This window comes from Aulostomus chinensis, chromosome 7, assembly GCF_037954235.1.
Source record: "Aulostomus chinensis isolate RoL2024-O1b breed Wild chromosome 7, RoL_Achi_v1.0, whole genome shotgun sequence".
NCBI lineage: Eukaryota > Metazoa > Chordata > Actinopteri > Syngnathiformes > Aulostomidae > Aulostomus > Aulostomus chinensis.
The window spans coordinates 9,986,987-10,047,934 of record NC_141326.1 but is presented as its reverse complement, the minus strand read 5'-3'; the positions used below and the strand labels follow the sequence as shown (position 1 = coordinate 10,047,934).

General features: G+C 40.0%; 2 protein-coding genes across 4 annotated transcripts; both read right to left on the bottom strand.

Moving 5' to 3' along the window:
• Window positions 1-713: 713 nt before the first annotated feature.
• Window positions 714-34,056, bottom strand: pdhx (pyruvate dehydrogenase complex component X). Its single transcript, XM_086208328.1, has 11 exons — window positions 33,743-34,056; window positions 29,736-29,819; window positions 27,733-27,833; window positions 20,167-20,378; window positions 18,164-18,262; window positions 14,404-14,593; window positions 13,710-13,857; window positions 11,426-11,484; window positions 9,483-9,641; window positions 3,399-3,463; window positions 714-2,187 (listed from the first exon to the last, which is right to left on the bottom strand). Exons 1-11 carry the CDS (start codon window positions 33,876-33,878, stop codon window positions 1,932-1,934), a joined length of 1,509 nt encoding a protein of 502 aa, XP_086064454.1. The 5' UTR covers window positions 33,879-34,056; the 3' UTR covers window positions 714-1,931.
• A 4,333-nt stretch (window positions 34,057-38,389) lies between these two features.
• On the bottom strand, window positions 38,390-49,881 carry ehf (ets homologous factor). Of its 3 annotated transcripts, XR_015116962.1 has the most exons (10): window positions 49,622-49,881; window positions 46,620-46,734; window positions 45,973-46,230; window positions 44,816-44,860; window positions 44,647-44,691; window positions 44,489-44,554; window positions 44,364-44,405; window positions 44,076-44,271; window positions 39,429-39,736; window positions 38,390-39,076 (listed from the first exon to the last, which is right to left on the bottom strand). XR_015116962.1 is itself a non-coding variant. In XM_086208326.1 (9 exons), the coding sequence occupies exons 1-9, from the start codon at window positions 49,664-49,666 to the stop codon at window positions 39,637-39,639; spliced, it is 912 nt and encodes a 303-aa protein (XP_086064452.1). In that variant the 5' UTR covers window positions 49,667-49,881; the 3' UTR covers window positions 38,390-39,636. The 3 variants fall into 3 exon arrangements, 2 of the variants coding, with proteins under 2 accessions (XP_086064452.1, XP_086064453.1); XM_086208326.1 differs by having other exon boundaries at window positions 38,390-39,736; XM_086208327.1 differs by lacking the exon at window positions 49,622-49,881 and adding an exon at window positions 46,900-47,300 and having other exon boundaries at window positions 38,390-39,736.
• Between the last annotated feature and the right edge of the window lie 11,067 nt (window positions 49,882-60,948).

Sequence of the window (60,948 nt, the reverse complement as noted above, 5' to 3'; positions counted from 1 at the left end):
TTTAGTTTAAATGTCAAGGACTGTTTTTCCACCCCTGGACCTTTTAAGTGCACTTAAAAATAATGGAAATACCCTCCTAAACAGTGAGTTGTTATTCAGTTTGAAGAGAAAAAGTAGGGAACATCTGGCTTTCACGTTTCGGTGCTGGTGATGACATTTCATAACATTAAAAATACACTTAAAACTTTAAAATTGGTTTTACCAAAAAGAATCAAAGAATACAAATTATTAAAGATTAGGAACCATTGTGAGAGAAATAGCCTGAGCTACATGGTAGCGTAGGGAAAAAGTCAAATGAGCTCAAATTGAAATGGCGAAAATTGCTTGAGAAGTAAACGAGGAAGCAACTGCAAATATTAACGCTGGCTTTCAATAATGATTAAGAGGAGGGAACACAATCACAAAATTGCCCACCTCAATAGCTTCTGCCTTAATCTCTAAAACTAACTCTGCTTACACATGAGCATGTCTGGCTCCATCGACTGACGCAGATACCTCTGTTAACATCTGTTGTGTCCACGCTTACAGCGAAGATAAACATCTGCCAGCAGAGGCTGACCTGTATGTTCAATGCAGCAAATTATCTTAATTGGCTTCTATGAGATAATTATTATGCAATTTCTCTCTCTCTCTCTCTCTCCCTCTCTCTCTCACACACACACATTAGTTGTGCTACATTAAGAAGGTGGAGGGAGATGTTTTAATGAGACACATGGACATTTCAAGGTCAAACAAAGTGTTTAATTTGCATCTCCAGACACCAAACAAAATGGATGGTATTTAGTTTGAACACACACGGTCTTGCATGATTAGTTTTCAGGCATATCACAAAATTTGTCTTCAATAATTTAAATGTAACAACATGAAAGGTTCTTAAACAGGAAATGGTTTATATGGGTTTTTTTCCTGCTGGAAACTGCAATGCTGAAGAAGTTTTGTAATAAATATGTCTGACAAATGTGCTAAAGGAACACACCAACTTTTTAGAGAATGCACCCATTAACCATTCGCCCCAGATGCTGACAAGATAGATACTTCTCTGTCCTTTAGGCACCTGAGACCCACAGAAACCTGCTGACCCCAAGTTGGCTTGATGACCTTGTCTCCAAAATGGTCAGTTCTGGCATGTACATTACTAGGGTTGAGCATAAAATTTGCGGAAAAACAAAAATTCTAAATTGTGAGAAATTCTAATTTCAAAATCAGATACATAGCTTAAACAACTTCCGAGCGGATGCAGTGGTTCTACACAGCACCTAAACGCACCACTGTGATGACTAGACGAGCGACTGCTACTGCTAATTATGGCTGCCTTTGTTTTGACTGATGACTTCTCAAACAAAATCCTGAACCTGATCTATTTGATTTTATGCCAGCACTTCCCACCCACTTCAGTTCTTTCTGCTAAGCAAACTAACAGCCCACCAGTCCCTCTGGATCTCAGCTCGCTAACGCACACACAGAGAAGAGAAGGGAATCCATCTTCTTGTCTGGCTCTGGGGAGATGGCAAATAAGCCAGTAAGTTATTTTGTTGGTGTGTTCTTCAAAATAATATTACAGTGCTATTTGTTGCATGTATATTATTATTAATGACACAGATCAGTTACGAAGTAGAACTTGAACTGGAACAACTACTTTTTATATGTACAAACCCAAGTGCGATAGAAAGCAACACCTAAACATTGGACGTTCCCTGCTATGCAATTTCCGGCTTGGCACCACTGCTAGAATCCTCTTCCTCTATAGCAGAGGCCCAGTTTTACTCCTCCTGCACAAAGACCTCCGATATAAATTTACATTACGTGCAGATGTCTTCATAAGCCTTGATCCAAGCAGTACTGGGAATAAAAATTTTAGAGCTCTTGGCTTGTGTGGTCATGACACAGGCTTTATCGCACAGATGCTTCTTTGCTGTAGCTCTCCTTATTTTTCAGGCTAGGGCCATGCGCTGTGGCTGCTCCAGGTTTGCTCGGAACTTGTCGAGAAATCGTGAAGCCAATTCGTCATCAACCAGCCGTCCATCGCTGGACAAAGTAACTGTCATGAGCTGCTGGGTACGCAGGGTTTGGCTGTCCTCACACAGCTGTAGCTCAGTCCTGGAGCTCCCAACAGCAAGGATACACGCCTGCGGAGGGTTGATGACGGCACTGAAGCCACTAATACCAAACATGCCCAGGTTGGATATACTAAAGGAAGAAGACAGTACATAACGACAGCATTAGTCAGGCTCAGCAGCAGGGGAAACACATAAAAATTAACTAAGCCTCTATAATGGCAGCTGTAAAGAAACAGTTCCCTGATGCACATTCATAGACATAGAACACAAGTGGATAAATAGAAGTGCTGGTTTTACAACACATACAAAATATAGGGCTTGATAAGCCGAATAAAAACAGCTATAACAATCTCCAAACGTGTCCAAATGATATTCATGGTGAGTAAGACTGACCCAGTGGGCAGTTCACTGTTTGCCTTAATGAGAATTCTTGCCCAAGGGGACAGAGAAATGAACAGATGAGGGGTGTACACATATATCCTCAGGAGGACAAAGAGAGCTGAACCTCCATAGGCATTCATCGCTCCTGCCTGACACAGAAACCCCATTTATGTCTAAATGACACCATTAATTCTAATGAGTTGAAAAGCCTCCCTTCCACTTTTCTGCAATTGATGATGCAGTAACTGATGGGCCTTGTCGCCCAAAACCACTTTCACTTTGGTTCTATGTTGAGAATATGCACAATACACTGCATATCTGCAAAACTGGATTAAAGCCCGACTAGCAAAAATGTTTTATTTGTTATCTACTGTATGTGCACCGAAGCAAACTATGAGACAGAATCAGCCGGGAAGGCAGCAACTATGTTGTATCAACCCATGGAACCACCTCGTTTGTCTGTGTTAGCCACAAAACACATGAAATTTAGGGGTGCCTCTTGGCCCAGTGAAGGGCCCATGAAATGTTGGCACCCATTACAGGATCCAAGGGCTGGGTCCAGACAGTTTGTCACTTTCTTTAAGATAGCAGGATTTAGCATTTTTGGACATTTTATCTATTTCTTAGGAAACATGACATGAATCATTATGATACTTTTGGGAATATTTCTTGACTAATATGATACTTCCACGACTTTCAAAAGGTCTATGTTTTGTTTTTGTTTTTTTTCCATACCCTGGATGTACATTTGGTTCTCCACAAATGAAAATTGTGACTTTTCAGTTCTCCAGCAGTTTGGAGTTTTTATGAACAAATGCAGTTTAATGAATTCATTTTCATTCTGGTTTTAGTGGTTAATACACAACATGCTGAAAATTTTCAACCTTGGTAGAGGCTTTCGAGTAACACGTTTCCGTTTCCCTCCTTTCACCCCGCAGAGTTCAAGTGTGTCAGGCTTACCTGAATGAGCCGCCCTGGTACTCCTCAGGCAGAAGTTTTCCATCTCGAGCCTTCTGGGCCAAAGCCTATGAAAGAAACATTCGTCATCATTAAGTTTGAAAGATTTTATCCAAACAGGTGATCAGTCTCACTCAGAGCTTCGTCAATGTGAATGAAGGCATTCCAATTAAAGTCTAATGAACATCTTATTTTTAACCCTTTGACTTCAGATACTTGGCTACGTCGTTCATCTATAATGTAAACCCCAAATAGTGAACAAAATGATTTAAAAAGTCCAATCGAATGTTTTTTCTTCCTGCAAAACAAAATAAGACACATGTCAACATGTACCAACCAATAATATCATGAAATCCACCTGTCAATCAATTTTCTGCATCTGAAGGCATGTGCATACGTGTATGATCGAAGATACGTTAGCTACAGTGTAGCTGGAAAAATAATGGTATATGGGTTATCTTTGGCTTCTTGCCACTTCAGACACGGTTCTCCCTCTCAAAATACTGTGGTTACTGGCCCACTAGCCTGAATGTATTCATGTTGAGGACAGTGTGCACCAGGACAGCAGGGGACTGCTTCAGCAACAATATGAAGCACAAGATATTTTTCTCTCTGGTGGATACTCTCTCCCATCTGTGTTGGGCCCACACTGAATATTTCAGTATGATGCACTCCTGATACACCCATTTTTCAGTCTTCCAATCAAATTTATCCTGACTATGGCTGTGCTGGATCATCCATCCATCCATTCATTTTCTTCCGCTTGTTCCTATTCAGGGTCGCGGGGGGGCTGGAGCCTATCCCAGCAGCTATTGGGTGAGAGGCGGGGTTCACCCTGGACAGGTCGCCAGTCCATCTCAGGACCAACACAGAGAGACAGACAACCATTCACACTCACAGTCACACCTACGGTCAATTTAGAGTATCAATCAGCCTCGTCCCCTCTTAATGTCTTTGGACTGTGGGAGGAAGCTGGAATACCAGAGAGAACCCACACAGGAACAGTGCTTGAACCGGGACTCATGCCTGGAACCTTCTTGCTATGAGGCGACAGTGCTGACCACTGCACCACCGTGCCGGATCACATCATTCACAAAAATTTTGGTATAAATTTTCCCAAATTAAATTTTAAAAAATCAGCCATATCATGATATTAACAACATAGCTTCTTGATGACAGACTCTCACTAAGATGCGTTTGTGTGGAGCCCACAGTGTGTTCCTGCAACAACCCAAGTGGTCAAGCTGAAGACCCATACGGTTTCTAGCACTGTTATATCACTGTTAATGCTTATTACTTAGACAGCGCCTGGAAGCTACCCCGCACCACTTGATCACACACATGAAACGATTACAAATAACTTAAGATAATTTGTGTATACGTATACACGTTTGTGTGTACTTGTGTGTGTGTGTGTGTGTTTAGAATTTCAGGAAATACAGCTCACAAATAAGTCATGCTGTGTCCATATAGTGTCATGCTTTGTCACTATTGCATTATTAATGCTGCTGATGCCACTAATTTAGTAGTCAGAAATACGAGAAGCTCATTGGCAAAGGTCAAACTGTCAATGCACTTCTCAATTTTCAGTAAAACCTTGTTCTGTTTTCTTTTACCAAATAAACCCATGCATATCATTATCAAAATCTGCTTGACATATTATGATTTCATTTTAATGCAACATCGTCCACCCCAAATCCCTACTGCCCCAGCTGGACAATCAGCACACAGAGCATTAGCTACATATTGTTCAATAATACACCTCATAAACCCCACACGGAGTTAAATAGTGCTAACAATATTTTGAATGAGATGAACAGAGTTTCCTAGAAAAAGACAAGTTTTCTGGGTAAAGCTGGATGTTCGACTAACTAGCCAGTAACAGACTCATTATACCAAAAAGCCATCAGTGTGTTGAAAGCCTCTCGACCATTCCAACCACGATGACAGTGGTTTACTCTCACGCATCCTCTTTACTGAAATGATTAAATGTCCAATAGCCAACATGGAAATAAATGGGAACTATTTAACTGTGCATGTTTAAAATGAAGAAAGGGAATTGACAACACCCAGAAGGAATGATGAGGTTCATGCAGAAAAAAACAGTCCAGATTGACTGGGAATGATTGCGGTCCACGTTTGGGTGTTAGTGGATCCTTTTGACATAAGAGCTTGAAGTGCAATATTGTTCAGTTGTTCCACTCAATTACATCAGTAGCCAGCAGCGACCTTCTCCATGGTTCATTCACACCACATGTTGAATTTAGTTTGATGCCAATCAGGACTTCAGAGAGCAAGTTAGCTAAAATAGAGATCAGAGGGTGGTAAAGCGTATGGGATGCTTGAATGTGCAAATGTGTGAGCAAGAGATACAACAATGAATGAATGATTTCTCTGCAGAGAATTAACGAACATAATCATCAGAAGCTAATTATGTCATCAATTCTATTTAATAGATGCAAAACGTGCAGATATGGTAGACACACTAGAGCTGTGCCGTGTCTTATCATCCATGATGTATTATTACAAACCCTTCCCAGGGTAAGTCTCATTCATGTTGTCAACACTGTGCAAATGCAATTTTAATTAAATTACGCGAGTTACACAGTGTTAATTGAAAAAAAAAAACAAAGGAGTAAATCATTAGGTTGCGGCGTATTACCTCAGAGCTGAACCTATTTTCATGTACCATAAGTGGTCTGAGTGTGTGAAGACGCCATGGAACGGAGAATTACAACCAAATATTGTATAAGATAATAATATAAGTGTATAGTGTTAAGTATTTTTTTTTTGTTAGAATCATTAGGGCCTGAGCCAGAAGGTACTTCTGGCGAAGACCCTATTATGTTTGCTCGGCAGAGCAACACATTAGCAGCAGTAAAAACACTAAAAACACACACTAAACAGTGTCCCAGGCCCCCCCAGCACCCATGAGGCAACTGGGCCAGACGGCCCGGAGCCAGTTTTCACATACACACCCATTCAAAACCTGGTATTATACTGTTCTTGCTCTCAATGAGTGCGCGCTATATGCGCATAACGCGCATAATCTAATTTGACCCCCTGAACATGCATGAAATTCGCTGAAATTCGGCACAATCGTTCGGTATGTCTCAACATTCACTAATCAAAAACAAAAACGCCACTAAAGTCTATAGCGCCACCTAGGGAGCCACACAAAAAAAAGATAATTTTTTTTAATTTCGCGCGCTATAACTCCTCACACAAAACTCCCACAGACATGGGACCAACACCGTTGGACTCGTCTCATCAAGACGAACAATTCTCACACTCTGACCCCTCACCTATCTCCAACAGAATGTCCACAAATTGGACAAAACTGTCAAAATCAGGACTTTTTTTACTCCCCGAACAAAATCTATCTCCTCCTAAACCGTAAATGCCAGGGCTTCCAAACTTTCACACATTACTCTCCCAACTGTGCTGATTAAAAGTTCAGTAAGAATAATATACTACGCGCTCGGTTCCCATTTTATAAGCCGTCAAAGTCGGGGAGACACGTTTCACGCTTACAATGGAAGTCAATGGGGAGGCCGTGTCCTCTCATGGTACATACTCTCGAACAAATGCTTCTCACGTCTATACCATACATCGCACAGCTTTTAAAAACATATCACTGTATTCCTGACAAAAATCCCTACAAAAATATGGTATTTTGTGTTACTTTCGACCAACGTAGGCCGAGTTATTCAGCTTTTACACACTACATTTCTCTTAATCCTCCACTCTCTCCACTCTAGCACAGATCAAAGAAAGTGCAGCGGGGGAGGGGTTCTTAATGGGCCAGCTGGCAGCTCTGCTCTCAGCTCTGACAGAGATAGCAGAGATTTGTTTACTGTAGTCATGGAAACCACAATTGGAGCTTCTCTGCCCTCATGTACATACTCTCAAACAAACACTTGTAGCTTCTAAACTAAAACACTCACACCTTCAGAAAACACACCATTGAATTCCTGAGAAAAAACTCTACGAACTGATGTCTTTACATTACACTTTTGACCAACATATGCAGAGTTATGACTGTGTTTGTCAGTAAAACTGCCAAATCCTCCTCTGCTCTCCACTCTGACAGAGATGGCAGAGAGCGAGCAGAGAAGGGAGGGGCTCTTAAAGGGCCGGCTCTCAGCTCTGCAGTCACACTGTGCAGCGCACTGAGGCTCGTATCTCCTCAACTACAAGGCCTAGGGATTTGCCGATTACACCGTTGGATTCGGGCCGGTGTCAAGGACGCGGCCGTAGGCCGCGCGGGGGCTCAGGCCCTAACAACGCTGCTTGCAGCTTTAATTTTAACTGCAATTTGAAAAGGGAAAAAAAAATCTGACAACTATTGTTCAGGAACACTTAAGTCACGGTACCAAAGTGAGGGTACCGTATTGAACAAAACCCAGGATGAGTCAAAGGTTCAGTATATTCAAGATCATGTGCACTTTTACGGATGAAAAGGTTTTTTTTTTATTTTACATAGGAGTAAAATTATGTGTCCTATGAGTGTGAGTGTTTGTATATTCTGATTGTTTAAATTTTAGTTATTATAATACGTCTTAATTTGTATAGCTTAGTATTTAATAATGAGGAGGCTTAAGTTTTTTGGATCACTGTTTGGGTTTGTACCCTTCTCAAGCCTTAATAACAATGTAACTTGAGGCCAAAAACATTGTGTTTTGTAGTGTTACATTTATATCCCAACATCTAAATTGTTATTAGACATGCTGGAATATCGAGCTAGGGTTATAAATCTATACCTTCAACACAGCAGGATAGGGTCCTCTTGCCACTGGGGCATTTTTACTTACTTATACTGCATTCAGTAAAGAAAAGAGCTGCAAGAATCTCTTTGCTCTGGTCTGATTTGGAATAAGCTTCTATTCTTCTTCTTCTATCAGTGACTATTAAGAGTTGCGAGGTAAAGCAGGAACACCATGAACTGGGTTTTTTAAGACTAGCAATTGTGTTCATTTAATTTTCTGAGTAAACAAGGGTCCATTTAAACAGCATGATCATGGGTGTCACTGGCTATACAAAGCTTCAGTCATCAACCCAATCAGTTCCACTTAGCTCAGGCTTTATACAAGAGAAGTGGGGTCGGCGCCACCAATGTAGTCTCCAATTGGCTATAATTGCATCAGTAGAAATCAAAAGAATCTTACTTTTCCAACGATAAGTCACATGAGTGCCCACATAAGCTGAGTGACTGCTGTGTGATATTTTCGGAGACAGTTATCATACCGTGAAAATCTCACAGTATATCAGAAGTATGCGGTTAACGTTGTCTAATCAAGTTTTGAAGTAGTCTGCTACATGTTTTTGCTGATTTTGCAAGAGTGAAGAGTGTGTCACTGCTTGTGAGAGTAGAGTGTTTGTCTTGAGTTGAATGTGTTTGTAAATACATATCTGACCCCAGCTATGGACTGTGAGCAGGAGAAGGGACCAACCATTGTTGCTTTACTCTACATCTGTGGCCTGTGACAGCTGAGACCAGAAACAGCCAAAAAATGTAACTGGCCCAACTCTAGTAAGTTACTGTAACTGTAGATCTACGTGGCTGATCTGAAACAACTCTTCCTACTGGAAGTGTTCTGACATCTTACATCAGGGGTCTCAAACTGGTCCAGTAAAGGGCCGCTGTGGCTGCAGGTTTTCATTCCAACCCAGCAAAAGCAACACCTGATTCTACTTCAATCAATCAAGCTGTGTCCACACAGCTCATTTGTTGGATCAGGTGTTGCTTTTGCTGGGTTGGAATGAAAACCTGCAGCCACAGAGGCCCTTTACTGGATCAGATTGAGACCCCTGTCTTACATGAACAATACATACTGTATATAAATAGATATAAGTTTGTTAGAGCCTCAATGAGAAAAACTTTACTGATGCCTCTCCGGTGTCTATCTATCCCACAGAGCAATCGACAGCAATGCTCCTTGTTTTTTGCTCTTAGGTAACACACCTAAGGCCTCCAACAACCTGAACATAAAATCGACAAGCACAGAAGTGCACTTGGAAGGCAGCTCCAGGGGCCAACTCTTCCACACTAAAATGTGTCATTCCCGTTGCTTCCGTGATTTGTACCTTTGCATTAGTTGAGATCTCCTGAACTCCTTTGTCTGCAGCATCCTTGATAATGGGGGTAATGAGGCCTTTGTTGGTCGCCACAGCGATTGCAATGTGGATAGAATCCAGTGCACGGGGTCCATCACCGGACCAGGTCACATTCACTTCCGGTATCTCCTAGGGATGAAAAAGTCAGAGGTTGGCAAGGGTCAAATATTATAAAGTGGAAAGAACTTGACAAAGAGCTGAACTGAAAAGCATAAAACACCATCAGCTGGATTGATGTAGTTACACAGTGCTTGCATGCACTTTATGAGTGTGGATAAACAATTGAAAAGCTTCTCTGATACCACAATATGATGTAACAGCATGCACAGTGGTTCATATTGAGAAGAGTTATTTAAACATGTGCATTACAGGCTGATGTGTGCGCTTTTAATGAATTTGATTTTTAATGAATCTGATCTGGACCAAAAGCCAAAGATCCAAGAGCATTTGGGTTGTGTACAATTCATGAAAAAGATTCAAATGATGAATAATCTGGAGATAAATCAGTCAGCTAAAGGTATCATTAGCCTTTGCTTTAAATCATATGTTTACTTTGGGCAAAGGATGGGAGTAACCTTGATTGGTCATTACTAAGAGGAAACTTAAGGTGTGAATGAGGAAATAAACCTTTACTTGTTTTTCTCTCATCTCCAAGATGGTGAGAGCCTTATCCTAAAATATTCCGAAAGGAAATCATCTAAAATAATAAAGGCCTGTTTTTAGTTAGTTTAGTTAACGCTTCCTAAAATGTCAACTAACCCGTGTTCGCATCTTTGAAGTAACACCTTCAAGAAACAATGATACATCAACACAAAAAAAACAATAAAGAAAGCCTCCAAAATGCTGATCATGACATAAACCTGCAACTGGGTATTGGGCAGTGTGCGGTGTCTCTCTCAATGGGTAGATAACATTTCTGCTATGGTTTAGTTCATTCATCGGGCATTTCATAAAAATGAACAGTGTATAGTTTAGGATGATCAACCAGTGCAGCAGTACAATACTCCCCAACGAGATTAAGCAGATGTGATATGCACCATGATAAACTTTCACATTGTTTTGTTGTGCTGTTTTTCTATGTTTGTGCTTCTGTTGACGACACAACAAGAAATGACAATAAAATATCATGATGAAATGATACCAGCTCTACACTGCATCAGACATAAAATTGAGCCAGCAGTGCAGAAGTGATAAAGATACTAAACAAAAAAGCATCGATGCCACTTCTTGATGTACAAGTCAACTGGGAGAAATTAAAGTTGCCCCCCCCCCCCATCCTGAGCCAGAAAAAATACCACAAGGTATTTTGGCCAGGTACAACTTTGTTCCAACAATATAATCTAGTGTCTTAACTATCAGATATTCTTTGGCACTAACACTGGCTTGGAAATTTTTGATCCCTCACATTAAGTGTGACAGTAACACATGACAGAACCAGCAGATTTCTCAGCTGCCTGACTTTCGTACACGTCCTGTCTGTCCACTGGAACGTCTGACTCCCATGACCTCAAAACAAGTAAATTGACTGAAGCAGATATAACATTTCATGATAAGTGGAAAAATAAGTAAGTGATAGGGCAATGTTTTCCTTATTACTTGCTACTGAGAAATTCAACGCTGGAATAACGACATTACTGGAGGAGCACACACACTTTTAACCTTCATTTCTCTTCGCACATTCCAGCAGCGAAACAAAAGTATCTTCCTTTATAACATTTATTTAAATAAAATCTAAAGAAGCTACAAACATGTCTGATTTTTGTTTCTAAGTTTAATTTCCCTTACCTGCAGAGGAAGGTTGTTGTTTTGGTAAACCAAACATACACTATTATGCCTGGGTGACTGATAAGCAGCCTCTCAAGTCTGACTAGGAAAAAAAAAAAAAAAAGGAAGTATGCTGGAACAGTACTTACTTTAAGAGTAACAGCAGCTGCCTTGATGATGAAATCATTAACAGACACTTTGACCTGTTCTAAAAAGACAAAGAAAAAATCAACTGTGAGCTTGAAAGTTCTTGCAAAGGATCGGCAGCAGTATATCGCTTGAATAGAAAGAGCTGCGTGGGTAGAAGCACCGTAAGTGTGACTTTGCTCTCTGAAAGACCGAACAAATGTGATATAACAAAACCCCTCTGAGTAAATTAAGCATATTTTTGAGCCCAAGCAGACCTTTGCTATAGGACTCATTTGCTGTGTCAGACCAGTGGGCCTGGTAGACATGGCAGGGCACCACTGCCAACTTTTCCTGGTGTCCATTAGTGCAGTACTAGACATTTATGAACGCTGCGAACAGAATGATTAACGAGCTAACCGTGAAATTGCACTGCTCCTGAACAAAGAGAGTCCACAAAAAACAACCGGGAGAGAATCCCTCAGTACACACAACCTTGCTAATAGGTCTGGAATGGCCATCCCATTTCCTCCATCACACAGTGAGAGAGAGAGTGAGAGAGAGAGAAAGAGAGAGAGAGGGAGAGAGAGAGAGAGGGAGAGAGAGAGAAAGAGACAAGGAGAGAGAGAGGGAGAGAGAAAGAGAGAGCGAGAGAGAGAGCTCAGAGGCATTTATAGTTTATGGAGAACGTTACGCTAAATAAAGCAAATATGAGATAATGTGCTGAACGAGATGTTTAAAAATAGGAAAGTCGTTCCCTCTCTCTACTTGTGCTGTGAACACATCCTGAAACTGCACTTCAAGGCTACAGTTCAAGAACTTTCATGGTACCTAAGCCAAATAATTCTGTTTCCTATCAAAGCCCTTAACATTATAGCTAGTGTGAAAAGTTTACTGAATCCTCTCATACCATCAGATATTCATGTATATTGTCCCTTGAAAAAAAAAAAGTGACAAAAAGCTCATAATAATATTGTTTCTGTATATACTAATGATTAATTCATGCTTGCTGATTTGGGACCCAGGAGAAAAAAATAATGGTGATATTGTTTCATTTCAAATATTGTCAGATTTGAGTTACTGATGAAAGGTCAGACTTTACTGAAAACCATTTTCTATTTCAGCATGAGACTGGAGGCATTATGTTTGCATTTTGTCTGTCTGATTCTTGTTGTGATGCCGTAACTCTGGAACGCCTTAAAGGATTTGCTCCAGATTTCCCACAAACCACTGGGACTAAGTTGTAAAAGGTCAAGGTCACTTTCACCTTAAATGAAGACAATATCTCACAAACACCTTGATGAAATAATTCAGAAATACTATTCAAAAATAGTAGAAACATCAACTGGGACTCAAGGATGACCTGAAAAAAAATTAAATGGTCAAGGGTCAAGGGTCAAGGTTTCAGCTACAGATTGTGGAGGCATACAACTGTGTTGCAGTATTTCTAGTTCAAAGAGTGTATTCAGAATTAACCTTCTGAACCTTGAAAACTTGATTTTTCCAGAGACTTTTTTCAGAACTTGTATGAATGCAATCAGCTTCTATTTCTTTTTCAAGTTTGAGTGCTGAGGTCGTTCGATAATAAAGTTTACTGTGTAAAGTGCAGGATGAACATTGAACCATTTGTCAAAGATGAAGCTGAGAGATCAGAAATTGTTAGATAAGAGCTAGCTGTGAGTGCGTGTGTGTGTGAGTAAGAGCGAGAGAGTGTGAGAAAGAGAGAGAGAGACTCTGTAAAGGTCTTATCAAAATATGAGATTCCTTATGTGACAATATGTGTGGTTTGTAGAAGGAGCAGATGTGATAATAATGGTGTTGGTGTTCACACAATTCTAGGAAACATTGTTCACTCTCTAAGTGTTGGGCTTTCTGGGTTCCATTTAATAACCCCAAACAGCATGTTAACTCCTGCTCATCTGCTGCTCCTGCTCATTCAAAGACACGATGGATACATCTAGATCAATTCAGGTCAATTTCAAAAAGAGAGACACCTCTTTTGCAGAAAGATAGTGAAGTGTGTGTGTGTGTGTGTGTCTGTGTGTAAGCGCATATGTGCTGCTTTGAACCAGAGGGACATAATTACCCTGACCAGATATGTACCAGAGTTCCTCTCACTGCTACAGACCATCTTCTTTGTCTAATCCTCAGTCATGTGGAACCCTGAAATTCCCATCGTCAAGGAAAATGTTCTTTTCCCAGTGTTACCGTACAGCCATTCCCAGAAGCCCCTGACACTAACATGTTCATGTAAAGAGCACTAATGTGAACACACATGCACACACCTTTTAAGACACGTGTTTTTACCTTTGGCTAGGTCTTTGCGTAACTGCATGACTGCAGCCATGTCACAGTCAACAGTGGCATAAGCATGAGGGATGGTGGTTTTTGATTGAGTTAGTCTTTGAGCAATCACGCGGCGCACGTTTGAGGCCGGCAACTCTGTGAACGTGCCCTGAGGAAGATGAGAGGTGGGAGGAAGAGGTGAATGTCTGACAGCAGAACATGTCCACACATTTCTTGGCATATCCAAGCTAACAGTAATCCCTAGAAAACATGGATGGGGTTTACAATATCAAACAGTATATATATGAAGTGGTGACAATTAACTTCCTGAATTATTATTATTATTTTTTTGTATCCGGTTATTTAGAGAACAAGGATATGACATCAATAAGTCAGATCAAAGTTTGAAAACTAATGGACAAAACACAAAGGCAACAATTTAATGTTGCGATACCTAAGAAACTGAAGTTATAAATCCTTTTATATCAAAATTGTGTCAGCAAAATGGATAAAAAAAGACCTTTATACAGTGATTTATCTATATGACCTTTACAGCTTTACAGCTAACTGCAAAAAATGTGGAATAAGCAGGAAAAATGTCCACTGACGATGACTTTCTGTCTTCTACGACCCTGAAAAACAACCCTCTAATAGGAGGTGTTATACCATTCCTGTTTGTGAGAGAGGTTTAAAAGGTGGAGTAATTAGCACAAACCGGTGCTCCAGGCTTCCCTGGTACAGAGAGAGGAGGTATGTTGGGTCTGCTGCCTGGGGGTGGGGGGGTAGCTGCTGGGGTCGTTGTTGGGGCAGCTGCCGAGGTCGTGGCAGGACTCAGAGGAGCTGCAGCAGCAATGACAGGAGTAGCTTTGGGGACAGGAGTCATCTTCAGAAGATTCAACACGTCTCTGCAGAGGAAAAATTGTATTATCATGGTTGTCAAACGATTCAAATATTAAGTGCACTGTAATTATTTTGCCACCCAGACTTTATATGAAACAATTATTTGAGAATATTGTGAAAAGATTCCAGGGGAGCGGTATAAAAAAATGTTACTTTTTAAATCATGCTGCTTAGTCAAACGAAAGAACGCTATGTATAGTTGATATTATCTACAGAATAAGAAATTTTGGACAAAATGATTAATTATAATACTTTTTTACCTCATGAAATTGAACCCAAAAGCTGTAAATTTTTCACAGTAATTTTCACAAAACATATGTGCTTATGTATTGTACTGTATTTTATCATATTACATTATATTATATAATTTTACTTTATGCTGGAGGTAAAACAAAAGGCTAATATTATCCCTCTCTTTCCTTCTGCATATTTGTCTTCCTCCATTATGGAGGAATTATTATTATGGACCTGCTCTACTTGTAAAGTGTCATGAGAGAACTTTGTTGTGATTTGGCGCTATATAAATAAAACTGACTTGACTTGACTGTCTTCTAAGGATGGTGTTCTAAGAATACTGATTTGTCAGTTTGATATGGGTCAATTTCTGTTAAATTGAAAATGTAAACAGGTGGATTCTGTCAAACACATAAACTGTGCCATTTTATTTGCTCTTTGTTCAGTTTTTCTTCATTTCAAAAACTTATGAAACAAAGCCTAGATTTTACTGTTAAAATTACATTAAACATTGTCTATCTCTATGAAAACTACTGTCCTTGCTTTGCTTTGCATTAGAAGTGTTTTTTCAAGTGTATAAAACCACACTATGCATAATAGCAACATGCATTAATTATATTCCCATATGGCAGGCTTATGATACAGAACAGCGCAAGATTAATCTGATATGCATTTGTGTCAGGATTGTTGGGAGGTAACCTTCGCCATGGGGGATAACCATCCCCCATGGCCCAATGCAGATGTGTCATGAAAATTCACAAACAAACCTTATCATGGCATGGCAAGGAACAGGTGTTAGCTGCAGTTTTTTTCAAAACGAGGGCCTGACCAGTGTATCAGCTGATAGTGGTCTATCACAGGCCTTAACATAGATATCTCATATAGGAGTGTATCTTTTCCAATAAGCGATGATATTAACAAACTTTTTTTTAAAAGCACATAAAAAGCAGTGATTAAAAATAGTGTAATGCAGTGTGTCTAACATAGAGCCATCCATTGCCTGTGCCCTGTATATCTTACAATCTTATTTTGGCATTATTTATAGAATATATTTATTTTTCATTTACTAAAGTTAGCTATTTATCTAAGAAAATAGCCTTCTCAGAACCTTTACATAGTCATATAGGTACACAATTGGTGCACCATGAACACTGAAAGGGTCTATTTTCAGTCCAGCACAAAAATTCACTACATCAGCTGCACACAGCGATAATTATTTTTTCTGGTCTAAAATTAGTATCCTTTAGGCCCTATTCAAAACCCTCCATTCATCATCCTGCCCACTGATAGAGTGAATAACAGATACCCCTACTAAAAATTTATTTCTCATCATCTATTTTAATATTGTAAGGATCAAAGTCGCTCTTTACAAATTCACTGTAGGAGAATTATCCACTTGTAGGCCATCCCCATATTGACTGCAGTTATTCTACTCCTTCTTAATTACTCCAGATTCATATAAATTAGTTTTAACGTCCCTAATGTATGGATGATAAGGTGCATTACTCTGTAATATATACACAGGAATTGGTGTTTCTGAAGGTGGTGTTGGGGGGGGGGGGGCAGTTTGATTTGGTTTAAGGGATTGCTGCTCCGAGTGGCTATGGAGTAAAGATGTACTGAGAGACCTGCCCTAGATTATTTTAACTCACTCATTTAGCTTTGCAGAGAAAGAGGTGGGAGGGGCAGGTGGCAGGTGTGTTCCCTTGCAGCATTCTGGTTCCAATTCAGTGCAATAGGGTCCACCTACCCTCACGTCCGTTCTTTTGTCTGGACCAGCTGCCTCTGCTTCGACCATGTAGTCTGGGCTCAACAGCTATTTTTCCTTTGTTCCCTGAGATGCATCTTTATGTTTCCTGTGGTGCACTAGCCCCTCCCTCAGTCACTGATAGGCATATTTGTTTGTGTAAGGACTACAGCAACTTGGAATTCCCCCCTGCTAACCTGATACAATCACAGAACATCCTTAATGATAACAGACCAACCACCACAACAACCCAAGGGCAGAGCCATAAAAGGGAAAAGAAGGGATCCTACAAGTAAATAATTTAAGAAAACAAGGATTTAAAATAAATGCTTTGCAAGGCCTGCTATCATATTCATTAGTATGAATTCACTGGGAATATCCAATTCACGACGTACTAATTGTTTCTTGTACAATAAAAGGAGGCAGTTGACAGCAGCCTTTAGTGGTGTACGATATAATCACGCAGACCATTTACACTCCTACCGACAGCCAAGGGAAAACAACCTCTGAAAGCCTGAAAGATCCTTAACACGTCAAAAAACAAAACAAAAAACCCTAAATATTAGAATGCCATGATTAGTCAAATATACATCACACAAAATATTGAATGAATATAAGATGCAAAATATACAGTGTATACTATATACAAAATTAAAGCTGACCTTTAAATATTGTCATGTTTACAGCTGTTGAAATTGAGAAAAAAAACAATGACTATTTTACACTAAAGCCCCTTTCACACTGCACCAAAAATGCGGGTGAACACAGGTGTTTGGGCACTCTGAAAGGGTCGACTCTGCATTTCGACCTGCGTCCACTGACCCTCCAAGCTACCCGGGTGTTTAGTGGCTCTGCTTGGCTCGCCTGCAGTGTGAAAAAGGCAACCTGCGTTGTCTCAGGTTTCCTGTGACCTTCCTGTCGCCTTCTGATTTTGTCACTGTGCCGCCTGTCAGGCTGTCATTGTGGAAGCTCCGGAAAAAAAAAAAAAAAATTGGGCTTTGCTGTGCTGTGAGAGCTGCTCACTCATCTCTCAATGAAGTTTTGACCTCTGCAATAAGATCAGTCTTCCGGTTGATGTCCCCGAGATTCTGTTTCACTCCTTTTTTTCTCAAAAAATGCACATGTGTATGATCTTACGGGAATTAATCTATGCTTGGAAACCCCCACCAACTGCAGAACCCTAACGTGAACTGCGCAAACGCGACTGTGTTTATTAACAACTTGTAAAGCGATCTTCACATCTTTTTATTGATCATGGCAGCACACTGGCAAGAACGCAGGCCTGCAGCCCTCACAGCGGGAGCTCTCTCTCTCTCTCTCTCTCTCTCTCTCTCTCTCTATAATATACACACACACACACACACACACACACACACACACACATATATATCATATATATATATGTGTGTGTGTGTGTGTGTGTGTGTGTTCGCTAGTTCACTTAAAAAAATCAGAACTAAAATAAGCCAACAAAAACAAGCAGAAAAAGAAAAAAATGAGTGAGCTGTTTTTTTTTTTTTTAAGTCTTTAAGGGGATGCGCCTCATATGGAGGATGTTATAGGCCTTAGCGCTAACGCTTGAATCCACACTCACTCTTTTGTGATAAGTCCTCTTGGTCCAGTGGCAGTCGCCAGCTTTGGGTCGAGGCCATGCGTATCCAGGATGTGTCTTGCTGCTGGGCTCAGTCGTAACCTGGGCAATGAAGAGTCAGCGAGTTAGTTTTACTGATGAGAAGATTTTACGTGCTGTTGTTTAAATTCCATTCCTGTCTTGCTTTGGAGAATATAGCACTGACCCAGCACTCAAAATAGGTGTTAACAAAGAGCATAGGATTGCCCATAGGGACATACTGATATTTCAAGATGAGAGAATTGGCCCTACCAGTATTTTATTCACATGATCTTTGAAGTGGAGTTATGGTTGCAACTTGAGCAGGAGCATGGCTTCCAAATAGTACAAGAAGCGAATTTGTAAAGATGAACAACTAAAGGTCAGGGCTTCAGAGAACCCACTGATGCTGAACATGATAAACAGAGTGTAACATGCTTCAGAAATACTCCTGATTCATGTAGTATTGGAAAGATTCACTCGGAATGTAAGCAAAATGGTTTACCAATCACAGTAAAAAAAATGCACACGGAAAAAACTAGTCTAGCAACTTTTTTTCATGAAGATATAACTGATGAAGAGGAGCAGTGAATAAACCATATGCATTACCCTAACCTGAGTATGTACAGCTTTGAGCATCAGCATGACACCAAAAACACCAGACTATCTTTGGGCTGTATTAAGGTTGACAATCTCACTATAGTCCATTCATGCATTAATCCCCCAAAGATGCTTGTGGCAAAACATGTCCGCATTTCATCTTTCAGCCTCGTCACCCGATACAGCTAAGGTACGAATCTGAATAAGTAGGCTGGCTCAGCGTTAAGTGTTTGCATAACAAATACACCCTGTTCTTTGTCGTATGTCATTTGCTTTCCACAAGACTATCTATTGTGTAAACAGACAGGATCACACACATTTTGAAATTCAGCACATTAGATGGTGGCAGATGGGGCGTGAGATGGGCGTGCTGTTGAGAGAAATGGAAATGGTCAGTTCTGCTTGAACCTTAAGCCAAGTGCTACTAAAAAAGTATGCATTTAAAAAAAAAGTAAAAATAGAGCACACTATTATAAATGAATGATTTATCTGAGGGAGAGTGGTTGTCAAGCAACCGAAGGGTCGCTGGTTGGATCCTCACTTCCCCCCGTGACCATGTCAAAGTATCCTTGAGCAAAATACTGCACCCCTAATTGCTCTTGATGGCCCTGCGACAGACTGGCGACCCATCCAGGGTGTAACCCACCTCTCGCCCAATGTCAGCTGGGATACACTCCAGCCTCTCTGCAACCCTTAACAGATAAGCGGTATAGAAAATGGATGGCTGGATGGACAAACAGAGCTGTTTCTAAAAGACAGAGAAAACAGACTGGTCCTGCATTGTCTTTCTTTGACTTCTGAAAAGGCAAATCAAAATCAAAAGACTAACAAAGAGAAATTATGTTCTGTTCATAGTAGGATTGAGCTAATGGTCACTTTTATTGTCCGTCACCACTGAGCCCTTAGCCACCATAGTACCATCATAGAAATAGAGTTTTAAGACTACAAATATCTCAGTTCTAGTCATCTACAGAATTAAAAATCACTATGGATTAAAAGAAACTATCCACTTTCTGCTAAAAGCCATGCCGTTTTAATAGAAAAAAATGTATAAACTAACTTGCATTAAACTTGATGATAAGATTAAAATACTCACTATTCGAGCTCATCTTTTACTGGCAAAGTGATCAGTTTTTAGGCTTGAAACAGGACTAATATTATTTATAGATTGTAAATTGAAAGCATTTATTTTAGCATAGCAGGTAGTGTTGCCTCATTCACTTTCACATGCTGATGATGGAGGCTGCTGTTCAGTGTCCACCAGCTAAACAGGAGCAATTGGGAGTTCAGTGTCTTACTCTGATAACTAGATGACCACGCTACATCTAGAGCCATGGCGCACACCGCCTCTCACAACTATGTGTGTATTGAATGTTCACAACACTTACGTTCCTGAGGTGGCTGCCTGTGGTGGAGGGGGTGGATGTGGTGCAGCAGGGGGGGCAACTGGAGATGGAGGTTCAGGTGAAGCCTGCTGAACAGCTGCAGATGGAGCAGGAGGATCTGGAGGGGGAATGTCAACCTGCTTCCAGTCCTGTCCTTCCTCCACCATGACGGCAATGAGAGTGCCCAAGGGCACGTTACGACTGCCCTCTTCCATCTGCAATGTTGACAGGAGAGGCACTTATTGATGAAATCAGTGACATTCGCAAAACATAGTCACTTCCTCATGAGGTTACGCGAGACTGCTTGAGTTAGGGTCTCCTCTAATGTATAATTATGAAGCAAAGAACAGAGGAACAGTTGATTTTAAATTGGTAACCAGTCCTTTAGATGACGCTTACTGGTGAGCACTGCCATCACTCAACTTTCTTGCTGAGTTAACTTGACTAAATACTCATGTACGATGTGCAAGAGACAGTACGGCACGGTGGTGCAGTGGTCAGCACTGTCGCCTCACAGCAAGAAGGTTTCGGGTTTGTGCCCTGGCTCGAGCACAGGATCTTTCTGTGTGGAGTCTGCATGTTCTCCCTGTGCCTGTGTGGGTTCTCTCTGGTACTCCAGCTTCCTTCCACAGTCCAAAGACATGCAAATGGGGACTCGGCTATTTGGATACTCTAAATTGACCGTAGGTGTGACTGTGAGTGTAAATGGTTGTCGGTCCATATGTGCTGGCCCTGTGATGGACTGGTGACCTGTCTGGGGTGAACCCCATTTCACACCTGAAGGCTGCTGGGATAGGCTCCAGCCCCCCTGCAATCCTTTACAGGATAAGCAGAAGAAAATGGATGGATGGATGGATGTGCAATGATGCAGATTTTAGTCTCTCAATCACTGATACACTGTTAGGGAGTAATCCAAATTCACTACCAACATTTTACTACTCTCTCCAAGCTCTATGAGGCATTGTCCCTCCTTCAGTCAATAATGATCAGTCTAAATGACGGGCAAGGCACAAAATACTGAGATGGGCTGCTGCACTTCATCTATTCTCAATCTTCCCTCTGCATCAATTTAGTGAGACATCTACAAAAGCTGTAGCTCAGTACAAGAGGAGAGGATGAGGAAGAGAAACTGTAGATCTAGCCAAAGAGAAAAAATACATGCCATTCTTTAATCATCTACATTATCAAAGCAAAAAGATGCTGAAGTGTGGTTTTTGACGAGTAACTGACAGAGCCATATGGAGACGGACGTATCAGCACACTTTATTCTAGCACCCTTGAAAAATCAAAAGCAGCACTCAAATAATCAGATCAATTTTCAACTGAAAATAACAACAGAACACTCAAGCACCTGTGCTCACTGGTAGAGACCGCTTCACCTCAACAGTTCTTTTAAGTGCTACTTTATTGCGATGCAGAGCTAATTGTCCTGTACCAAGGTTACAGAAAATCACACATTAGTAGCTGAGTGGTCCTCATGAATTGATGTACTGTAATAATCACTCTTCTGCCTACAGCTCTACATCACAGTCCAAGTATTAATAAATAGTGGGACTGCAACTCATGATTAATTTCATCACTGATTAATCTGCAATTATTTTCATGATTGATGAATTGCTTAGTAAAGTTTGTGATAAAATTAAAGAAGAAATTCTCAAATTCCCAGGATCCAAAGTAGAATCGTCAAAAAACCAAAGCCTCTTAATTTCTGGCATAAATGACAAAAAAGCAAGGGTACACCTTTATACTTGAAATAAGTAAATGTTTGACATGTTGGCTTGAAAAATGACTAAGATGATGATGATCAATAAATTCCATCCATTTTCTACTGCTCATTCTGTTAAGGGTTGCAGGGTCAGTCCATTGCAGGGCACACGCATATAGACAGACAACCATTCACACTCACAGCCACACCTATCGTCAATTTAGAGCATCAATAATACCCTTTTCACACTGAAAAACGTTTGACACCCGTGTTTGCTCTGCATTAGGGTGCATTCAAGCTTCGCTGTGAGGGCTGCGTGCCTGTGTTTTTCTATCTCTTACGCCATGGCGCTGACCACGTCTTCATTTCACGTAAACGTGCGATGGAACACAGAGGTAAACAAACGACAACGTGGACGTCGCCGACTCGAATGTTAGCGTTGTCGATGCCTGCATCGCAATGTTGTCTCTTTTGGAAAGCATACAAACTCGGCACAGATTGGAAAATGTCTGAGCGCTAATGTAGCGAAGGAGGGTGGAGTTTTTGGCTAGTCTGGAAGGAAGCCGAAGAAGCTACAGGCGAAGCCTGACAGGCGGCACAGTGACAAAATCAGGATGCGACAGGAAGGGACAGGAAGGTTGCGTGAAACCTGAGACGACACGGGTTGCCTTTTCCACACTGCAGGCGAGCCAAGCCAAGCCGCTAAACACCCGGGTCGCTTGGCGAGTCGGTCGACGTGGGTCGAAATTTTGAGTCAATCTTTTCAGAGTGTCGATAAACCCGTGTTGACCCACGTTTTTGGTGTAGTGTGAAAGGTGCTTTAGCCTAGTCCCCTCTTGATGTCTTTGGACTGTGGGAGGAAGGAGGAAGATCTGGAGAGAACCCAAGCAGGCACAGGGAGAACATGCAAACTCCACACAGAAAGATCCCGTGCCTGAGCTGGGGTTCGAACCCGAAACCTTATCGCTGTGAGACGACAGTGCTAACCACTGTGCTACCTGATCAATAAATTGCTTTTGGAAATTTTTTGATCATGTTGATCTAATGAAATAACTACTGCAGGTAATTTAAGTCATAGGTCATAAACATGAGTCAGTATGAATCCCTAGTGCAGCCGTGCAATGTCCTGCATCTAGTATGCAGCAATGATATGGCAGGTCATCTGATCTTGAATAACAATAGTGATGTTTAGTCAAGAATAAACCTGATAGGTCATTTTATTTGTAATTTTCTGTACAAGTTAATGTTTGAGAGTCATGATGTGTATTCTCTTGCTGCTCATGCAAGGTGTTCTCCTGGCTCGTGGGAGGTGATGGATGAGAGTCGGCTTAAGGGGCTGAGCAGGGAAATCTCTACCTTTGTAAATTTCCACAGGGATTTTCCACATGGTAGAGACACAATAGGTTTCTCACATAAACAGTGTTATGACACAAGCAACTATGCATTTTAAGAGTCAATGTGACATCTGTGCCTGATGCTAAATACAAAAAATATCAATTTTTATTTATGAGTGCTTTCCACAGTTCTTCATAACCTTGTGAACTAAACCCTGTTTTGCAGATGGCTCTCTATGTTCAGGTTTTTTTTTTTTGCATCAACTCCCCCTCCCCCCTCTCAGGGTCAACAACCACAAATGAACTCCTGTAGGAAATGCTGTCAATTATTTATCTTACCCTTGTCATTGTGTAGAGCAGTGCTACTGTAAACAGCCTAATGGGAAACATATCTGTCAAAATGCAAATGCAACTGCAACTGATGACCAATTAGTGTTCGAGAGGGATTCTAAAGAAGGTGAACATTTACAATTTTTATGGTAAACAAGAAAATTCCTTAGAGGAGATGTGCTACATATGCAAGGCTAGTGCAATTCTCACACAAGTACTTGTTTTTTTATTTATAATGGCAAAATGTTTTCCACATTGTAACAGTAAATAGACAGTACATGATACACACACACATTAACATATGCCTTGTGGTGTGGAGCTCAACACTGCCATCAAATGCATAAATCTATAGGAAATGTAAATGAAGCATGTATCATAAGCATTTTTTCAGATATCTTCTAAATATGGTTTCAGTCCTGCACAAATGTATTGTCAGAAGATAACATAGAGGTGTGATCTTTATAGTGACCATGTCATATTACAGTAATATAATGCTGCTCTTATTCCTCTAACAGTTCATTTAAGGCCTTCTCTCACAATATGGAGTTTAAACTGACCAGGTGGGAAACTCCAGCTAGCTTGTAGTTCTGCTTTCAGGTACTAGAATCTTGCTTAAAATTCTCCTTGTAGGACAAATATGATTGTGAGCTAATGAGAGAAAAATAGGATGTGTAACAACTGCTAGTCACTCAGAAGCTAAAACTTTGCTAAATCTAATGTACCGTGCCTAAGCATGGTGGGCCCCTCTTCTCACTCACCTGCTGGCCCGCACTTACAGTACTAGTCAAAAGTTTGGAAACCCTTCTCATTCAATGTTTTTTCTTTATTTTTATTACTTTCTACATTGTAAATACATACTGAAGACATCAAATATATGAAGCAAGATATATGGAATTAGGTAAAAAAGAAAAAACATGTTAAATAGCTCTATATATGTTTTATATTTTAGTTTCCTCAAAGTAGCCACCCTTTGGTTTGTTGACAGCACTACCAACCCTTGGCCTTCTCTCAATGAGCTTCATGATGTCATCACCTAAAATGGTCTTCACTTCACAGGTTTGCATTGTCAGGGTTCATTTGTGGAATTTTGCCTTCTTATGGGGGTTGGGACCATCAGTTGTGTAGTGCAGACGTCAGGTTGGTACACAGCTGACAGCAGAGACAGAATTCATGTTATGGCAAGAACCAATCAGCTCAGTAAAGAGAAATGACAGTCCATCATAACTTAAAGAACTGAAGGTCAGTCAGTCTGGAAAATCGCAAAAACTTTGAATGTTTCCTTGAGTGCAGTCGCAAAAACTATCAAGCACTACGACAAAACTGGCTCACATGAGGACCACCCCAGGAAAGGAAGACCAATCCAGATGGTTTGGGATGAGATGGACCGCAGAGTGAAGGCAAAAGGGCCAACAAATGCTGAGCATCTCAGGGAACTCCTTCAAGACTGTTGGAAAACCATTTCAATAGACGACCTCATGAAGCTCATTGAGAGAATGCCAAGAGTGTGCAAAGAAGTAATCAAAGCAAAGGGTGGCTATTGTGAAGAATCTAGAATATAAAACATGGTGTGTTATTATGTATATATGTATTTTACCACTTCTATAAACAGATGGCTCTGCTGCTTAGCATAACGACAGTCTATCTTTTGCATTCAGAACTTTGTGGGATCAGACATGAACAAAACATTTCACTAATTAAATTTACTGCAAGTTGTTGGTTACTGGATACTCATCTTTAATGTGAATGGTGTAATACTGTGGCATCACTGGCTTGTCAAATCCCCACAATCTATTTGTGTAGATAAACCTTATCATGGCCATAAAGTACAACAGAAGACTAACTAAAAAAACTTTAAATCCAAGTCATGAGTTTAGTTATTTGGTGCATACTGTGTGCTCAACTTTCTTTTCCATATTTTTGACTGCACTCTACTTTCTCCAACGCCAATGTGACATAAAACCTGTCATCTTAATTCCAACCATTTTCCTCCATGCACTACAAAGTACATGCAGCTTTTCTAAAATGGCCATCCATAAGAAACTCTTCAGGGGACTAAAAGCTCCAAGGCATTTTGCCCGTTTTGACCTTAAAATGCTACTAGGTAAGAAAGTGACTTATATCATCAAATGATTTCAAGGACACACAGCTCTTGGTGTAAACTGATCCTCTGGATGATTGCATGGGAACATGAAGAGAGGAGGGGGAAAGGAATGATCAATTGTAAACTAGGCAGTTAGCACAACGGAATGCTTAATATCTTCGTCAATGTATCCATCTTTATTTCTATCAAATCATATCTGCACTTCTGAAATTTCAAATTGTACACTGAACCATCTATCATGTGATGTACCTACAAAAATCCATTTCTCAACAGGTCTTCTCCATTCCCATCAGAGTAGCGTTCTTCTTCACATACAGAGATGAGCTGTGTACATATCCGTAGCTTCCAATAAAATATGTGCGTCTATGTGTCTGGCTATGACTGATTGCACCCAGGACTGACTTTAAAGATTAAAATCCTTTGGATAGTCATCTGTGTTCACAGAGCACGTGATCTCACCCCCAGCCTCCACTTCCCAATAAGAGTGGCATCTATCCCCTGTTCTCTTTCTCCCAAGAACCATGTTCAGAAATTGGAAGAGGTCCATACTGGTAGTTGACCCCTATTCAAAACCCCCTTTGGAGAGCATAAAGGTTCCACAATAATCCTTGCCTATCTAGGCATGTTGCACAAGCGGCCAATTATTGTAGTGTCTAATTCAGAAACCTATTGGTTGTTTGGAAAGTCACAATCCCACCACTGAGGGCTAATACAATCTCAGAGGTAGATAAAGTGGATGCCATATTTACAATGTCATGTCGGGGGAGGGGCTGCATGTAAAAAAAACACATTGCTACTAGTTGCTGTTTTTCTTATCAACTGCTCTATCACAGAATAGGAGAGCTTTGGGGCTTGTCTAATACGGACCATCTTTCGCTGCCTGTATCAGCTCTGAAGCCCCTACCCCCCAATTCTTGTGTGGTTGCTATGGAAACTACCTCATCTCCACAATAGCTAAGACAAAGATGGAGTAAGGGAATGTGGAAGAATGTAAGCAAGCAGTGAGAGAAGGGTCAAAAAAATGAAATACCAGCCTAGGGTTCTCCCTGCAGTCAATATGTGTTTTTGTCCTTGTTCCCACAGTTGAATGTAGAGATTCCCTGAGCAGAATCATGAATGTGTAAAAAGGTCTTTTTTACACTCTTCGGTGAGAGTATTATCTTTTTCCTTCAAGCAATCTTTAATTGTTAATCATGGAGAAGAAAAGGTATTTAGAGGATTTTAAACTTTCACAGGTAGACAATAGTGTAAAGAAAAGGGTGAAGCAATTTTGAACTTTGACGTCAGAGTTTCCATGTAGGTAAGCCCCACATAGGGAGGGGGATACCAGTTGAAATTTTTTGACTACAAAGTCTGAAATTCCAACCTCCTATTACATAAATCCAGCTCAACTCGAGTATCCCCAAAGTTATGCACATAGTACTCTCCATGATAAGGAGAAAGGATTTGCTCGTTGTGATTTTTTTAGGAAAATAAACACGCAGCAGCAACTCACTGCCAGGTTGGGAACCGAAGAGACAGAAGGAAAAAAGGGAACCGAGAAAACACAGAAGCTATATGTGATGATCTCTTTGAACTTCATAAATTATATACAGATTTCTCACAGATGGCTCAAAATGCAACACACAATAAAACCTATTCATATATGTGTGTGGTGTGTGTGGTGTGTGTGTCTGGGGGAGGGTCCTAATGAAAGACAGTTTATTGCTTTGTCTTTAGCAGCCTATTAAAAATTCAAACAACAAGCAGCACTGGGGGGGGGGAGGGGGAGGGGGAAGAGTATTTGTCACTGAAGACACCTTGTCAAATCACTGCTTTCACTGCACAAGAAAGGCAGATTTAACAAGCGAAGCCAATTAGAACACTCTCCTACTGCACTGTATGTGTGAGTCTAAATTGTGAAGCTGTCATAACTCATTTCATTTCCAGGACCTCAACTACAAATCACTGATGAAACACAGTTTGAAGGCACAACAACAGACTGACTGAAAAACACCATCAAAAAAACAATCTGTGGTAAGTATAGTCACATACCAGCAGTTCTATAAACAAGTATCAGTCTTAATCATTTACAGAGGAATAAATATTTGCTCACTCACCAAGATCTTTGCCAAGATACCATCTTCATTCGATTCCATGGTAACGATGGCCTTATCCGTCTCAATTTCACAAAGGGCATCGCCTGCTGCCACTAGCTCACCTGCAAAAGTGGAAAATGAGTATTTACTTGGCATTTTAAGCACCCAGTCTCTAAACTATCTTTTCATTAATAATTTGGGTTAAAAGTCCATTGTGTAGAAAAAATGCATGAATTGCAGTTAGTAGCACAATTTTCTAGGGCTTTGTAAACACATAGTGAGAACAAATCACATTAAAATGAATGCCACTGAAGAGACAAAAAGACTATGCAAAAAATATCGGCTCAGCGTTGGCCAACTTATCAAATGAAAAGCGTAATCAATGTTTAATGTGAAAGACCATGAGATAATGCAGCATGGTTGATAGAAGCTGAGATCTTTTCCTTTCCCTTGAATCCCAGCGCATCCCAATGTTCCACCATGAGAGCACTGGAATATATTAGCATGTGCTTATGAAAAAGGATAGCAATTAGGAGCCCCTCAGTTCTTCCATGCCCATATATACATTTTGCACATCATCAGTTTGACTTCTAATGGACAAGTGGCTTTAACTGTCTCCTTGGACTAAAAAGGACAGAAAGAAGATGACCTATTCATCGTCAGTAGTAAGGCTAATTAAGAAATGTATAGTTAAAGTGTTTTGTTTCTATCCTTTAACCCTTGTAGTCAATCACTTTCATAGAGACAGCCAAAACGGCATGTCTATCTGTTAAGACGTGTGTAGAGGTAATGAGATAAAGGTCACGAGTTATCCACTCATTACATTTGATCATGTTTCCATCTTGTTGCAGTTGTGTATCAACTTAGAATGCTGAAAATAAAAAAAATAAAATAAAATACCAAAATGAAACTAAAAATATTTATCCTGAAAGAGAAACTGAAAGGTTAGCTTGACAGAGGGTAGAAAGATGTTTGAGAAGTGGAAGAAAGAGAAAGAGAGGGTCAAGGGAGGGCTGGGTGGGTGAGGGGGAAGGTTGAAAGACCAGAGGGAGTATTGACGTCAGGGGCCCCTGAGAGCAAAGAGTAGTGGAGACGAGATTGGAATTGGATGAGATTTTAACACTGTATGACCCCAGGGGTTAGGTGTGATGTATAATATTAAAGATTAAACAGGCGACCCGCAGCTTTTCACCTACGCTGCAACAGAAAGCAATGGACAAAATAGCAAACAAGAGAGACTGCATGGTGGAGGTATGCTGAACAAACACAATCTACAATCATAAACATCATTAACAAAAACTTGTCACCATTACTTTTATGTTGAGTAGAACTGAAGAAAAAAGAAACCAAGGCTTTGGTCAAACATTCCAAACAGAAGCCCGTCCAAGAAGCTGCTTGTTACTGTAAATACAATAACAAAACAAAGTCTTTCTGATGAATTTAGGAAAAGCAATCTGTCTGGCAAATGCGTGAAAGGCACAAAACACAGATGTGCTGTTCCTATCGCTCAGGACGCTGAGACTTTATCTCCCTCTTTCCTTCACCTTAAGTCACGGGAGCACATGGCAACACGATAAGCCGACCAATCAGAATTCAGCCCGCTGCCTCATGATGAACGAGCATGTGGCTGGAGCGCCTGGCTGTGTGGAGTTGCTAAGCAGTAATGAATAGTGACTGCCGTGTTTCCTCAAGCCAATTAGCTACCAGAGGCCCTCAGGTGCAAAAGAGCTCAGGCCTCAGATTTATAGAGCAGCATGATGTAACTGAGAAAATGGCTAGGGCATTCCATTGATGCAATGTTGTAGGGACAGAAGATGTCATTGTGACAACTGTGAATTTGAACTGGGAGACAGATTCAAATCTAGGGTGGACAGAAAGTGGGAAATGATTAGATAGTCACTTAAGGTATTGCATCCCTTTGTATGCCACATGAATACACAGAACAGTTGAGGAATTTTGATTAAAAAAGGTTAATTAAAAGAGAGAGCATGATAATTCAACGATGAGCGATGTGTTTCTTTTACCTTCCCTCTTCAGCCATTTGACAATGTTTCCCTCCTCCATGGTTGGGGAGAGAGCTGGCATTTGCACGTTGAGTGGGGTGACACCTACAGGATGGAAAGAAAAATACAAATTCGCTTAAAAAATTACCAGAAGTCATCAGTATTTAATCTGAGATTTTTCTGTACAATCATAGTCAGAAAATTCCTCAAAACCAGGTCTTCCATTTCAAGACTATATAAATAGATAAATAAAAAAAAACAAGTAGTACAGCAGCAGAGGAAGTGTTGAGCTGCAGGGAGGCCTCCGTGCGTTCAACATGTTAAAACCAGCGGCCCACTACAGGGAGTGACAACTCTTATAGAAGGATGCAGGCACGTCTGTTATGTAACTGTTGATCCTGGCTGACAGTGCACCAGAGGATGTGGAGGCATAAGACTCTTGTCAGCCTTTGAGCCACGATCAAAGCCCCCCACTGTCGCCGTTGGTACAACTCACAAGGCTGTGGTTTTACTGTCTGCCGGCAACATGCTGGACACTGGATCACCATGTTACCAGGGAAATTCCCTCTGAAGAGGAATCTCTGGCCTGCAGAGCCACTCAAGAAGCCAGCCTATTTGCTCAGTGCAACTCACAAGGCATAGCCATCTATTTAGTTTGCTTTATGAACTCAGTTAATGGCTCAGATGCTGCAGCCACTTCTGATGTATAGGAGGAAGATATGATAAAGTCACTGTGCTCTTTATCAAATAACTGTGCAGTAGCAGCAGTGCAATGCATAAAATTAAGCAGATATGGGACAAATGCTTTATTGATGAGAGGTCAACATGGAACTGAATGGCTATGGTGTCTCAGATTACCACTGTGCAGCTCAGCTGGGCAGAAAAGCATCTTGGCCAACAATGTGTCAGACTGATGGGCTACAAAAACAAAAGATTGTATCAGGTTCCACCTCTGTCAACCAAGAACAACACTCTAAGGCTATATTGGTGTCATGCACAACTATTGCGCATTTGGAGGACTGGGTCAGATTTTGGTTTGAATCCAACTGTCCAATGGTTGTGGTCCAAGCTGCCACTGCATACTTGAGAGTTGTGCCATCCACATTCTTCCCTTTACAGTCTCAGTACCTATTTCCTAATAGCTACAGTATTTCTAGTGTAACAGTATACCCTGTCACAAAGCCTGTTTTCAAGAGCATGACCATGTTTACTATTGATCTTCACAGCCACCAAAATTTAATCTGAAACACTTTAAGCGGCAGCAGGAGATTTGGATGAACGTGACAGCTGCAGAAAAGTGATTCAATTACTATGTCCACCCGAACCTCATAGGACTGATTCTAGTATGCTGTGGCATCGATGGCAAATTGAGGCCATATCCAATATAGTGTGTATAGTAAATAGTGTATAGCGTGGCTCATAAATTTAGTGTAGATTTGCTGAAGCATCTGAATTCTTAAATGAATGAGAAGAAAGAAGACAGATGAAATAAATATCAGTGTCTTCCTAATTTTTATTTTCCTTGACCTAAAGAATTCAAATAGTGAACCCAAAAACAAGGCTCTTTAACTATCTAGGATCTCTAATATTAACATTTTTTTTCCTCCATACTTTAGCACCCACTTCTGGCCCTCCAGGAAAAAGTTTGGACATCCCCTTATATTTATTCATAAAACAAACTATTAAATTTTGTGTCTCCCACTTCTAATAACACACACACACATACATACATTCACGCATACATATATATATATACAGTATATACATATATATATATATAAAAATATATACAGCATATACATATATATACACATACACACACATATATACACACATATATATTCACACACACACACTTCTATACACATATATATACATATATACACACACACTTCTATACATATACATACATATATACACAAATATATACATATGCATATATATACATATATACACACATACACACATATATATACACACACACACATATATACATATGCATATATATACATATATACACACATATATATACACACACACATATATACATATGCATATATATATACATATATACACACATATATATACACACACACATATATACATATGCATATATATATACACACATATATATACACACACACACATATATACATATGCATATATATACATATATACACATATACACACATATATACACACACACATATATACATATGCATATATATACATATATACACATATACACACATATACACACATATATATATATACACACACACACACACACACACATATACATATATATTCATTATGATGAACAGACACTGGTGTGTTCCTAAGTTGTTACTGAAAAAGTGGGTGGAATTAACTTCCAGTTGTCATAGGATTTTGATTATAATTCATTTTCAGTTCAAGTGGGTGCTTTAAAACATGTAGCTGACAATAGTTTGAGGGACTGGGACGTCAACATTCAGAGAAAATGGTCCAATTGTTTCTTCTGCTGAGAAATAGCGTGGCTATTTTTTTTAAATCAATATACTTTAAGCATTTTACCATTATTAGGTAAATTCTTTAGTATACTTTTTTTTTTACTTTGAATTATTTATGATACAAATCTTTACACATAAGCACAGAAACTTTAAAATTGAACCCTGTCTTATTAATATGACAAGTTATGAATGATAGCGAGGCCATTTTTATTTGATAAATACAAATTAATTTGAGATGCTCCTTGTTAATTTTGTGTTTTTCCCCTCCATTACTGCTTGTCTGAATTCTGCATTTTATTTATTCATTTTACTTTAGTTGTATTTCATGTTTATTCACTATAAAGTTTCTCTTTGCTCAGCCAAGAGCTGATTTTTTGTTAAGATGATTGAAGTGCCTTTTTGCTGTATGAATATATTCTATTATGAACACATAATGTTGGATCTCATATGGAATCTCCTATATAGTTTTTTTAAATGCCAATGCTGCCATCTGCTGGATATTGGGCAAAATCTTCCATTAATGAGCAAGAGTAATATTCCGTCTGCACCAGTATGTAAAGATTTCTAAAACCACAAAATCTAACATGTGCATCTCCATCATTTGAGTGATTCTCAGATTTTTCCCTGACATTATATCTTACTTTTAATATTGCTGGTGTTTAGTTTGTACTGTTTATGTGTCGGTGTACAGAACAGGCAAATATTGAACTACAGTTTTCATAGATAATGCATATTTTTCTGGCTGATGTTTCGACAGATCAAAGAAGCAGCAATAATAGTGTAATTAAAAGCACCAAGTGACCAGTGATTTCTGCACTGACATCCCTAAGTATTTTTTTTAAACGCACAGAATGATATTAAACGTGTAAAACAGCATTTCAAATTTTTTGAGCAGCTCTATGGACCAGGTAATGTGTCAGTCCTGGACAGTATCTGACTAAAGCCATTTTCTACATCAATCCTACTTTTAAAACGTCATGCAGCATATCCAGATACTGCCGAGGGGGGCTCAAGATTACATGATGTGATGTGGACACTATAAATGCAATTGAGTTGCAACTGCGGTTACGGACATTCTACACATACGAACAGTAAACGGTCCCTTTTAACTACTAAAAAAATGTAATAGCAGGAAAATTTAATTTAATAAAATAATAATAATGATAATGAGTCCGTTCTGATCCGTATCATAAATATATAGTATGTGCTGCCTATCGTTAAATGCGATTGAACGTAGGTTATCTTTTGACCTCGCCCATTGCTTCGAAACTTCACCAAAAAGCCAACGTAGTGGTAATTCCTTGACAATGTCAATCTCTATTTACTTTAAACATATAATTTCCGTAAAATCAGCAGTCACTGTCACGACAAGAGCAGTGTGTAGTAGTGTTGTCGAAGTGAAGGGCTGTCATTCTGTGCGAAAAAAAAGGGTTTAAGCTGATTTCTAGAGAAACTACTGTTAGCAAGTGTCAACGGGTGCGCATCTGCCACATAGAACGATAACGTTTAACCTCCCGTTATACAGTCAACACTCACCACGGAACCATGGCGACTGGAAAAAGTGTCTGGTGTGCTCCTGCCAAGAGTGTATACTCCCCAAACACTTCTTAAGTTTAGCTAATTTGAGGCCAAATACAATTCCTTGACGACCCGCAAGCAAGGAGGCAGCCATGTTGTCGTCCTCTGACAGGCGGACATGCCCATGCTAATGCCTGACAGAAAAATAAAATTAAAAAAAAAACTTGGGGAAAAATAGTTGACCTCAGAAGGAATAAAACATAGCATTTGAATTTTGCTCAATTTATTTGAAACTGAAGAAATACTTTTAAGTGTCAAGAAAGGTTTATTATCTTATCATCTTTGGGTCCTTTGAAGGACGCTGCTGTCCTGAATAGTGAAGCCTGAAGCTCCCAAGTGCCACGCCACTTACTGCCCTCTGCTGGTGGCAAGTCAATTATCTTGGACCGAGTAAATATTAGTTCAAAAACTTAAATAATTATTAATTTGTGTTGTAGTTAGAAAACAATATACAACAATAATGGTGATTATTACACTCTCCTTACACTAAAGCCCCATTACGTAATTCTTATTTTTTCATTATTATTAATTATTATATTATTTATTATATTATTATATTACTATATTGGTGGCACGGTGGTGCAGTGGTTAGCACTGTCACAGCAAGAAGGTTCAGGTTTCGAGTCCCGGCTTGGGCACGGGATCTTTCTGTGTGGAGTCTGCATGTTCTCCCTGTGCCTGCGTGGGTTCTCTCTGGTACTCCGGCTTCCTCCCATAGTCCAAGGACATGCAATTGGGACTCAGCTAATTGGATACATTTAATTGACCGTAGGTGTGGCTGTGAGTGTGAATGGTTGTCTGTCTATATGTGTTGGTCCTGCGATGGACTGGTGACCTGTCCAGGGTGAACCCCGTCTCACACCCGAAGGCTGCTAGGATAGGATCCAGCCCCCCTGAACAGGAATAAGCAGAAGACAAAGGGTGGATGGATGAAATATTGTACTTATTCACCCTGTGCATGCGTTTATTTTATTTATTTATTTTTTACCTCAGCTGTATTTATATTTTCTTATTTTATATATGTATATATACCGTTTGGTCAGACAGTGGCAATTCACCAGACGCCCAGGTTTTCATGCAGGTTCTGGAGTTGTCACGCCCTTTTTCTTACTAATGAAGTGTTCAAACCTGAGCCTGGAACCTGGAATGCCTCAATGTCTTCATACCGCCACAGTCTTCTTGTGCCTTGCTTTGTACTTGGGGGTGATTTAGAGTCAGGTTTGTCCCCGAGCTCCAACAGTTTTGAGGTAGTTTTTCCCCATTCTCCTCTTTTTGGACGGTGGTTTAGAGGATGAGCTCATTGAGGCAATGGCCTCCTCATCCATAGAATCTCATCTGCTGGTGTGGGCAGATAATCTGGATCATCTGTAGGGTCATCATCACTCAGATCTGCGTCTGAATCCTGAGGATTTTCGGGCACAAGGGCCAGTAAAGTGCGTCGTCATGCACCATAGAATGTTTTGGTGTCCATCTATGATGTGAAACATGATGTAAAACAGAAAGAAAACAATTTGTATTACAAACTATGGGCTATTATCAATAGGTAATGCTCAAACATATCTATTTATTACTATGAAGATAACAGCAAAACCAGTAAAAGTATTAATTCTATTACTTTATTCTTGAAATTTACCATATACATAGTACACATAAAATGTGTCAGACGTGGGGAAAAATCATATTGATAAAATATTTTCCATCGAAATTGTAATTGAATAACTGTAAACATATATTAGTGACAATGACTTTTCATATGTTCTTTATTTTTTTTAAAACATAACTCATTGTCTTAGCATCACTACCTTGATCGCTACATTTGAACTGTTAGCATGTCATAGCGTGTTTTTAGACAGTAAAAAAATATATTTATAAAAATATTCAAACATGCATATGATGAAATATCATTAAATTAATTATTTTGATAATATTGTAGGATCAGACGTTTTTTTTATTTCATTGAAAATAGCTAATTGTACTGATATTGGCTAACGTCTCTACCTTCAGCAAAAAAATGACATTTCAACCATTTGGTAGAGCACATTTAAAAAAAAATATTTATTTTTGTTGCATTAAGTTACATAATTCAGTTCAATAACACCTCTGAAACAATAAAATGTCAAAAAAATGTTCTTACCTTTGAAAATTCTGCCAAATTGTGTCCTCATGTGTTGATGCAATTTTCTTGTTCTCACTTCCAGTTTGAAGGAATGCTGATAAAGCATACTGTGCAAAGACGCAGTGCCATCTAGAGGTTTTTTTTTAGCATCGCGTAACTAAACCAAGTGGCAGAGATGGCTCATTCAGGTTGAGTTAAGCTTAATGCATTATTAAATGATATATAGTGACTCAAAGTGTGGTCTCCCAAACGGTTGCGCAGAACCTTAAGGGGGGGGGGGGGGGGGGGGCTGGAGCCTATCCCAGCAGCCTTCGGGCATGAGGCAAAGTATACCCTGGACAGGTCCTCAATCCATCGCAGGGCCAACACATGTAGACAGACAGTGATTCAGAGTATTCAATCAGCCTCGTCTCCATTTGCATGTTTTTGGATTGCGGGCGGAGTATCTGGACAGAACCCACACAGGCACAGGTAGAACACGCAAACTCCACACAGAATGACCCTATCCCCGAGCTAGGGCTCAAACCCAGAACCTTCTTGCTGTGAGGCGACAGTGCTAACCACTGCACCCCTGTGCCGCCCATGTAAGTCCATCCATCTATCCATTTTCTTCCACTTATCCTGATTAAGGGTTGTGGGGGGGGGGGGGGGGGGACTGGAGCCTATCCCAGTGGCTTTCGGGCGAGAGGCGGGGTTCACCCTGGACAGGTTGCCAGTCCATCGCAGGGCACGTATAGAATGACAACCATTCACACTCACAGCCATGCCTACAGTCAATTTGGAGTAACCAATCAACCGAGTCACTATTTGCATGTCATGGGACTGTGGGAGGAAGTACCCAGACAGAACCCACGCAGACACAGGGAGAACATGCAAACTCCACACAGAAAGATCGCGTGCCCGAGCTGGGACTCAAACCCGGAACCTTCTTGCTGTGAGGTGACAGTGTTAACTGCTGCCGCCCATCCATATAAGTGGTAAGAACAATCATTTTAAAAAAATCAGAGAACTGTGGGTGAATCTAAAATGTTTGCATAAACACATGTGACATAAAAAAAAAAATTCTGAATCGAGGGATGTGTTTAACAAGGAAATTAGCTGATGTAAAAAGTCAGCAACTATGACTGGATAGTCTAAAAATCTGAGCAGGAAGTTTTTATACAAGGCTGACATAAAAAATCTCTTTCATCGATACTTCCTCATGTTTGTGGTCTCATTAAAAATGCAGAAAGACAAGACACACTTCAGCTCTTTATGTACTTGTGGTTACCTCAGGGGTGCTTTGTATTCCATGTGAAGTGGAGCATGCAAAACAAATTGTTTGATCCATCACTGCTGATTCATCAACAGTGCATCTAAAGTCTGTTTATGCATAAACACACACATGTATGTATCGTTCAGTGTGTTATTTCTCCAAGGGCTGTGAACTAGTAATACCCCACAAAATAAATCTGCATCAGTGACGCAGCCATAATCTGTCCAACTCACACTTTATGCTGGATGCCTCACAGGTTCATTTGAGTGTGAAGAAAGAAAAAAATGATAAGGGGTCTGATAAGGAGTCTGATTAGACGCAACTGTGTATCTACTGATGGAAAACAATAGCTCTACTAAGCAGGCACAGGACAGACACCCCAGCTGGCTCTCATTTTGCCCATGCTTAGGCTATCTTTCATCACTTCCTCTAGCATCAATCTGATTTACTTAATGTACTTCCTCAAAAAAATGAAAATGTCCTTTTGCTGTTCATTCAAATCAGGAAAAAAAAAAACCCCAACAATTAAAGATAAAAACAAGTGTGGACATATATTATGAATCCGCTTTGATTGAGACAGAACAAAGGAAGCCATTTCTGAAGAATGCTGTACATTTTTGTGGTTATTTTTTAATAATGTGCCATGAAACTACTCATTGATTTAGTAATAGGTTTCTCAGGTGCCGTGTCTTCCTTCCTACATCTGTTACAACTTGTTTGGTTGCATATTTGCATCCATGCCATTAGTACCTGCAGCTGCTTTCATAGGTACAGTACTTGTCACGCTGGTTTACCTGTTCTTTTGCGTGATTCCGAGAGTTCCAGAAAACATGACGTTTGACCTGGTTATCACAGAGAAGCAGTAGTGCAGACAGAGCTCCAACCACTTCTCACCTTAAATCTTGCTTTGGTGAATGCAGAGTCCATAGTTCACCATTCATCTAACTGTTTACTTATCTTCAGGCAGTCACGTAAAGTACATTACGACAGAACTCACTGCAAAAAAAGTGAAAGTATGGCCAGATTATGTTGATTACATGGAAGATTATGCAAAATAGCATTAATGTACGCTGCTTCTTTATGGTGTAGTAATCAATATGTATGCTGAAATTAAATATTTAGTTTAGAGCTCCTTTACAGTTTGAAACACACAGACCATAAAAAAGGTCACCTTTATTTCATTACTTAAGTGTTTAATAAATCACAGAATTCAAACAAAGGAAAATGATGGGTATGTTCTTCAGTTTATTTGTTTCATGTAACACAACATTATGGCAATGAGTTGCTGTTATCACAGTGTAACCAGTCCATATTGTCTTTATGTATGCAATTTTATTTATTTCATCCAATTGTCAATGGAAATCAAACTCTTCTAATCATAGACAAGTCCAGATTATGTTTCTCACATTTCTATCAACTTTGATGCAGGATTTTATGTTGTTACTTATGACACAGCTGCATGCCGGCAGCTTGTAGAGCAATTGCATTTATTTTCCCCGGCTCATCTTGTTTGCGGCAGACAAGAAAGAGCAAAGTGACACAACTCACACAGCAGTGGGCAAATCTTGAAGCTGCCAGGAAAGATAATTTGGTGTCAATCAATTCCACACATATGCAAATGAGGGTAACAAGAGTGAGATAAATCAGTGAGGAGATAACCCCCGGATTTGCTTGTGAACACAGGCTAAAAGAAAGACGTCATATATTGAAGCTGCTTTTATCTTATTGGCGACAAAGGCTAAGCCATTCATCTGCTGCCTGCAGGAAGCTGTATGGTAGTGGCATGAAAACAATGAACTGTGGATTTCACAGTGTCATGACAGAACCAAAAAGACCTGCACAGTCTCTTAAGTGCACAGCTTTTCAAGTCAAGCTTGTAACAGATTCAGTGAGGAGTGAGACTGTGGCTCCAAGTTACTTTCTGTTGAGAAACAAATACAAAAGCGTGAGCGAGAAGAGCTGCAATTAATGTGATTTCATGCTGATTTTACACTCTTACACAAAATATCATCTTGTGACTCGACACTGTCAAAGCAAATGGCATTCATAAAAAAAACTAAAATGGCAAGTTTTATTTGTATTTAAATAAAACAACATAAAAAAATTCTTTCTAGCTAAAGAAGCGTAAGCCTTGAACCGATGTAAATTAGACAAACCACAGTATTATTATTCTGCATTTGATGAGTTATTTCATATGAATTTTAATGCATTTTTGTATCGTCTATACCAAAAATAAACTTCACAGTGCCAATAAAAACACAATCAGCATTTACCTGTGTTTTAAATGATGTCAGAGTTTTGAACTCCTTTCACAAGAGTGAAGTGTTTACGAAGGCACAGTAAAGACCATTTCTGTTCATGTCACAACAAAGAGATACAATAAAAATATCAATCACAAGGTGTAAACATTTCAAATGTATCATTTCAAAAATAAAAGACACATTTTCAAACAACATAAACAAACACAAATGAGTTCAACTGTCACTTCTCAGACTCCCTCCATCCTCTTGCATTCCTGCCAAATTTGTAAACCAGCCTGCGTCCGTCCACTCGCTCTAGGATTTCCCTTTTGTAGTAATATCTGCAGCAGAAAACATATGAACTAAAAAACATTCATATAAAACAGCATGTTTTGACCAGTAATTAATCTCAGTATTATAATCACTGTCTTGTATTTTGTACCATATTTAAGAACTATTTTCACAGATTTAATTATCTGGAAAAAGATCCATCATTAAGCAGTAGTGTGCAGTAATTCAATGTAAGCCTCCTTCATGTCACAAATAAGAAATATCCATCCATTTTCTTCCACTTATCCTGTTAAGGGTTGTGTGTGTGTGTGTGTGTGTGTGTGTGGGGGGGGGGGGGGGGGGGGGGGCTGGAGCCTATACCAGCAGCTTTAGGGCGTAAGGCAGGGTTCACCCTGGACAGGTCGCCAGTCCATCACAGGGCCAACACACACAGAGACAGACAACCATTCACACTCACAGCCACACCTACGGTCAATTTAGAGTATCAATCAGCCTCGTCCCCTCTTGATGTCTTAGGACTGTGGGAGGAAGCTGGAGTACCAGAGAGAACCCACACAGGAACAGGGAGAACATGCAGAATCCACGCTTGTACCCGAGCCGGGACTCAAACCCAGAACCGTCTTGCTGTGAGGCGACAGTTCTAACCACTACACCGCCAAAAGACATATGTTGTGAATAAGATGAGCTTTAGTAATGAACCAAATGTTAAGTAAAGAACCCAAGTAATTGTGAGCCAGGAACATCTGTTAACTTTCCACCACAAAGCTAGGAGTGTTTAGCAAGACACAGATATTTTCAGCTACTATTTTAACCAAGGTCATGATCTTTTCCTTACTCTTACAAGGTGGTTTTCGTGCAGAAAACGAAACCAGACCTCATCTGAAGCATTGCCACAACTGAACTGAAGATGGATGTGCTGGCTTAGAAGCTATAACTCTTGACTGATAGCATTTACTGCCAGTATGTCTATACTTCACCCAGAAAGTGTATTTTGCCTTTCATGTGCTCACAAATCCGAGCTCACAAAACTGTTTTGACCCCCCTGCATCACTTCTTTGTGACTCCAGATGCAGAAAGAGCCAGCCACGTATATTGATCGAACAACATCAGCAGCTAACAAAAGCAAAACTGTCCAAAAATATTATTTGTGAGTACTTGGAAGGCAAAATATGCTTTTAGGGTTAAGTGGCTTATCGCTCATTACACTGTTACACAGTGCATCACCTTTTTTCTCTGCAACTGGATCTTTTTCAAGTGACAGTGCATCCCCGTCTTCACCCAAAGTGCAGACCATTGCACTGTTACACAATACTGCTCATGTTCTTGGGGGTACACGAGTAACTAAAAACATTCCTCATTCTAAATTCTGTCTCCAATCCACACAGATACCTCACTCTGTACATGAGTCAGCAGCCATGCGGCAAGCAGATCAATAATCTTTTATAACAGCAAGTGTATTACAACACTTCAATAACTTCTTTTATTACATCACTGAAATTGGATGCATCAATGATTTCATTTTGTGTAACTTGAGTTTTTGAGTTCAATTGGGCTGATTAAAATTAAATTAGTTTTTTTTGTTTGTTTGTTTGTTTTTTACAGTTCACGTGGTCGTTTCATCAGTTGTGTTATTCATAACAGGGCACGACAATCCGTTCTGTGATGCCATCAAGCTGTAAATCCTTCTGGTGCACCAAAGTAAATAGAAAATCAGCTTTGTGGTCACACTGACAATACCTGGAGGCATATGGAGTTCCCAGTGGATTTAGACTATAGTGAAATTAAGCTCATTAGATGAGCTCATTTGAATATAAAGCTGTGACTATTGCAGCAGCCGGCTGCGAAATCCTTTGAGGTGAAGGCCATTTCAGATTATTTGTTGAGAAAAGTGAAATACATGGCAGTTCAAAATGAATCACTTATCAGCTTAGACGGGGTGATTTCACAGATGTTAGATAACTCTCAGTGATTGTCTCCAATAATCAACTGGAGCTGCTTCGATGTGCATTGCTTAGTGCAACCATTTTTTTTTGTTTAATTTCAGTACCTATCATGAACAATACAGTTTGACATTGGGCAGCATGGTGGTGCATTGGTTAGCTCTGTTGCCTCACGGCAAGAAGGTTCCATGGGGTCTTCCTGTGTGGAGTCTGCATGTTCTCCCTGTTCCTGTGTGGGTTCTCTCTGGTACTCCAGCTTCCTCCCACAGTCCAAAGACATCAAGAGGGGACGAGGCTGATTGATACTCTAAATTGACCGTAGGTGTGACTGTGAGTGTGAATGGTTGTCTGTCTCTATGTGTTGGTCCTGTGATGGACTGGTGACCTGTCTAGGATGAACCCCGCCTCTCGCCCAAAAGCTGCTGGGATAGGCTCCACCCCCCACGACCCTTAACAGGATAAGCAGAAGAAAATGGATGGATGGATGGACAGTTTGACATTCCCACTCATTACTGATTGTACAGGCTTTTGCCAAACTCAAAGTGATATTTTCAGCAGATTCCATGTATAACTTCAAATGTAGCTATGCATGTGACAAATGATGTTTACAATTGACTCACCATGATTTTATGCCTCTATCATGAACAGAAGGTGTTTGATATTTTCCACCCATTGACTTGAATGGAAAAGCTTAGATGAACTTTAAACACATGTCAGATTGAAAGTTTCAAACATATTTTGAAATTCCTTGATTAAATAACGAGAGGTCAAGATTTTGTTTGTAATTTCCATGTTTAGTTTTTGTGCAATAATCTGGTCTTTCAGATAGGAAGTCCTTTGAGATAAATGTGCACTAGCTGATCTCCCACTGGTCTGTTCACTCAGGAGTTCCAGAGCAATTTTAGTTTTTTTGCACATCTTCAAACAAACTGCTGTGAAAGCACAACAGATCATGACTAAAGGTGATTTTAAGGGAGACTGGAAATGGATAAAGAACCTTACCAAATCAAACCATACTTTTTGGAATGGAATTTTTAAGAGGAATTGCATGAAGGAGAGCCTTCTACAGCCATAAAAGCAGCAGTCTGTCAGCCATAGCAGAGTATCCACAGATACCCAGGACTGATGACCCTTGGTGGTGTACCTGCAGTCATTGCATAGTAATGGCATGTGAGGATGAAGGCTTATGCAGCAAGAAATGGGATTTAGTAGGTCCGACCCTGTTAGAGGCGGGGACAACGACCAAAGACTGTAGAGGATTCTGTTTGGCAGCACACCCTGACTTCCAGCTACACAACACATAGAGCACATAGGACATTCTCTCTTTTGCCCAGGATCAACTGGAAAATGGAATGACCCAAAGGTCCCAGTGGCAATATGAGTTACGAGGGAGTAATACAGTACACACAAGTTTTAAATAGTATAGCTGCTAAGCAAATGAATAACAAGTGTCTCTTTGATGCAGGCAGGACAGCAGTCATTCTACTCTTATGATGCCAGCACTTTATTGGGATAGCTTGTAGGACGATTATTATACCTCTTGACATCTCCCGTTTAGAAGCATGAAATCACGGTGAATCAGTTGTACTATTTATTCATCATATGGGTAGCTACATTTTAAGCCATACAGTGAGTCTGTTGAAAAATATCACTGTCGTGACAGCACTGATACTTTTAGTGTGTTTATGAGCAAAGAAAACACCGGAACACTGAGAAGTCCGAATATTTCTGATGAAAGATCACATTGCTCTGTGCTCTTCTCGCTGTGAATTTAGGACGCATTGTTGCTGGTGATGATATTTCATAGTTCATGTTTGTAAATGAGTTTTGTCGTGTAGTCATGTTTTTGTGTAGCTAATATAATGTTAGCTTTCTGGCTAGCTAAATGTCAGACTTTTAAGCCACAACTTCCAGTGTTATGTCCAGAGGTACACCAAAAACAATCTTTTGTGTCCTCTCAAAGTCCTCATTCAAAAACAAACTCTTGTTTATTTGAACCCTTGCATAAACATTTGCAGTACTAGCTTAGCTTAGCACCACCTCTGACTGTCGAAGGGGTAGATGTTGATGTATCAAGTTGTACTGCTCTATTTCATTTAAATTATAAGGTAAGGCAACAAGGTTGTTTGGCCTGTTTCTGTTTTGCTGATGCCAGAAATAGGACAGATTTTCTGGCGGTGACCATGTTGCCTGCACGTTGGCTAATGTAAACACTCTACTGGGAACTCTCAGCTGCATCAACACACTGTATACAAACAGTTTTCCTAGTTTGTTTTGCAGACATATTCCGTCCCTTTGTGAGGAAAAAGCTATTCAACAACCTTCATGACAGCATAGTGGAGTTTTAGTATCTGCAGTAATTCACAGATTGATCACTTTGCTGAAAACCCCTTCCCTTGCATAAAGCTATTGATGAGTGTGTTTTTGTTTGATAGCTGTGCAATTTTACCTCATCGCCCGACTGAGTTTCTCATAGGTCATGCTGCTGTTATTCTTCTTCTTGCCCCATAATTGCGCCACTGCCTCCGACTTTAGGAAGCGGAAAACTCCTTGTGTCCGATCCTCCCACTTGATCAGCCCTGGGTTACACTCGGGGTTCAGTAGAATGTCCCGGATAAACTCCCATAAATGTGTCCCCCTTGGGTCTGATTGGGAGAAATATAGATCACATGGCAGGAATAACCCTGTGTTGAGTTCTAAAAAGTTAAAAAAAAATGTAAATGTGTGTTCATCTTACTGTGTTTTTTGACCTGATGCGGACTGCACACTCTGTTTATCTCTGAGAAATGGAAATCAAGTTATTCAATCATTATTTTCTATAACTTCAGTCAGCGTTCATTCGTCATATTATGAATTTCTCACCAGGGCTAGTAGAAGGTGTAGGTGAGACAACAGATGCATGCAGGTGATTTGGAGGATCATAGATTTCTGAGTGAACAGAGGAAAGAAGAATGAGGATGAAATGGCGTGTTTCAGATCAAACACTCGTAGAAGTGAACCAGGAGATAAAAGGACAGTACCTTCAGGTGGATAGCTGACATCTGGAAATGGACAGGTAAAGTCGACTGGAAAAATAAATACAATAAATGGGTTGGTGGAGGCAGAAAATAGAAAAAAAAATGGCCAGATGAATTCATTTGAATAGTTATGAAGAGACTTAACTGTATTGGCTTTTTTTTTTAAACTTACATTCTGGTTTGTGCTCCGGTTGACCTATTTCCACTTGGCACTGCCCTGTGCGGAGAGGGGAAATGACGTAAAGCGAGGAATCTAATTTGTCAGTGTTGTGTACTCTTCGAAAAGTGACCTTCATGTACATACTGAGACATGGAAACAATATTAACAGAGCATAGAAATTTCCTCTACCAACCATATTTTTCAGTTTTCACTTTTGCTGCTTTTATTCTATTTACAGATACTGTTCTACAGTCAAGAACAAAGTTGCATTTTGACTGCAACATACCCTAAACATGTACTAGTTCCATTATATCAGATTATTTCATCAGATGAATCAAACCAAAATATTATTTTTCATTGGCATAAAAAAACTTGTAGAGACTTCAAAAATATTATATTTCAACATGTAAAACATAAGATTAGACACTAACAAGTCCCCTCTGAAAAATAAAAAGCCAACTAGTTTCCAACAGTTAGTAAAACAATAGCTGCATTGTATTACCCTTCAGTTTCCCAGTAGAATGCTGGTTAAACCTGTTGTGCCTGGTTGACATCTACCACAATTCAGAATGTGATTATGGTAAAGGGACTTTTCATAGCACCTTTCTACCTCAGCGTGACTGAAAGCACTGAACAGCGTCATCTCATTCACCCTTTCACACACTGGTGGTCATGCTAACCTACTCATCAGGAGCAATTAGGGGTTCAGTATACTGCTCAAGGACACTCGGACACAGTCACTGGGGGACGTGAGGACTGAACTGTCAGCCCTTCAGCCGCTAGATACTCAGCTACCTCTGAGCCATGCCACCCCACAATTACAATCAAAAATTACACATCAATTAAAATTCAATTATTTTTCTTAATGCCCCATGGTACAGTGCTTCACTCACGCTCCATTTCTCAGCTTTTTTCCTTTGTTTTGCACCCTGTTCTTTGTTAAGAGACACAATCCAGCCTGCACAAATAAAACAAATCCATCATCTCTCTTGCTTAAAGCAGCGTTCGCCCTCAACAGCATCATGCAGCGTGACCCATGACTATGATCCCTTCTCAGCAACACTTCATCCAGACCGCCAGACACACCCTGATTCACCCAGTGTTTCTTGTACTGAAAGTAATGATAACACTTTTTTCCCCTTACCCCCCTATCAGATTTGAAGACGTACCGCTCCACTTGAGTTCTGTGATGGCATGGTATAGAATGGGTCCCACACTGCCAGCAGCACGGATGAAGTCCTGGTAGTTTAGGCTGCAGAGCTGGTAGCCATCGATATCAAAGTTTTGGAAGGGAATGTTGGAGGCATCGATCTGGTGTATGTCCATTACCTGCCGCAGCCACTCCCACACCTGGTACTTACTCCAGAACTGAGGATGGGAGTCAAGAGGCCAAAGGCGGTTTGTGTACCCAGACATTACCATGGAACCTACAGAGGATTGGAGAAACAATCAGTCGGAATGCATCAATGAATTAATTTTTATATAATGTAAATTTTTGCAGAGCATTTAACCGAAAGAGCTGTCTGGGCTATTTCTCTGTCGGGAATCTTAAACTGTGTGCTCAGAGCTCTGGGCTCACCAGGTGTGCAATACATCAGTTACTAATTGTTGAATGATTTCCATTTTGCTGTGCAGTTTCAATACTAGATGCTGAAGAGAGAGCAATAAGAATCCTTTTGCAGAACAAATTACCATATATACTTGGAGCGTTTTAGTTTATTATTCAGACAATTTAATTAACTGACTTGCTTCAGAGTGCAGGCAGATGCTAAGAGAGTGTACTGGCCTAATTAACAGTGTGGGTCATGTGTTTCACCTTCAGGGTAGGAGCCGGTCGGGGCCCATGAAGTGGTGAGTTGATTGTCCAGGATTGTGGTTGGAGGGACACTCATATTGTAGCTGCTGCACTGTGGGTTACCATGGCCCAGCGGCTGTGGCAGGAAGAGAGTATATGACTGTTTGGACAGATTAAGAATGACATCTGTTCAACTTCAGAAGACACAATGTCAACCTGTACATACTTTTGTATGCGTTCATTTAAATGAACTAAAATAAACTTTCACCCCAAAAATATATTTTGAATTTCAAGTACTCACAAATGTCTTGAGCTCACAAATCTTTTTGTTTTGATTGCTGTATCACGTCTTTGTAACTCCAGAATGCATAAAGAAGGAGCGTCATATAAAATTATTTAGCTTGAAGCAAATGGCCTCCATTGCCTCTAACAAGAGACAACAGCAAAAATATCTGGTGTGAACAGACAGTCAAATGGATTGTGCTGTATAATCCACATCTTCTTTATTTAGCCGTCTGCTCAGTAAGACCCCAGACTTCCAACTACAATTCAGACACCACTCAGCACAGACATATTTCTCTCATGTTAAGTACATTTCAATCGTTCTGACTATAACTTACAAATATATGATACATGTTGATGAATGACGAATGTAAGTCATTGGTATGAAAATCTGTGGAGAAGGTTAAAGTCCGTTGCGTCACTGATGGCCTGCGAGCTCACATGTAGCATGACAACATTAGCTTATTTTTTAAAAGCATACGTCCTCCATCGATTTCAAGGCAAAAACTGGAGGGAAAATGCACAGCAGGAGAGGCTTCACAGCAGAGATCACAGAGGTTAAAGCAATAAGATGCCTCCGTTGAAGATATTACACCAATGTGGATTTAACTTTGTGGAGTTACAAGTCGTTGTTTAGGGCCAAAATGAGCAGCCAGTTGCTGATGTAACTTTGATAATTCTAGGTTTACTTGCAGTACCGTAACTGTACAATTGTGAAGGTCAGGTACTGTCACATGACCCCTGTGGGCAGAGGTTCTGTTTACTTTGTCACTTGTGAAATAAGAAAAAAACTTGGCCCTGGTTGTTACGATTGTATCACTATCATCCAAGCCTGTTTGAGAAGGAAACACATGTTCTCGATTACATGTATTTAAGACTGTTTTTTCTCATTTTGCATATTTAATTAATGTTATGGTTGCCACTGATAATTCTGTAACGGGTACATATAGATATAGGCAGATTGGCACATTTGATATTATTTCTTATTTCTTATTACCTGAGCAAGAGTTTGGCTCAAAGGAATTAAAGGCTTGTCCCATAGACACTTGTCCCCAATATACAGCATACAAGTTCAGTAATTTTAACAAATAGAAATCCGGGCTATCAATTGAAGTTTAATAGGAAATGGTCGGATGTTGTTATATTTTGAATTAACCAAAGAAGCAGAATTTCACACATTTGCACTTAAGCACTGTTGTTGCTCTTAAGGACAGTTGTTAGTTGTCTTATAGATGCCTGCTCTCCTGTAAAAACTGAATATTTTTTCAATGGTGTATTTTATCACACAAGACTATTTCTGTCTTTTTAAAAAAATATCGCCCCTAAAAAATATTACAAATAACACTAAAACAAATAGTAAACAAACAAGAAAAACCAATTAAATACTGAGCTCATCTAGCAAGTATGCTTAAAATAACTTTAATTTGAACCCGGAAACACAAAATGGAATGAAAAAAAATGCAGAACTATCATAACTTTGTTCTTTCTCATCACTGACGAGTTTGTATAACGCTTCTTTATATGCATCAAAAGTACATTTGCATCCTATGTAGATAAATCAAAGAGTTTCAGCATCACTCAGCAACATCTTTGGCCAACAGGGACTTAAGACATATTACGCATGCTGAGTCATCCCATCAATCTGCACTGCCAATATCTCATTTTATGTTTCTCTGGAACATGAACCCTTGCAGGAAATGCTACTCTGCATTTTCAAGATTAGTAAAATAATCTGCCAAACATTTTTATTTTATGTCAGATCAAACTATTAAAATTACTTGCACAATACACGACAGTATTTCTTTGTCTTGCGGTAACATCATCTGAACAACGGTGTCTGTTACAATTAGCTTAAGCTCTGCTATTGCGTATGTTTGCAGACAACGTTACTGGGTTTCAAACTGCCAAAAGTCAGCGCCGTGACAGGCACCTGTTTGAGATGACCAAACAATCAGACCAATTCTTTTCACAATGACATGCATTTTACTAGTTCCCTGGAAGATCATCATCACACATTTATAGTAGGTCATAAAAACCCACCTTAGATCCGAACAGCACTGTTAAAATCCTCTAATACTATGCTGTTAGGGCCAGACATGAGAGTGAAATGAAGACAGAGAGCATAATCTCCTGCAACATCTGTCAAATCAATTTTTATAAGAAACTTAAAGTTGTGATCCCTGAGTTAGCTCTCCCCAGGAGATCAGTGACTCATGCCATCATTCCGAGGCAGATGAGATCCTCCGTTGACAAAATGCAAAGTCCGTTCCAACAACTTCTGCTGTGTGTTAACGCTCGCTGCTGTCTGCCAAGCAGGTATCAATATGACAGAAAGTAGTTTCTGTCAAGACAACATTATCGTAGCAGTTCAGACAAGTACAGACTCAATAAGACTGATGGTTTCATTTTCTCCACAGGGGCTAAAAGTCGGGCTTTTAAACATTGTGAGAACAGGTAAATATACTATTCAGATGCATTATTATGTAGGTCACTATGAGTAACTAATTAATACAAAAATAGTGATATCTTTGATATCAGTGGGAACTGGGCTGCTCAATTTCCTGTTTACTTAGGATGAAAAATGGCAATTTTCCTCATATTTCTCAGAATTTCAAAACCTGCTTAAAATAACACATACAAATCCCAAATAAAATAAATAATGAATAAATAAATAAAGTAAATAATGATCAACAGCATATTACAAATATCTCTACGTCAATTTAAAATGCCCAGCAGCCTACCAGAGCAGCAGACCGGAATCCAACCAGGCCAGAGAGAAGTCGCATGTAGCACTGCTCTGAACTCCTGAATAGAGATCAATAAAGCTCCTGCAGATTCCAATACTCTAGTGTTCGCAGTGAGATGAGGTGAACCCTTTTGCTTCCCAAATCTTGTAATAAACACTAATAAGCATGCACACAGACACACAGACACATGCACATACACGCACACCAGGTGCTGTCCCATTACAGTTTTATCTGTCCAACTTCCTTGTGCCACTTCAGTTGACTTCCCACCTGGCTCATACCAGGTAGGAATTTGCATAATGTACTCCCACACAATCTTATGTCTACACACACACACACACACACACACACACACACACACACACACACACACACACAGAAATAAAACACAACATGCGCACACACAGACACACCTTTGACATAATTAGGGCCTGAGCCAGAAGGTACTTCTGGCGAAGACCCTATTATGTTTGCTCGGCAGAGCAACACATTAGCAGCACTAATTTTTATTTTCTGATTTGCCCGCTGCTCCCCCTCAAGTTCTCTCACAAACAAACTAAAGCAAGAACATAAACTTGTAAGAAGATTTTTCACACAGGCATGAATCCAAATCCACTCAAAGCCCACAGAGAAAACATTAAATCACTTAAAGTCATCGTTCATATCCCTAAAATAGTGTTTAGCCTTAAGAGAAATGTTCCCCTGTGTTATTATGGAGAATACAATTTATTTTTCTTATTTCATCCTTATGAACAAGGTGCTGAGAGTTAAGGTAAGAGGACCAGAGAGAATCTGTTCTTTTTTTACCCAGCAAAAATGAGTGGCTGTGTGCCTGAAAACAAAGGGGGTCTCTTGTTTCCGTAACGTCTTTGTTGCATCACCTCTTTCAGCTAAGCAAATTAATATTACACTTTCTTTGAGGGATGTTCACCATTTAGATTATCTTACTTAGAGCTTTAGATGCTTCCCTGGCATCACAATCACCCTTGAACATTTGATCAGGTCTTAAATTAGCTTCCGCAGACAGGGCCGTGATCAACTGTTGTCTCAGTGCAGACTGACAGATGACAATTAGCTTTGGTACGAGACCCACCAATCCCTCCGAGCATCCCGCAGCAATGACAGGAGTGCAATATCAAAAGCAGCTTTATTATGTGAGAAGTCTTTGCCGGTGCTCATTTAAGCAAAGCTAGCTTCCTGTCAGGTGTCATGTATTCCCTCTGTGACACTCAACAGACGTGCTAACTCTGAGGAGGACATGATGTAATCCAATAAATGACATATTTGGTTAAGTCAATACTATCATCCAAAAGATTGTTCTAATGTCATCATGCTGACAAAGTAAGTCATCAAGTTCTTCAAAACATGTTCTGTTCTAATACTTCCAAATCTAAAATTTAACAAACGCTATCCACGCAGAAGTAAAACTGTCAAAAAAGCACTTTTATTGAACTTCATCACCTTATATATTTGCCGTTGAACTTTCCTGACAACAATCAGAGGGAGTTCAGGCATTCTATTTTTGCTTGATGCCAATTAGGGTTTGGGCAAAATGTAACGTCTTTGATCTGGGATCTAAATCTGATCTGCAGCATTGTACCACTACAATACCTCTTGGGACCAGAGGCACTAACAGTATCATGTTGATAATTGAAGTGACTTTGAGCAGGGTTGAACTATATAATAGGCTGAAGCTGGGAGAAGTCTGAGAAAAAGTATGTCAGCTTTCTTTGAGAGCTTCTTTGACAGAATTGTGAGGAGGCAACAAGAGGTGATGCTGAAAAAAATAAACGTCATTATTTGTAATGATCGAATGTAATCATATATAATATTAATATTTTACAATCTCAAGAAACAGAATAAGTATTGCATTATTTAAAAGAATGTCATATTATCACAGTGGGCTAGAACTGATAGTCTTCCTCATTTCCTAGATTCCTAAAATGAATCCATTTGCACTCAGTTCATACTGAGCTCACGAAAGGGTCTTTCACCCTGTGCATGTGTGTGTGTGTGTGTGTGTGTGTGTGTAAGAAAGAGAGAGAGAGAGAGAGAGTTAGAGAGAGAGAAAGAGAAAGACAGATTCCTGCTCACAGCTCAGTCTCAGTGTTAATGAGGGAATTCAGTGTTTGCGTGATTATTTCTGAGTGTTCCCCTCATCACCTCGTGCAAGCCACAGTGCCACAGTCCTAATGATAAAAACCTGCAACTGCTGATCTCCATGTAACCTCCTGACACCATCAAACCCACACACACTAATAGATAAGCCGTCCCTGGCCCTGGATGCAGCATGCTTGCTGCCTATTTGGAACACAGGTGATATTTTCTGGGCTTTTTGCAGCATTTTCTCCTAACTTCTCTTTAAAGGCTAAAATGTCTCCAGGGTGTACTTCAACACCTGAACCGTATCCGCCACATCTCACTGTGAATGCCTGACCAGATTTTGTTGCAGTGAGATTAATATGGCCATCCGCAGTGAACTGAAGTTACACCATTCTCATTATCACCATGGTTTTGGCATACCTGTCAGATGTTTAGTTCTTACTTTCTTCTTCACACCTTTAAACCATTTTATTTGCCTCATGTCTCTCATCCTCCTCACGTCCTGCTTTTTCAGGGTTGATGTGGACTGTCGCATGCAGTGGTCCACTGGGGGGGAAGTGGAAAAAAAGAATAGCAGGAAACATCAAAGTCTGTCATATCAACTCCTTGTGAGTCAGCCTGCGAACATTGTGAGAGGCAGTGAAGACATTCTCCCAGACACAAGAAAATGTCATCAAAATTCTGGCGTTATAGACAGTGTCATCTATTTTTAAATAGAGAGTCAAGTAGAGGCTTATGTCACCCTCTGATAATAGCACACTAACTGACCCATTTATGAGGATGCTTGTATATACCAATAGTTTTTGTTCAAAAGTTTCCCTTTGACAGGAAAGGCTGTCAGAGCTGTCAGTCAGAGGAAGCAGACAAGACAAGGAGGAGGGAACCGTTTGCATGCTCTAATGAACAGAGACTTATTAGCGGGAGTATGTCTATTACTGTCCCACTTGCCTCCCATCTTTCATTAGCTGCTTATCTCACGCCTGTTAGTGTCATCTTTAATACCTCACATTTTGATTAGCATACGATCCATGGGGAATGAAGAAAAAATCATTTTATTAGTGTCAATTACTGCTACAAATGATAATTTCACCGCCTAAATTGTGATTTTACGTTTCCCCCCTGTCAAAAAACAATGGCTTCGTAATTACAGTGATGAGAAGTGCAACAGGAAAATGAATTATTTACAATCCTCTTCATTTCATGTGCTTTTGAACTCCTCCATGTGTATTTGCATCAAGCTGGCAGTAAGAATTGCTCTGCATGCACAACACAGATTGTGGATGTCTCGCATGTTTTGGATGCTAAGGCACTCGAGCATGGCGAAAGGATGTAAAAACATTTTCACCTTTGCAGTGTAAAAATGCTTTGCTGCACTATAAATGAGTGCAGATTCCTCCTTTGCCAACAGGTGACACTGTTGTCTCACACTGGATCTCTGAGAGTGAGGCGATGATAAGTGAATGGCACAGATGTGACATGATAGTTCAAGGTATGGCCACGACTTGGTTCCTGACTGGGATGCTCATTGATACTGTGAGTCACATAGGTTACAGTAACAGACGTATGTTTTTCGCTCTTACCAGGAGGTGTAGGATTCATTAGAAAGGAAAAAAGAAGACATGGGGCATGGCTCCACTCTTCTATGGGTCTGCAGAGCTCCTGCAGGTACTAAACACCAATGAAACAGCCATCCATTTAAAACACTGACACCTACTCAATGTGGGTGGATCTTTCTGGTCAAATTTGCTGTATTCAAAGGTAAATAAAATAGATAATTTTTTTTTTCCTGAAGTGCAGATGCCTGTAAAAAACAAAAAAAAACTCAAACAGAAAGATTTAAATTTTTTAAATAGAAATTTTTAAATAAAAGTCCAGGCTGGAGAATTTAATGAAACGTCTTGTTAAAAGGAAGGACTTTTAGGGACATTTCAGTTGCTAATATCATTTAATATAATACAATATAGTATAATATCATTTAAATAATATAATAAAATATACAAATGGAATGAAAACAATGCACACCAAGAGATTTCAATTCATTTGTGTCCCAATTTTTCTATCCATTTCAAATTTGTGTTATGTTGGGGGGGGGGGGGGGTAAACAATGATAAACAATAAAAAGAATCAAGAAATCTGCTCAAATGCATTAAATCTTAACAGCAAGCCAAATCAACCTTAGCCACACCCAATGTGAAAATAAATTTCAATATATGTTAAACGGTTATCCCCATGAGTCCCTCCTGAGCTCATGCTATCCCACTCCACCAGTTTTATTGAAAACCAGCTGCATAGCTTTGACATAATCCTGTTGACCAACAGACAAACAGCACCAATCACCTAAACCTCCTTGATGGAGGACGCAAGTCTGTGCGGAATAGAAAGTACGGACACTTATGTTTTGTGTTTAAATGAAGGGATAACAGTAAAATGTTGTAAAAATAATACTCAAGTCAAGTGAAGATATTGGAAAATTCTACCTGAGCCCAATAAAAACTCATCTATACTTCATTAGGTCCAAACTGGCCATGTTAAATTATCATTCAGTGGAAATAAATGCAAATGTTTGTTCTGCCTTTTAAATAAACCACTTCTGGACTGGATTCAGAAAACAACAGTTAAATTAAATATAAAAACTAACCTACTTCTCTCTCCCCGAGGAAAAAAGCGTTTCAAAAATCCTTCATTCTATTTACTCCACTATCAAACAGTTTGAGCTCAGAGAATGAATGCGACCACGCTACTATGCCTGATGATTGCTCAAATCTGTATATCACATGATTAGTTGTGATAAGTGTATGAGGTATTCTATCAGCTATGAAGGGCAGCTGATGTTCAAGTCTTTGTGAATTAGCTGCAGTGCCTTCAGCGCTATCAACCTTTGTCTGAAATTACTTGGTACCCCTGACTGTGCGCGTATAATTCTGGTGGTATCGTAATTTACCCAAACTGCACATTGCATGGCAGATTAATCAATTCTGCCCCTCTCCTGCTGATGTAAAACTCATGCCATCCTGTAGAAAAGCGTCTTTTAGTCTTTCACACAACTTGTGGGTGAAATGAACACATAGAAAATTCATAGAAAATAGCAGGTTTCCATGATAATGAAGTACAGCATGTGTAGTTTATCATAATAATATTGCTGAGATGACAAATTAGCAGTATTTTAATATTTCTGCATCACATCGTTGTGGCCCCTCATCCTCCATCTTAATACCAGAAAGTTAATCCACAATCTTTATTATCTAGTCAATAAGGGGTTAGGACTTGGTTAGGTTAAACATGGAAACCTTCTCCGATGTTTTGAAATATACAGTCTGAAATATGGCAACATGACCTGCAGCATGAAAGGAACATTGATGCGAGAGAGTCAGATTAGCCTCTTTCCCACAGGTGCCCCCTCCTCCACTAACATTTCATTTTATTTTGCAATGGGAGCACTTACATAGCCATTTGAGTGGTTTGGGATCCACTATCAACAATTGTAGCAATGAAAGCTTGTCACCCCAGCTTGTAACTTCCAAACCCCTGATTGTCATCTTGGCGACAAATTCAACCCGACCGCATTCAAGCAGAGCGTAGACATTATTCATTCAGAGTAGTATTTGAAAGACAGACTGGAGCAAAAGATTTATTACAGTAACCACAGAAAGATCATTACAAAACTTTGGTGCCTTTTTGACAACAGTTTTCACTTCTTTCCAGTTCTTTGAATGCGTTCGTGACACTGAATGAGTCCATGAAGATCCAGGAAAACAAAAACAGAATGACAGCAGTATCAGCTGGCATTTATTTGCTGGTTTACTCAGGGTTAAAGCCCCATGTATTCAGAGGGGGTAATGCTGCATAGGATTTAGCGATGTACTTTACTTTTCTGTTAGTATTTAAATGATCTATGACGATATTACTGATTGCGGAAAATGTGGCAGCTTAATGAACATGTCACAAGCTTTTGTCTAAGCTGTATTTGTAAATAATATATATATATATATAATCAACATAATATATATATATATATATATATATAAATATATATATATAATAATCAACATAATCCCGCTATTTGTTTTTGCTTATCTCATTTGTTTTTGCTTATCTCAACCTTTGATCTGATGTCTCGCAGAATCATGAAAATAGAGTTGAATTGGGTCAACAGTAATGAAACAACAGGAATGTTTGGAGGTTCTGCTGCTTCAGGATGAAAATCTTTGCATTCTTGATGCAAAAGCTCAACGGTCTTCCCAAAGAACAGGAGCTGGCATCTTCATAATGACATTCTCAAGGCTGGTGCCTGATTAAATGGTGACCTCTCCGATGGGTCAAAACCTCATTTGTATACACTTTCTGCTGACCTCTCCCCACAAGGAGCAGCCAGCGGTAATGAGAAGGATGAAAGGAGTATTGTTGTGTGGATGTGTCAATCGCTCCAACCTGCAATCCCATTCTTTCCCCTTGTTTTTGTCTTGCTTTTTTTCCCGGCTCCCTATGTTCCTTCATTACACGATTAATAGTTTATCAGCAGGGATATTTAAACTGCAATTTGAAGCTTTTCCAAACAACTTGACAGTCTAAAAGTGGCATCTATGCCACCTGCACAGGGAACAAATGAGAGGAAAGAAGGAGGATGTGAGAAAGGTTATAGTAGGAAATACTGTATGTGAGTGAGGGTAGGAGAGCAACAATTAGTATTTCTGAGGCTGCATGTGTAAGTAATTATATGTGGTGAGCATCGTGACCGAGGAGGTGCTGAGTGCAGTAATGGGATCCCTGCAGCTTAATGAACATGTCACAAGCTTTTGTCTGAGCTGAAGGACAGAGATGTTGGTTGATGACCACTGTGGATATTGTATGTGTTGCACATTTTTGCACCAACGCAGGCAATTAGCTCACACTCCAGCATCAGCAAGCCATCCATCATTGGACGGGAGTATTATTACAACATGTTTTAAGCATCTAGTTCCATAGGTGGAAGGTGTGTTTTTTTTTTTTTTTCATTTAGGGCGTAAGTACAGAGAAAGGCCCTGCTTGTGCTGGAGGTTGTTATAAGAGGGTGAATATACATGGAAAGGCTGACTCAGACCATGTTTGTCTTTAGGAAACCATCTTAATTCCCTCTTAAATTTCAGAGACATTGCCGGGAAAAAGGGGATTTCTCCATCAAGAGAGGTGTTAAGAACAAGACATCACAAATCTTGAACTATCCTTTAAGTGTATACATTTGGAGATCTGAGGGGATATCAGGTGTTGTGGGGCTGTTGGGAGAGTATGGGATGAGAGGAAACCTACTCAGGGCCATCCAGTCTCCCACAGAAGGAGTTTTGTTTGTGTTCTCTGACTCGTTTCCAGTGTGGGTTTGCCTCCGCCAGAGATGTGACTTGTCACCAATCCTGTTTGTGATTTTTCTGGACAGAATATCGGGGTGTCCAGGTAGTGGGGGGGGGAGGGGGGTTGCAGTTTGGTTAGGATTTTGTTGCTGCTTTTTGCGGATTATGTGGTCCTGTAGGCATCATCGGTCTGTGACCTTCAGCTCTCTAGGTTGGATCACAGCCGTGTGAAGCGCCTGGGATGAAGATCTGTACCTCTAAATCTGAGGCCATGCTTCTGAGCAGGAAAAAGGTGGATTGTGCACTTCATGGAAGGGTGTGAGTCCTTACCCCAGTTGAAGGAGTTAAGTATCTGGGGGTCCTTTTCTCGAGTGAGGGAACTATGGCCTGTGAGTTGGGCTGAAGAATGGGAGCAGTGGGAGTAGTCTTGCACTTGCAATATTGCAGCTTTGTACAAAAAGAGAGCTGCGTCAGTGGGCAAAGCTCTCAATCTACTGGCCAGTCATTGTTACTGCTGTTACCAACTGACATGAAATATGGGTTGTGGCTGAAAGAAAGGGATTGCAAATACAAATGGCCGAAACTGGTTTCCTCAGAGGGAAGGCTGGTATCCCCTTTTAGGTCAGGATGAGAAGTTCAGTCAACCTTGATGGACTCCAAACTGAGCCGCTGTTCCTTTGGATTCAACAGAGCAGTTGAGGTGGCTCAGGCATCTGGTCAGGACGCCACCTGGATACCTCCCATGTTCCAGGAAAGTTTAGGGTTCCCTGCTGGAGTTGTTTACCGCCCAACCAGATTTCAGATAGGCAGTTGAAGATGGATGGATGGATGGATGGATGGATGGATGGATGGATGGGTGGATTTTTTTTCAAGGTGGGGTGTTAGCCAACCCAAGTTCCAAATCTTAAGGTTGATTTTTAAAGCAGGACCAGTTGCTGTGGAGGACTTCTGATGGCTAAAGTTACAGATGTACTGTCTGCTTTGTCAGAACCAGTCCAGAGTGTGTTATCCAAACACACATATTGGCTTCACAAGAGAGACTGTCCAGATCCCAGATCATTGACTTTCTTTCACATCTCCTTCTTTGTCACTTTTTAAGGCATGTTCCCAAAAAGTGAGAGAGAATAATTCAGTATGATGTCATGGCAATGAATTAAACAAACAATTTATTATTTCAATCTAATTCATCCACACACAATTGCCCTCAGGTGGCACGGTGGTGCAGTGGTTAGCACTGTCGCCTCACAGCAAGACGGTTCAGAGTTCAAGTCCCGACTCAGGCACAGGATCTTTCTGTGTGGAGTCTGCATGTTCTCCCTGTTCCTGTGTGGGTTCTCTCTGGTACTCCGGCTTCCTCCCACCGTCCAAAGACATCAAGAGGGGACGAGGCTGATTCATGCTCTAAATTGACCGTAGGCATGACTGTGAGTGTGAATGGTTGTCTGTCTCACATTATCTTGTGTTGCTTGATCATACTTCTTTTTAACAGTGATCATGTTCATTCTTCCCAGACTTACTTCCCCCAGCAGCTTCTTCTTTTCTTGGCTCCATCCGAGCTCCTTCTTCTTAAACAGTTCTATTTCTTCCCGCAGCGCCTCTGTTTAATACTGGTAGCTGATCTCTTTTTTCTTTAGTAATTTGATTCCTTTCAGCAACTTTAATTCCATTTACATCATTAGATCATTATAGTGGGCCTCCAATTGCTCTGTCTTTTTGCTAGGCTGTTGTAAAGAGGCCTTCAGCTGGACCTGTCCAAGTGATGGAAATACACCAGTATACATGTTGTGTTTAACTAAAGTCCTTTGGCTATATAGACAGACTAAGTTTTTCATCTTTAATCATTTGACACAAGATAGATTCACCTTTTTAGGTGCCTGCATATTGTTTTGGGCAAGATATATATCATCCAGTATCGTCTGCTTTCTTTGCTGCCAGAATATATCCTTTCTTTTGGAGCTTCATTAGCTTTATTCCATGCTGCTAACTGCATATTTCTAGCTACAGTCTGAGAAAGGGTGCAAAAATCTCCCTGTAGATTTTGTTTTTTCTGCTGCCAGACGATCTTCTTCCTCCTTCCAGGATTGTTACTTTATTTACTTTACTACTTTTGGCAGAAGAAGGATTTTCATCATCGGAGAGAGACAAAAAGTGAATGAAAAAAAGACTAAAATATGTTTTGACCTGCAAATGAGCTTTTTTTTTTTTCCTTTTATTTCATGTTACATATATCACTCCAGTATGGTCTTGTCATTAGCGTGGCAAAAAAATGCAAATCAAGTGTAATGTGTTGGTCCTCTGCCAACCTCCAACCTTTTTTTTTTTTTTTTTTTAAAAACAAAAACAAACACTCAAATTCAATAATTTACTGTAGTTGCAGTGGGGTGGTAGTAATGTAGTAATCAGGAGGAAGCAGGAAAGACGATAGGGGAGGAAGCTGAACAGGTCAACAACCTCCTCTTGCAAGCAGCCGTATGTCTGAAGTATATGTGGAAAACTAGTCATTATTTTTTATGTACATCTACATTATTGTATGCCTTTGTTTCTTGCTCTAATATACACAGTTTAAAGTTCACACAAACATGATTACCATCCAAGCAAATGGTTGTGACAAGCAGTCGGCAGAAAAACAGTTCGTAGGCCATAATATACATTTAAGTTTGAGGGATGTTACGGTATCATCAATATCATGGTATCCCAATGACAAGTGTCTTGATATGGTCACAGACATATGATGGGTTCAAACAATAGGTAAATGTGTTCTTTTATATTCTTGGGTTGAGTTACCATTGACCCCTACGAACCCATTGTCCTTCCTGCTCCTCTGCTATCCTTAGTAGTAGAATGAAAATGATGGATGGTACGAGTACCCAGGGAGAACAGAGTGACAATCTGACATGTCGAAGCATTTTCCCTGTGTCAAGAACTGAGGAAGGTGAAAAGGTTACAGATGGGCAAAGAACTCCATGCAGACACTGACAGAGAGTGATGGCATATACAAGTAAAATGAGGAGCCACTCACACACAAACCATCACCTTGAAAGGATTTGTAAAAATGCAAGGATCAAAGTCCATATGAGCCATGGACGATAAAGAAGGCAACCATAACAGCATGGGAGCTCAACAGATCTCAAGATATCACAGATCAGGGCATTTGTAATGTGCACTGGTAAATGACTGTGTTGCCTATGGTAAGTCATATTATTGAATAATTAATTAATAAATGCCTCAGGCATTCCTTATCTTTTATCGTATATGTATAACACTGTACGATGTACTGACAGTAAATTCTCCCTCATATCAAAATCAGCATCGACCCAGCACTGGCCAGGCTCAACTTAACATGAAAACATCAAAAGCAATGCTCGTGAATTTTTTTTTTTTGAGCTCTTGCTTTATTTTTGACTCAAGTGTTTTGTTTGGAGAACATGTGGCCTCTATTTTGTTGACGAATGATCAGCTAGTAACCATACAGCTTGCTTTAATAAGGCTGATGCTGAGCAGCTTATGTTAATAAATGACAAGAATCCAGGAAACTCCCATTGGTTTGCGGTAATGCTAAACTAGTCTAACCCAGCATCATGCACCCAGAACCATTACACATGCTCTGCAATTGTGTCTGTACAGTCTCAAAGAGCCATCAGGATAATATTGATATTGGTCTTATGTTATCAGACACTAACAAAGTCTCATTAGCATAGCATTAGCTTCATCAATTACGTCTGAAGCTACATGTATCTATTCCCTAGAGGAGAAGCTTTTTCATACACAATGGTGGTTTCAATCCTTTTTTCATAAAGCCTTGATGTGCAAGGGTTTCATATTTTTATATGTACAAATAAATAGATGCATGGCATAAATCTACATATCTTAACAGAAAATAAAATATCTGCCACATTT

Bases quoted from the DNA above. Each gene is read 5' to 3' on its own strand.
- pdhx (XM_086208328.1), bottom strand. From the start codon at position 33,878: ATGGCTGCCTCCTTGCTTGCGGGTCGTCAAGGAATTGTATTTGGCCTC. The intron at 18,263-20,166 runs GTAAGTGTTGTG...TTCATTGCCCAG, and splicing joins CAGGCAGCCACCTCAGGAAC to GTTACGACTGAGCCCAGCAG. The intron at 9,642-11,425 runs GTAAGTACTGTT...TTTCATCCCTAG, and splicing joins CAGCTGCTGTTACTCTTAAA to GAGATACCGGAAGTGAATGT.
- ehf (XM_086208326.1), bottom strand. From the start codon at position 49,666: ATGCGACTTCTCTCTGGCCTGGTTGGATTCCGGTCTGCTGCTCTG. The intron at 46,735-49,621 runs GTAGGCTGCTGG...TTCCTGCCACAG, and splicing joins GATTCCGGTCTGCTGCTCTG to CCGCTGGGCCATGGTAACCC. The intron at 44,861-45,972 runs GTACGTCTTCAA...CTCTCCGCACAG, and splicing joins CACAGAACTCAAGTGGAGCG to GGCAGTGCCAAGTGGAAATA.